We start from the raw sequence: 72,089 nt of genomic DNA, 5'->3' as shown, positions 1-72,089 counted from the left end.
AGGTTACCAGAGCTAAATGTAGCACTTCCAGCAATTTGCCTCATAAACACAATAAGGTGATGGCATTAGGCATAAATGAAAAAGAAGACAAATCATCAACTGCTGAAGATAATAACTGGAGAGAATATGCAGATGCTCCTGGGAGACCTCTGGTCTGAAAACCACAACATATGTTAGGAGACCATGCAGCAGTGACACCCCTTGTTCCCTTTGAATTAAAATGTCTTTTCACAAATTTCTGCTAGATGCACAATCCCCAATGCTCTAGTCCGTTGATACAATATTGGTTATAATATGCCTTTAATTTTATCTTAGTGTTTGTTCACCCTTTCTTAGGAAGACATGGCTTCCATAATGGTTGGCACCAATGAGGAGGCAAAGATAAGGGGACCATAGGCTACAGTGAGTTGGTAAATACATCTGGCTCTGGCAAAGCCAGTAGCTCTCACTTTTGTGACATCTGTTAGCTTTGTCATTTTTTAGCTGTGTTGTGTAATTGCATGAGTTTCTCACTCTTACTAATAGTGTGTTGGACTATCAGGGTCAACTCACAAAGATGTAAAGGTATGTTAAAGCCTGCTGGAGTACTACTCTTGGTATTCATAAATGCTTTTGTGAATAGGTCCCAAGGTGTTCTTGTATAGTTTATGCCTGCTGTCAAGTTTGTAACCTCAACGCTTTGTGCCAATGAGAAACCACTAAGAGAAAAGAACAGGATGACTACATTATATTTCTGTACTCTTCCTTTATTAAAGTGCATATCTGTTTGCTAAACACTGGAAAAAGACGTCTGAAACATATTCCCAAAGTACTGTTTTACATAAAACTCATTGCACAAATATATTCTATTTCCACTTATTACAGTACTCTATCGCCAAAAAATAATTTTTATTAAAAACTGAGTGGTAAAAGACTAAACAATGTCAATCAAGCTTGTGGTTCTAAATTACATCTCCAGATGTTGATTGTTTTTAGATCTGCATATGGTGCTACTAGCATATATGAGTTCAGAGGTACAAATGGTGTGAGTTGTAGTTTCATTGGCTGTTAGACCCAGGTAATATTGAAACAGCCTATTGCTTGGCATTACGCGTATGTGAGCTGTAATTGATTTCTTACCAAATTTAGATAAGGACGTTAACACTAGCATAGATCTCTGGAGTAAGAACTAGCAAACAAAATGCCAATGTGCCTATTAACACTTTCCATACAGGTAACTGAGAAATTCCTGCATTGGAACTACAGTGCACTTATGATGGGGGTCTCTCAGTGAATTGGCATCATATATGCCAAACCAGCTAAAATAAAACTAGAAAGACTACTAACAATTCAGAAATTAGAAATCAGGTGGCTAGGTCATGTCTACAAACTATCAATAAATAGATGATGGCATTAAGAAAATAACACTTCTAGATCTCAGTGGGTGCTAAGGATTTAATTGAAGATTCTCTACACCATGCACGTGGTCTTTTAGGGTGATGTCACCATTATCGTCAGAAAATTGTGACATTTGTCCTGGTTACAAGGAATATGTGATCCACACTCACCATCCAGAGTTACCATGATAAAATAAGACTTAAACAAGTATGGTCTCACACTCACAGGGGCAAGAAAAACCTAGTCCTCAGCTGAGGTCCCAACCACTGATTTAAAAGATCAAAGTAGCCCCTATATGTCCCCTTTTTCAGCAAACCAGGAAGTTGAAGTTTGTGGGATCTATTGGTAACTGTTAGAAATTGGGTCTTTGGTTGACAGTCAGATTGCCCCCTGTTCAAGCAAGGACCCTCACTCTAGTCAGGGTAAAGGAGAATCACCCTCAGCGAACCCCTGCTTACTCCCTTGGTAGCTTGGCTGAGCAGTAGGCTTAACTTCAGAGTGCTAGGTGTAAAGTATTTGTACCAACACAACCAGTAACTTAATGAAAACATTACAAAATGACACAACACAGGTTTAGAAAAATAAGAACTAGCAAACAATATGCCAATGTGCCGATTAACACTTTCCATACAGGTAACTGAGAAATTCCTGCATTGGAACTACAGTGCACTTATGATGGGGGTCTCTCAGTGAATTGACATCATATATGCCAAACCAGCTCAAATAAAAATAGAAAGATTACTAACAATTCAGAAATTAGGAATCAGGTGGCTAGGTCATGTCTACAAACTATCAATAAATAGATGATGGCATTAAGAAAATAACTCTTCTAGATCTCAGTGGGTGCTAAGCATTTAATTGAAGATTCTCTACATCATGCACGTGGTCTTTTAGGGTGATGTCACCATTATCGTCAGAAAATTGTGACATTTGTCCTGGTTACAATGAATATGTGATCCACACTCACCATCCAGAGTTACCATGATAAAATAAGACTTAAACAAGTATGGTCTCACACTCACAGGGGCAAGAAAAATCTAGTCCTCAGCTGAGGTCCCAACCACTGATTCAAAAGATCAGAGTAGCCCCTATATGTCCCCTTTTTCAGCAAGCCAGGAAGTTGAAGTTTGTGGGATCTGTTGGTAACTGTTAGAAATGGGGTCTTTGGTTGACAGTCAGATTACCCCCTGTTCAAGCAAGGACCCTCACTCTAGTCAGGGTAAAGGAGAATCACCCTAAGCGAACCCCTGCTTACTCCCTTGGTAGCTTGGCAGAGCAGTAGGCTTAACTTCAGAGTGCTAGGTGTAAAGTATTTGTACCAACACAATCAGTAACTTAATGAAAACATTACAAAATGACACAACACAGGTTTAGAAAAATAGGAAATATTTATCTAAACAAAACAAGACCAAAATGACAAAAATCCACAATAAGCAAATCGAGTTATCAATTAAAAAGCAAGAAGAGTCTTGATGTAGTATAAAACACACACTAACACTGTTAGCTTGAAAATGTACCTTGGGTGCATCAAAAATAACCCAGCACGGGTGAGTGTGGGTCAAAATAGGGCTTGTGATGCATCGATTTCTCTCATGAGCAAGACCTTGCATCGTTTCTCCTTTCGTCGGTAAGGGCGCGTCGTTTCTTCTCTCTGCAGCAGAGTGATGCATCGATCCGGTCAGCACTCTGGGGTCCGGGCAGGCTTTGTGTTGTTTTTACATGCCCAGTGGTGCTTGCGTCTGAAATCCAGCCGCACCATGATCCGAAAACCATGCAGCGTGGGTTGCGATCTCCCAGCCTCTGTCAGCGATGTTGCGTGCCGTTTCTCCAGCTCCGTGCGTTGATTCTTCGGTTGTGTTGCAGGTGAGTGTCAATTTTCAGCCGTGAAGCCGGCGGTGTGTCATTTCTTCAGCCACAGATCGGAGTTGTGTCGATCTTTTCCCTGCACGGCGTTCTGTGTGTGGATTTCTTCCTCTTAGGCTGCCAGCTTCTCCTTTCAGGGTCCCAGGAACTGGATGGGCACCACAGGCAGAGTAGGAGTCTCTCCAGAGAATCCAGGTGCTGGCAGAGAGAAGTCTTTGGTGTCCCTGAGACTTCAAACAACAGGAGGGAGGCTCTAAACCAAGCCCTTGGAGATCTTCAAAAGATGGAAGGCACACAAATTCCAGTCTTTGCCCTCTTACTCTGGCCGAAGCAGCAACTGCAGGATAGCTCCACAAAGCACAGTCAGAGGCCGGGCAGCTGTTCTTCCTCGGCTCTTCAGCTCTTCTCCAGGCAGAGGTTCCTCTTCGTTTCCAGAAGTGTTCTAAAGTCTGTGGTTTTGGGTGCCCTTCTTATACCCAATTTCTCCTTTGAAGTAGGCCTACTTCAAAGCAAAGTCTCTCTTGAATGTGAAAGCCTGCCATACCCGGCCAGGCCCCAGACACTCACCAGGGGGTTGCAATGTGTGAGGACAGGCACAGCCCTTTCAGGTGTAAGTGACCTCTCCTCCCATCCCTCCTAGCACAGATGGCTCATCAGGGAATGCAGACTATACCCCAGCTCCCTTTGTGTCACTGTCTAGTGTGAGGTGCAACCAGCCCAACTGTCAAACTGACCCAGACAGGAAATCCACAAACTGGCAGAGTCACAGAAATGGTATAAGCAAGAACTTTACCATAAGATGTATTTTTAAATTGTGAGCTCAGAGTCCCCAAACTCCACATGTCCATCTGCTCCCAAAGGGAATCTACACTTTAATCAGATTTAAAGGTAGCCCCATGTTAACCTAGGAGAGGGACAGGCCTTGCAACTGTGAAAAATGAATTTAGCAATATTTCACTGTCAGGACAGATAAAACACATTACTATGGTCCTCAATACAATCCTGGCGGTCGGTGTTAAATTGACAGTAATACCGCCAACAGGCCAGCTGTAACAAAAATGGAATCATGACCAATGCGGAAACCGCCAACACAGACAACCACTTTAACACTCAGACCGTCACGGCGGTAGCAACAAACACCGCGGCGGTAACTGCCAACAGCCAGGCGGAAGACAATGTACCGCCCACAGAATTACAACCCACCCATCCGCCAGCTTTTCAGGGGCGGTACCAACGCCATCAAAAGCAGGGTGGAAACTGTTTTTTGAAGGGAAACCACTCACCTCTCGACACTCAAGGAAGAACGAGGATGCCGTGGACCCCTAGCTGCAGGTCCTCCCAATGCTGGTGTATCTGCTCATGTACCAGAAGCACCAACGCCGGTGACGACGACCACAGTGAGTACTGCACCTAGCAAACAGGGGGGGGGGGAGAGAGTGACACACACTCGCAACACGCAACACCCCCACCCTCACCCCCCAACACCATACACACAAATAGATGCAATAACATTACATATACACCCCATAACCCTCAGGAATAACGCAAGGACCAAAGGAATGGAGTCAAATTAATGTAATATTAGAAATCCGTCAGAAATACATACATAAATAAATGAACAGTATGTACAATATATACAATATGAGGGACAATGTCCACACAAAAATAGTCCATGGCCCACTGGGCATTAACACATAGGCAAGGCCCACACTTGACTCCTGCCTCAAAATGGAGAGAACACTGCAGGGGCATCAGGTCAAAAACACACAGGCACCTCAGGGGGATGGGGAAGGGGGACACCACCTCAGCTGGAAGATGGTACAACGCCACTGCTCCTGGAGGGGGCTACATGCCCACTGCTTGTCCTGGGGAGTGCAAAGCCACAGTCTCTCAAGCGGGTGGTTTGCCCACTGCTTGGTCCTGGGGAGTGCAAAGCCACAGTCTCTCAAGTAGGTGGTTTGCCCACTGCTTGGTCCTGGGGAGTGCAAAGCCACAGTCTCTCAAGTGGGTGGCTCCTCCACTGGTTCTGAACGGGGCTTTGTACCCAGTATGCTTCATCCTGCCAAGGATAGGGTGAGTGGATGCCTTTTTCCACTGGTTCTGGAGGGGACTTTGTGCCCAGTGTGCTTCTTCCTGGCAAGGAGGGGCTGAGTGGATGCCTTCTTCCCCTGGTTCTGGAGAGGGCTTTGTGCCCTGTGTGCTTCTTCCTGGCAAGGAGGGGCTGAGTGGATGCCTTCTTCTACTGGTTCTGGAGGGGGCTTTGTGCCCAGTGTGCTTCTTCCTGGCAAGGAGGGGCTGAGTGGATGCCTTCTTCCACTGGCTCTGGAGGGGGCTTTGTGCCCAGTGTGCTCCTCCCTGGCAAGGAGTGGCTGAGTGGATGCCTTCTTCCACTGGTTCTGGAGGGGGCTCTGTGCCCAGTGTGCTTCTTCCTGGCAAGGAGGGGCTGAGTGGATGCCTTCTTCCACTGGTTCTGGAGAGGGCTTTGTGCCCAGTGTGCTTCATCCTGACAAGGAGGGGCTGAGTGGATGCCTTCTTCCACTGGTCCTGGAGAGGGCTTTGTGCCATGTGTGCTTTTTCCTGGCAAGGAGGGGCTGAGTGGATGCCTTCTTCCACTGGTTCTGGAGGGGGCTTTGTGCCCAGTGTGCCTCATTCTGCCAAGGATAGGGTGAGTGGATGCCTTCTCCTACTGGCTCTGGAGGGGGCTTTGTGCCCAGTGTGCTTATTCCTGCCAAGGATAGGGTGAGTGGATGTCTTCTTCCACTGGTTCTGGAGGGGGCTTTGTGCCCAGTGTGCTTCTTCCTGTCAAGGAGGGGCTGAGTGGATGCCTTCTTCCACTTGTTCTGTAGGGGGCTTTGTGCCCAGTGTGCTTCATCCTGCCAAGGATAGGGTGAGTGGATGCCTTCTTCCATTGTTTCTGGAAGGGGCTTTGTGCCCAGTGTGCTTCTTCCTGCCAAGGATAGGATGAGTGGATGCCTTCTTCCACTGGTTCTGGAGGGGGCTTTGTGCCCAGTGTGCTTCATCCTGCCAAGGATAAGGTGAGTGGATGCCTTCTTCCACTGGTTCCAGAGGGGGCTTTGTGCCCAGTGATGCAGCACTTGGGGGGTGCTTGATCACAGTCCCTCACCTGGGTGTCAGAGCCATGAGATTTACATTGGCCAGGATGCATGATACTCCATGGAGGCAGGGCTACAGTCCATCCGCTGGCGGCTACAGCTGCACAGTGGTGGTAGTGGCGGTGGGGTGCTGCCAGTGGGTAAGAGGCTTCAGCCCTTCCCCTACAGCCTCGGGCGGCTGCCCACTGGGGCTACTGCTGCTGGCAGTGGTGCCACTTTCAACTGTGCAGGTGGCGGTGCTTGCGGCGCGGCTAGCGGCGGTGCAGGTGGCGGAGCTTGCGGCGGGGCTTGTGGCAGTGCTGGTGGCGGTGCTGGTGGCGGTGCAGGTGCTGCCAGTGGTAGGGGGAGGCTCCAGCCCTTCCCCTGCAGCCTCGGACGGCTGCCCACTGGGGCTGCTGCTGGTGACAGTAGTGGAGCTTGCGGCGGTGGAGGTGGCAGTGCTTGCAGCGGTGCAGGTGGCGGTGCTGGCCGTGGTGCAGGTGGCGGTGCTGGCGGTTGTTCTGGTAGCCACCAGGCCTTCACCTGCAGGCTCTGATGGCAGAAGTGCCTTGGCTGCTGTTCTGTGCCCCTTTCTGCCCCCCCCCTCCCCTTGGCTGATGGTGGTGTCACCAAGGGTCTGGCAGCTGGAGTCTTTTGCGCGGCCTTGCTGGGTGGTTGTGGCTTCTTCTCCTTGCTAGATGCTGTCCCCTTCTTGACATTGCCAGGTGGCAGAATATTCTTGGCCTTGGCAGGGGTTGGTGGCACACTGGCTTGGCTGACAGGTACCCGCTTAGAGCTCCGACAGATGCAGAAACGACAGCGGACGTGGACTTGGTGGCTGAGGTACTGGGCTGGGTTCTGGCCACCCTGGCCCGAGGTGAAGGACGGGGGGGTAGAGAAGAGGTCAGTGCTGGCTAGGAAAAGCTTCTTAGGGACATTGGGGTAGGAAGAGGGTGAAGGTTTGGGAGTGGAATAAGAGGGAGTGTGTCAGAGTCACCAGATCCTCGGGGTCTGTGCACGTTCCCAACACTTCCGCCACAAGACAGCTCCAATACTCTGATTAGATTTATCACAGAGTCTAAGAGAGTCCAAGTGGGGAAAAGGGGATTAGGACGGGAACAGCTGGGAAGGAGACCTGTAGGAAGCAAAAGGGTAAAACACAACATCAAAATTACATCTCATGAATTCAGTACCATGCTACAACTCTAAGCTTCGTCTTTTCCAAAAAACATGAACAACCCTAGAATATTCCTAAAACTGACTAGGCTTTAGATGACCAAATACCTGAGGAGGAAACAGGAAAAGTTAAATAGGACTTTCAGATTTGAGTACTTTCTTTAGCATGAGAATCAGGAAACACTCTGAGCAATTTCTAAACAACCATATGAATCTCCTTTTAAGAATAAATATCAGGAACACACAGCATTACATCTAGAATTCTGGTATTGTTGTGTTCATCTCAGAAAAAACATTGGGAAGTGAATTGCGCACATTGCAGATTTTTATATGAGTATTAAACACCATAAAGGATTGTGCACCATGAAATCACACAACGTATATTCAAGGAATAAATCACGCAATGTGTCAACTTGAAATGCTACCAAGAAAATGTCTTAGAATAGTAGCGCACAGTAATTTACATTATTTATACACGAGGAAAGAATTGCGCGTCTTGCTGATTCAAATGCCACCATACAAATATCAAGAAATGGTAGCGCACAATGAACAACATTAAAAGCACTCAGGGAAAGAATCGCGCGTCTTGACGATTCAAATGCCACCATGCAAATTCCAAGAAATGGTAGCGCACAATGAATAACATGAAAAAACACTCAAGGAAAGAATCGCGCATGTTGCCGATTCGAATGCCACCATGTAAATGCCAGAAAATGGTAGCGCACTATAAACAGCATGAATTTCACACGAGAAGTGAATCGCGCGTTTCGCAGATTCGAATGCCACCATGTAAATGTCAAGAAAAGGTAGCGCGCAATGAACAACAAAGTTAAATGCTCATGAAATGAGTTGCACGTCTTGCCAACTCGTAAAACATCATGTAAACATCAAGAAATATCAGCGCGCAATGAACAACCATGTAATAACGAAGTCAAATCTTTATGGAATAAATTGCGCGTCCTCCCTATTTGCAAACCACCATACAAATGTCAAAAAATGGCAGCGCACAAGTAATCTGTTATTCATTTAAGAATTAAAATCAAGAATACGAAAATTCTCAATTACGGTGTTGGGAAATGTCCAAACACCGTCTTACCGCCTGGAAACAGTGATCACCAATGAGAGATGAGTGCAGAAGACTGGAAAATCCAAATAGGCCGCCGGGACAGGAGCTCAGGAAGAAGCTGCTGCTCTGCACCGGGACCTCTGAATAGTGAGCACTGGGATTTGGGCTGACTCTCTTTTATAGAGTCTTGGCCCCACCTAGAACCATGCCCAGGCATGTTGCAGGGAAAGTCTCTGAAAGGCCCTGGAAAGGGACCACACCCTGCCACACCCTAACTCACTCTGAATGTCTGCAGCAATACATTGCAAATGTACATTATTTATAAGCACCTTAAAAATGAATCTTTTGGATGGAATTCTGCAATGCAAAAGGTTAAACAATAACATATCATCACAATGCATAAATTACATTATCTTGCGAGTGTTGGGTTTTTGCATTCCAGATGCCCGTAGAGCGCGCACTGTCCTGGTGTTGACAGAGTGGTTGTAGGTGGTGACAATCTGCTGTGTTTGAGTGTAGGTACATGAGCTGGATGCTGTTGTGAGGTGGATGGCTGTTGGGTGGGTGTGTGCTTGCATTTGTGTACTTGGGAGGAGGGGTCACAGACACAGTGGGAGAGGACACAGAGGATGTGTGCATGGATGTGGGTGTGGTGACTGCCAGTGAGGGGTGTGTAGTGATGGGCGTGCTGGTGATGGAGGTAGTGGATAAGGATGTAGTGCTTGCAGGTGTGAGTGGAGATGCTACTGGGAGGGAGGTGGACAATGAGGAGGAGGGGGACACAGTGGAGGAAGTGGATGTTGGTGTGTCTGCATCTGGATGGTACTTGTGTGAGTGCCTGTGGGATGATGTGTGGTGCTTGTGTTCGCCTGAGCCACTTCTGTGTGTTGATTTGGGTAAATGCTGGTCTGAAGGTGTGCTTGAGATAGGCTGGGGTTGAGGGGATTGAGACTGGGTAGAGGAAGTTGGAGTGGGGAGGCTGGAGACAGAGACAATGGCTGCCATCAGTGCAGAGGCCAGAGCCTGAAATGCTCTCTGTTGGGCCGCCACGCCAGAGTAAATGCCCTCTAGGTATGCATTTTGTTTGTTGCAAATGCTTCTCGACACGCTGGATGGCATCAAGTATGGTTGACTGCCCAACAGTGAGGGATCTTAGAGGGTCAATAGCCTACTCACTGAGGGCAGCAGGGCTGACTGGGGCAGGGCCAGAGGTACCTGGGGCGAAGGAGATGCCCACCCTCCTGGGTAAGCGGGCACGGGAAACACACTGAGGGGCTGCTGGGAGTGCGGTGCTAGTGGGGGGTGGTGGCTGTACTTGTTGTTGGGGTGGACACAGAGGTGTCTGCCACCCCCAGGGAGCTTCCATTGGAGGAGGAGTCACTGTCTGTAGTGTCCCCTCCTGTCTCTGTCGTGGTGCTCCCCTCGCAATCCGTCCCACTGGTGCCGTCACCCTCGGTGGATTCGGCCTCCAGGCCTATGTGGGATGAAGCTCCAGCCATCACTGGTGCCTCTGCTCCTCTGCTAAATGATGCTAATGCATACAAGGACAGGGTGACAAAACAAAAAGGGGGGGAGACAAAGGATACACTTGGTCAATGCCAGCAACAACATTACCGTTGGCTTACACAACACACAGGGAGCAGCCCTATGCACTACGCCATGCACTACCAGTTACAAGGATAGCCACCAGCCCATGGGGTACATAGCATAACGCCATCAGCTGCACACCTGAAACAAACAGGGCCCTGCCCAGTAGTAGATGCCCACTAACACCATTGGGGTTGGAGTGCTTCAGAGTGTGTCCAACAAGGGACCTACTCTGCCATGTTCGCCCTGGCCTAGGGGCACCCACAGTCCACATCCCTCAGCCAGGTAAAACCTTAACGTGCGCAAAGTCATGATTCTGAATCTGTACTCACCCCCTTGTGGTTCCTTTGAAGCCCTCACGTGTCCATCCAACTCTGGATAGACAACTGCCAGGATGTGGAACATCAGGGGGGTCAGGGTAAGATGGGCACCCCTTCCTCGCTGGGAGGCCAGCCCCAGCTGGGCCTCTGCCATTTTCCTTGCCCAGCGGCGCAGCTCCTCACACCATTTGCAGCAGTGGGTGCTCCATCTGTCAAAGACCCCCAGGGTCCACACCTCCTTGGCGATGGCACGCCAAATACCCTTTTTCTATTGGCCCCTGATCTGCAGCAAAAAGACAGCAGAAAAGGGATTAGTCATACCGTCCGGACTGTCATACTCATGGCCCACCATATCCTTCCCATCCCATTACGCACATACATTGACCACCATACATGCAGCACTCTGCTCAGGACCCCTCAGCCCCGCCTACATGTGGCTTACAAACACAGCACTCCATACATTCGTGGCCCATGCATCATGCTCACAGTGTACTCACCTGTTTGACTGGAGGACAATACAGTAAAGTGTACTGGGGTAGGACCCCATCCACCAGTCTCTCCAACTCCTGCGAAGTGAAGGCAGAGGCCCTTTCCCCATACACATGAGCCATTGTCACTTCCAGACACAGATCACAGCAGCACTTGCAGTGTAGGTCCTCTCTTGTTAAAGGTCAGGTAGCAAGTGAGTGAACAATTAGAAAATGGCGGTCATGTCTGCTGCGGTGCGTACCGTCCCACCGGCATACATCGCCATTGGCTCCTGGAACCCATAGGGCCTAATGTTAACCAATGTGAAGTTGCGCTGCGGTCATCGACAGCCGACCGCCACTGCGCACAACGTCAGCGGAATTACCTCATTTCCACTTGTCTCTCCTCACAGGTCAGGCAGCTGCCATTTCAGGGGGGCACAGGCCATGGCACCTAACTGTGTCACAGTAGACATTGGCACATCAATTGACTCTCAAATTCACACACTGTTTCTGTAAAGGAAGAGATGCATCATTATTTCAACATATGTGTGAATATGACTCTCTGCTCACCGTTTTTCTCCCTAGACCGCTGAGGATGAATATGAGATGGACACATCCTCCTGTGTACAGACCCCTGGTGGACCTGGCGACAATGGAGGACAGACACATTATCCTAACCTACAGACTTGATAGGACCACAATCCAAGAACTGTGTGCCCAATTGGAGTCAGACCTGATTTCAGCTATCTGCCAGCCTACAGGTATCCCCCCTCTAGTGCAGGTCCTGTCAGTGCTCCATTTCCTGGCAAGTGGTTCCTTTCAAGCGACAGTGGCCATGGCATCAGGGATGTCACAGCCTAAGATCTCCAACGTGTTGACCAGAGTGTTGTCTGCCCTGCTGAAACACATGCGCAGCTACATCGTATTCCCCCAGGTGGAGGATTTGGCCACAGTGAAAGCAAACTTCTATGCCCTGGGACATATCCCCAACATCACTGGTGCCACTGATGGTACACATGTTGCATTTTTCCCCCCCGGAGGAATGACCAAGTGTTAAGGAATAGAAAAAGTTAGCACTCTCTGGATGTGCAAATGGTGTGTTTGGCGGACCTGTACATCTCCAATGTGAATGCCAAGTATCCTGGCTCTGTGCATTATGCGTTAATCTTGAGGAATAGCAGCATTCCATATGTGATGTCTCAACTCCAGAGGCACAGGGTGTGGCTAATAGGTGAGCCCATGGTCCCCACCCAGTTGATGTAGGTATATGGGTGTAGGGTTGTCCCTAAGGGTGAGTGTATATCTAACAGGTATCCCTTTAATATTTACAGGTGACTCTGGTTACCCCAACCTCTCATGGCTACTGACCCCAGTGAGGAATGCCAGGACAAGGACAGAGGAACGTTACAATGAGGCACATGGGCAAACAAGGAGGATCATTGAAAGAACCTTTGGCCTCCTGAAGACCAGGTTCCGGTGCCTCCATCTAACAGGTGGATCCCTGTACTACTCACCCAAGAAAGTGTGCTAGATCATTGTTGCATGTTGCATGTTGCACAACCTGGCCTTGAAACGCCAGGTGCCTTTTCTGCAGAAAGATGAGCTTGGAGATGGTCTTGTGGCAGCGGTGGAGCCTGTGGACAGTGAGGAAGAGAAGGCAGAGGAAGAAGATGTGGACAAGAGAAGATCACTCATACAACAGTACTTCCAGTGACACACAGGTAAGACACTGAAACTTCACTTTCCATTGCAGTTTTGTGTTGGACATTGTACATGGCAGCCTGAATTTCCATATTGGATGCCCACTTACTGTACCCTTTGGCATCTCTATATACAGATCTATGTGCCCCACTCTGGCTCCTGGTGTGTTCCCTGCTACCCACTAGAGGTCATACCTATGTATACATGACTGTACTGTTGAATTACAATGTTTACAGCTTGTTAAACAAATACATATTTGAATCAATTGACAGACTCCATACTTGTATTAGTTCCAAAGGTGTTTATTTTTGTGCAAATAAGTGGAGGGGATATTGCAATGGGCTGGGTTGCTGATGGAAGAAAGTCCAGGATAGTGTCCAGTCTATTGGTATCACAGGTGCATTGTCCAATGGGGCATAGGAAGGGGAGCAATAGCAGTTCAAGGTGGACGGAGTAACAGAGTGGGACAGAAGGGTGACAATCAGGAGAGTCACATTTCCTGGCAGGGGTCTTGGCAATGTTCTCTGGCTTCTGCCTGGATTGCAGGGACCGTTTGCGGGGTGGTTCTCCTTCTGCAAGGGGTGGGGTGCTAGTGGCCGGTTGGTCCTGTGGCGGGGCCTGTCTACTAGCTTCGGCGGAGGTGGAGGGCTGTTCATCGGTGTAGCTAGTGTCAGGGGCCCGTTGGTGCGCCACTGCCTCCCTCATGGTGTTGGTCATGTAAGCCAGCACCCCTGCAATGGTGACCAGGAGGGTGTGGATGTGATTGAGGTCCTCCCTGATTCCCAGGTACTGTCCCTCCTGCATCCGCTGGGTCTCCTGCAACTTGTACAGTATCTGGCCCAAGGTCTCCTGGGAATGTTGGTATGCTCCCAAGATCCCTGCAAGTGCCTCATGGAGAGTGGGTTCTCTGGGCCTGTCCTCCCCCGTCACACAGCAGTCCTTCCAGCTTCCCTGTTGTCCTGTGCCTCTGTCCCCTGAACTGTGTGCCCACTGCCACTGACCCCAGGTCCCTGATCGTGCTGTGTTTGTCTGGTTGACTGGGGTCGATGTAGTGGTGGACACACTGCTGATTGACGTGTCCTGGGGACAGAGGTATGGGCCCGCTGGGTGGGTGCTGTGCTGGTGTTTTCTGAGGGGGTAGGCTCTGTGGTGGTGTGGGACTGTGGCAGGGTAACCGACTGGCCAGAGGTCCCTGATGGGCCAGGTTGGTCATCATGATCCAGGCGTGTAGAGCTGCTTTTCATCACTGTGGGCCTCTTCTGTGGGGGGACTGGATGTTGGTGGCACCTCCTCTCCAGTGACGTTGAGTAGGGGTCCTGTGGGGATGTAAATGCAGTGTTATTGTATCTGCGTGTGCCATCATGTGCATGGGTGTGTTTCCCTGTATGGTTGTGACTGCCCTGTCAGCTTTGCCTTGTGAGAGTGGTGATTTTGTGGGCTAGGTGATTCTCGCTAATGTGCATGCTTTAGTGATGGGTGTCCATGCATGTCTGTGATGGGTGTCCATGCATTGGTGTGGCATGCAGGGCTTGGTTTTGAGATGGGTGGGTTATGATAGTGGGGTATATGTGAGGTGGTGGAGTGATGGGTGTGAGGGTAGGGGTAGGAGTTTGTGATGGCATGCAGGTAGGGTGGGGGGTATGATAGTAAAGATTTGACTTACCAGAGTCCAGTCCTCCTGCTACTCCTGCAAGGCCCTCAGGATGTATTATTGCCAAGACTTGCTCCTCCCATGTTGTTAGTTGTGGGGGGAGGAGGTGGAGGTCCACCGCCAGCCCTCTGTACAGCTACCTGGTGTCTTGCAACCACGGAACGCACCTTCCCCCTTAGGTCGTTCCACCTCTTCCTGATGTCATCCTTTGTTCTGGGGTGCTGTCCCACGGCGTTGACCCTGTCCACGACTCTCCGCCATAGCTCCATCTTCCTAGCAATGGACGTCTGCTGCACCTGTGACCCAAATAGCTGTGGCTCTACCTATATGATTTCCTCCACAATGACCCTTAGCTCGTACTCTGAAAACCTAGGGTGTCTTTGAGGTGCCATGGATGTGGTGTGAATGGTATGTGTGAGGGTGTGTGGGATGCTGTGTTGGGGTGTGTGCTGTGAGGTGCGTGGATAGTGTATGGGTGATGGTGTTCTGTGGCTCAGATTGAGTAGGTGCCCCTGACTTGTCTTTCTCTCTCTCAGGTATCAATCTTTTTTTTGTTGAAAGGGTTGTAGGTAATGTGGATGTGTGTTTTATAGTGGTCTGAGTGTGTGGTGTGTGTATGTGTGTCAGGTGTGTGTATTTTGAATTGTCCAATGTGGTGTAGTTTTGTTAGTGTGTGTGTATTTTGAGCGCAGTGGTGTGTACCACCAATGGTTTAGCGCGGTTGAAAGACCACTGCGGTGATTCGTGGGTCCTGATACTGTGGGTGTATTTCTGTTGGCGTAACGGTGTGGGTTTTGGTACCGCCAGTTTATCACTGACCTTTGGGCTGGCCATCTTGTGGGGGTGTCTGTATAGTGGCGGATTACTCCAAGTGGGTCATAATACCCGTAGCGGTATAACGCCACAGTCACGGTATGTTGGCGGCCATCAGCACGGCAGTAAGCGGCATTTACAGCCAGGGTTGTAATGAGGGTCTGTATGTCCTACCTTAACCATACACTGCACCCTGCCCTTGGGGCTTCCTAGGGCCTACCCTAGGGGTGTCTGACATGTATGAAAAGGGAAGGTTTAGGCCTGGCAATTGGGTACACTTGCCAAGTCGAATTTACAGTTAAAAATGCACATACAGACACTGCAGTGGCAGGTCTGAGACATGATTATAGAGCTAGTTATGTGGGTGGCACAACCAGTACTGCAGGCCCACTGGTAGCATTTGATTTACAGGCCCGTGGCACCTCTAGTGCACTGTACTAGGGACTTACTAATAAATCAAATATGCCAATCATGGATAAACCAATCACATACACATTTTGTAAAGAAGCACTTGCACTTTAGCAATGGTTGACAGTGATAAAGTGTCCAGTGTAACAAAAATAGCAAAATCAGAGTCCAGCATACATCAACAACCTGGGAAACAGAGGCAAAAGGTTAAGGGAGACCACACCAAGGATGAAAAGTCTAACAGTAACTATGTTCCCAAGCAGTTTTAATTATACCTAAATGATGTTCCCAAACGTTTTAAATTTTATGGAAACAGTTCCCATACTTTTTTGTTAAAAGAACAGCCTTCCCTGAACAGTTAATGCTGACCTTGAGTTGCCTCGGACTGATTCGGAAGGAAGTGGTCTCCTGTTCTTTAAGCACAGACAGTTAAAGAAGAAATAAGCCTTCTCTTCAGGGTGTGTGCTACCTGAATGAAATGTAAATGTGTACAATTGGTTAATCAGTGGATCTAAAGGCTGCTTAGAACCCTCTATGGGTTTAATTGATGGAGGTTTTTGTAGGTTTATGGTGACAAAGAGTTGTTCTTCAACTTTTAGTCCTTTTGCACATCTTCTGGCAAACTGCCTTAAACTGTGTGCAGCCTCTTTACTGTTTGTAATAGAATTTTCTAAACTGTAGCAGCCTTTCATATGCTGTGTATAATACGTTTTTAAAGCTAATGACTTACTCATTTACAGTGCTGTCTGTCACAATGCTGGGACCTTATAGCCCTATAAATATGTCACTATTCTGCAGTGCAGCAGAGGACTAAGCTCTTTGACCCACTACTTGCACCCACAGCCATCTGTTAACCAACTGTGCTTTCCTAAAAGAAGAGAATGTATTTCCCACAGATTAGTTTAAATTGCAGTTATTTTTTTCATTTGAGGGATGTACATTATATTTTATATGCTTCACTTGTAGGTACAGGCCAACAAAATATTCACAGAATATTTTGTTCTGTTTGCCACATTCCTGTACATTCTCCCACACGCACTGACCCTGTCTAATTGTGCTCAGGATCAAAGTTCCCATACTTTTTCATGCATTTCTGCTGTTGAGCAAGTCTTTAACGCATTCAGGGGCATATTTATACTCTGTTTGCACAAAATTAGTGTAATTTTTTTGTACTCTAATTCGGTGCAAAACTAACTCCATATTTATACTTTGGTACTAGACCCCTCTAGCACCAAATTTATGGAGTTAAAGTCATTTTTTGAAAGTGGAGACCTACCTTGCCTTAATGAGATGCAAGGTAGGCGTTCCCGTGCAAAAAATGACTCTATGGCCTTAACGCCCTCATTAAGGCAAGGTAGGTTTCCACTTCCAAAAAATGACTTTAACTCCATAAATTTGGCGCTAGACGGGTCTAGCACCAAAGTATAAATATGGAGTTAGTTTTGCACTGAATTAGAGTAAAAAAAAACGGACGCTAATTCAGTGCAAACAGAGTATAAATATGCCCCTTAGCGTCAAAAAATGATGCTAATCTGGTCAGAATCATTTATTTTGACTCAAAACTGCCTAACGTCATTTTTTTTTAAGCTAGCCTACCCTTTGCACCGGCTTGCACCATTCCATAAATATGGTGCCCAGCTGGTCCTAAAAAATGGTGCAAGCCGGTGCTAAACTTTTTGGTGCAAAACTGCGTTCGTGCAGTTTTGCACCAAAAAGTATAAATAAGGCCCTCACTGTACATCAGGACCAACCCATCACCTGCCTGAAAAACACCATCCATCATACATTCAACTCCAATAACCAGTCTCTCTATCGCTACCTTATCAAAAATAAATCCTTCCCTATGCAAAATGATACTGCAACCGCCACCAGTTGTGACTCGGTTCAGAGCTTATTTTATTGATTTTTTTTCTCCCACAAACTCGGCTTTTTAATCATTTTGTCAGTCTGGTTCGTAAAACATGTGTCTTAATTTTGTTTTTTTGGGACCTCAGTAATTTATTTGTCTGATTGACTTCTGCCAGGGTACACTCACTCTACCAGAGTGACATGTATGTTGATGAAAGGAAGTGTACATTTACTGAAGGTCGCCTACTGAAGTTCGGTTAGTAAATCTGCCCTTGCTTAGCATCATAACACATCCGAGTGACAGAGAGCTGCTCTGATTTTCCAAGCATTGCCAGTAGCCTATGCACCTCCTGGCACACTTGAAAGCAAGTGCATTTTGGTTTTCTCCTCTCTACCACCCATCTTTCTGTCCTTTTCTCTACTTAGCACTTATATTATTTTTCCCAGATGGCTCGATGCTTTTAGTTGTAGTAATAGTTTGGTTGGGCTTGTAACTAAATGACAGGTATATCATGAATATGTTTCATGTTGCAGTTTATCATAAAATTGATTTATGTGCAACAGTTCCCAAAAGTCTCAAAATCACACATTGATACTTGAGCTCTTTCTGAGCTCCTTGTCACCTTGTATTAAATCTAGCACTATGCTTGCCTGGATTTCAAAATGTACTTTACCTCTTTGCCAAGTCTCGTTATACTTATCTTACTGCACAATGCTCTCCATTAATGACCAAAGGTTATTATCTAATACACTTCTAGCTCTAAGCCATATAAACATGGTGTGTTCCCCCTTCCTGCTCTTAACTACCATTGTCATCTACTCTAAATACTTCTTGGCCATAACTGGCATTCAAATGCAATGGGAATTTGCATGAAAAATAATTGGATGACCTTTAACTTCGTATTGGTTCCTATAATTTTCAATTTATACAGACTGCATCATATTTCCACACCAACCGAACCCTCACCCAAGTGGAATACAACATTGTCCTTCACACAATGTTACCTATGTGATTCTCCAATGCTGTCGGCAGGCTGCAGTGTTCCACTCCTGGATGATGTGTGAACATATGCATTGATCATCTTCTGGGTGTGATATGTGTGTTCTCTCACCAGCATCATGAGTCCTGTCCAAACGAATGACCTGCACACCCATGAAGTATACCTGCACGTCCGTGCACTGTCTTATTGACTGTGTCACACTCAAGTAACGCATTGGAGAGGAATGTTTTTATGATGACAGATCCTGAAGCTTCACTAAGGGGCAAAAACGTTTCTCACTCCATCTCATACTAAGCCACAGAAGTACACAACGATGGAGACTGTGCTCCCAATTACTCACAACGAGCCCTCCATAAGGCAGACTGAGGCCCTCTACCTCTGGTGAGTAGTTGGCTGACAGTGGTGTCGGTCGTGTTATTAAGTACGTTTAATTCAAAGGTGCTTCTAAATTCAGCAGAAATCTTTGTGCCCAAATGTAGATATGAATACCATGTTACAAAACAATTATGTTATTTAGTAAGTGTGATTAACCATTTGTAATACAACAGCGATCCAGTAAAGTCCACCATTTTGCCAGTGGGCAAACACTTCTACTCTTGTCCTTCAATTCCTGAACGTATGTATTCTTTATTTATCTATTATATTTTTTGTATGTCACTCAATAAAACCCACAAGAAGTTGTCAGAACGCTTTATAGGAAAAAAGCAACCTTAGGGATGACTTTGACTAAGTAAAATAAAGTTAAAGAGTAAAGTATGTGACATCCCTTGAAAAAAGAAATGTGAATACATATTCAAGGGTAGAATTGACCTAACGTGTTCAGGGCCACATCAAAAGTGGTCGCAGGAATAGCTGAAATGGGTTGGTGGAGCCAGCCTGCCTCCAAGAGACGTTTCTTCAGGCTAGATATGAATTGCGAGGAGAGGGCAGTGCATATCTGAGTAGAAGTGGGAGTTGCGAGATTTTTGGTGCATTGCTCGAGAAGGGTCTCTTCATCATGAAGATTTTCTTGATTCTGCAAAGACTGAATTGTAAAATACCTCAACACTTCCTCTCAGGTGTTTGGTTCCACCAGCAGGCTAGATAGGAAAAGGTTGTCAAGTGAATGGCCTTGCTTATAATGTAGGCAGTCTTGAACATGTTTCAATCACCCGGGGAAGCCCATATAGCATTTTCAGAATGGGTTTGATGTCAGCAAACTTCCTCTTCCCAGCAATGTGTTGGAGCGCTTTCAGTTGCACATGATACCTGTGAATAATGCATTGCTTTATGCGATTCTCGATATGACCAGTGCTTGAACAAGGGGTTTAGTTAGGAAAGTGCTTGATGCTTCTTATGAAGATGAGAGTTGGTGCATTCGGTGGTAACTTTAAAGTGGGTGTCAAGGCTAAGTTTCAAATTCAGTGTGACACTGAAGGGCAGATTTCAGACCCCAGCGCCTCCATGCACCACATTGTTGTCATTTTTTTTGCACTAATGTGCCCCAACGAGGCATGTATTGTGTCACATTGTAACCCTTTGCACTACATTATGCCTGCGCCAGGCATAATGTTTGCAAGGGGGCGTTTTTGGCACTTTTAACGCCTGCTCAGAGCACGCGTTAAATGGAGGCACACCATTGTTTACAATGGACCTCAATGGGCTTTGCAGGATTAACATTAACATTTTTACGCTAATCCTGCAAAGCTCCGAACTAGCGATAAAAACATTCTGACGCTAGTTCCCTAACTACCACCACAGTGCACCATATCTTAGATGCGGCACACACAGGGTGGTTTTGCGGGGGGTGCTATGGGGCACTAGAAAAGTGGAGCTACACCATGTACAGCGCCCTTTTCATAAATCTGCCCCTGAAAGTCTTAGATGAATCAGGTTTTGGGAGAGATGCCTAATGTTTCTAACTCATCTACCATTTTGGGGGTATTCCACTGGTGGGTTTTGAGAAAAGAACAAGAAATTAAAGTGCATCTTTACAAGCCCCTTGTGCCATCTTAGTATCGTCTGAACGTAATTGTTTTTCTGCTAAGGAGGCAGTAAGGTGGCCTTTTCCCCAAACTATATTTACAAAGTGGCACAATGCATGCATTGCACCATTTTGTAACTCCTTGCGCCAGGCATAATGTATGCAAGGGGGAACTTACCCTGTTAGGAGGCCCGAAAAATGGCGCTGTGAAATTTACGAGATTACACTGGACCATTTTTTTCACCATTTTTAACACCTACTCAGGGAAGGTGTTAAAAAAATATTTAAATCAATCGGCCTCCTTGTGATTTGCTGCACTATGGTCAATATTTTTGACGCTAGTACAGCAAAGCACCACAATAGTGTCAAAGATTTTGACGCTATTGGCTTACGACCGCCATGGTGCCCCCTGTTGTAAATACGGCACAACCATGGTGTGATTAGGTGGCGGTGAGGGCACACAGAAAAGTGGCACATTGGGACCAATGCACCACTTTCTTGTAAATCTGCCCATAATTTTTCTATTCTTTCAGCTTCAGTTTTACATTGGTCATCCCTTTGTTGAACATCGATTGCGGAGTTTATTGGGGCTGGAACATTTTAAGGGCAATACATGTTCAGGTAGTTCTGTGTGTCATCCATGTACTGGTGCACGGAGATACCATGTTGTTGCATTAGTTCATCACATGCTCTGCGTATAAGTTGGAAAAGCCAGGAGTGAATACAGAAGCTTGTGGAACCCCGAAGAGTGGTGGAGTTAGTGATGAGCTTCCAAACCTTACCTGCTGGAAATGGTTTGAAAGGTATAAACATCACCAGCTCAGTACAGTGTAACTGCATCTCTAGTCCTCTGTGAGGACTGTGAGAATGGTATCCTGGTCAATAGCATCAAAAGCAGCGGACAGATCAAGTAATACTAGGACACAAGATTCACAAGTGATCCAATTTCATCACTAATTTACCTCATAGAACATTCCACAGAACATTGCTGCTGCCTGGAGATAGTCTTGAGCCAAAGTTGTGGAGCAATTTTCTTATAAATGCACCTAGCGTAGTATAATTTGATGCTAGAAGCCGAAGGTTAGGAATCCTCCGTAAACTTCCCTCCTTTCATTGTAGTTTGATTAGCCCTGACACATCAATAGAGGCAGAGACAGGGCTTTCGAAGCTATAGGACACAGAAAGAAAGAGAAGGGCCGTGACACTGTGCGAGGAAAGGACATTAGAATCCCGGAAAATCTCTATAAAGTAAGTAATACACTGCTGCTGCTCCGTGGTCTTTATTGACGCTCCTAACATTCTAATGTTACAGCGTCATTTATTTCCCACCTTCTAAGACTTCTAATTGATTGGATAAGTTTCAACGGAATGTTCATTTTCATAATTTAACTGTTGTTTTACCTGTGTGTTTTGTTGTTGTGTTCATTGACGCTTTGTTACATCTCAGTGTTTCGAAGTTTCAAAAATCTTGCATAGTGGCGCTATGCAAAGCACATCAAAGAAATACCTTCATACAATTATTTAAACAACGTTTATCAGTAAAACTCGGCAATAACATCTGCTTCTTACAAAGTGTGTTTTAACGTAAACTAGTTCTGTTTACCATTGTTATGTACCAACTGGCTGATCTGAACAAGTCCCATAACAAGCCATATTTTGTTTTTACCAGTGCTAGTCGATAAATTAATGCGTCAGCAGCAGCGGCCCTTTAGAAAAAATGTGAAAAGATCAGTACATTGACTCAAGGACAGGATTGTCTCATTACCTTAAAGGTTAAAACAAGCACATTTAAAATGAAAGCCTTCCAGCTGCAGACAATTAGCACATCAGGGTAGACTAAACAAAATGGCTTCCACTCCATTCTTGATGGTCTTTGAAGATAGGGATCACTGGCCACTGGGAGTGTCAATTAGATACATACCCGTTCAGCTACAGACCAAATCCCTGAACGGAATTTGACATAATTGATTTTGCCAATTGCCTCTCCCTCATGGTAAACAAGTACCCAGTGTACGGTGCAAGGTACAAAAAAGCACAAGGTAACATAACAACTAAGAGCACAAAATGCCGTTGGGAGCGATCTAAATTCTATTTCACTGAGCAGAGTATAGTTTATGTGGAAATCTTTGGTTTAGCCAAACCTATTCTGAGACCTCTGGTTTCGGGAAAGAATGAGGTTTCTGTGCTCTTTGAAGCCCGTTTGTGCGGCAGAGACAGGAAACCAGTTCTTCTGTCAGTCAACAGCACATGCAAAATGTATCAAGTATATTACTTGACATAGAGGTTACCCTGTCATTACAAACTACTCTTCCAGAGGACTTTTTATGGCAGGCAGCTCATGGTGCCAAAGGCTATGTGTGCCCTGATTGATTACCGCAGCTGACTGAACCTTACAAGTGCTGTTGTGTCAAAATCTCAACTGTTAAATGGTCTTTTTCTTCATTTAATATAGAGCAGAAAGATCACAGGTTTAACTCTGTCTTTTTAAAGCTACTTTTTTGGGAAAAAAACAAGTCAGACATGAAGAAAAAATCTTCTAGATCCATGTTGAATGATTTTTCGTATAAATTCTGACCTTAATACTTAAACTTACAAGGGGACATGAATAAGTTGATGAACCTTTTGACTGCGCTTAAGATGTTCCCACCATATATCCTGTACGTACAAATCAATAATCAATAACAATTAATAACATTAGTAATCAGTACCTAACACAACACCAGCATCCACAGACACACAACACCATCACTCATACAACATCCACGCACCTCAAACAACACACACCAACACATCCCCTCACACATCACAACAGACACCACCTCACACATCACCCACACCACATCATGGCACCTCAAAGACACCGCAGGTTCTCTGAGGTGGAGCTCAGGGTCATGGTGGAGGAAATCATCTGGGTAGAGCCACAGCTAATCGGATCACAGGTGCAGCAGGCATCCATTGCAAGGAAGATGGAGCTATGGCGCAGAATTGTCTACAGGGTTAACGCAGTGGAACAGCATCCAAGAACATGGGATGACATCAGGAAGAGGTGGAACGACCTACAGGGGAAGGTACGTTCTGTGGTATTCAGACACCGGAATGCTGTACAGAGGACTGGCGGTGGACCCCCGCCTCCTCCCCCACAACTAACAACATGGGAGGAGCAAGTCTTGGCTGATCATGCATCCTGAAGGCCTCGCAGGAGTAGCAGGAGGACTGGACTCTGGTAAGGCAAATCTTTACTACTTTATCCCCCCCACCCCACCTGCATACCATCACATACTCCCACCCTCACTCTCATACCCATCAACCCAACAACCCACAGATACCCCATTAACTCAACCCACACATCCCAAAGTCAAGCCCTGCATGTAACACCAATACATGGACACCCATCACCTAAGCATGTCCAGTAGAGAGACTCACTCATGCCCCAAAATCACCAATCACACAAGGGCCACGGCAATAATGCAAGCACAGGAATAGAGGGTCACTCACCCATTGCACAAGATTTCACACACAGATACAATAACTATGCATTTACACCCCAACAGGGTGGACCCCTACCTAACGTCACCGGACAGGAGGTGCCAGACATATCCAGTCCCCCCACAGAAGAGGCCCACAGTGACGAAAGCAGCTCTGCACGCCTGGATCAAGATGACCAACCCGTCCCATCAGGGACCTCGTGACACAGTCACAAACCACCACTGAACCTCCCCCCTCAGGAAACACCACCACAGCACCCACCCAGCGGGCCCATCCTTCTGTCCCCAGGACACGTCAATCAGCAGTATGTCCACCACTACAGGGGACCCAGGCAACCCCACTAACACAGGACGATCAGGGACATGGGGGCAGTGGCTGTGGGCACACGGTTCAGGGGACCCAGGCACAGGAAAACAGGGAAGCTGGGAGGACTGCTGTACGACAGGGGGAGGACAGGCCCAGGGAACCCACTTTCCACGAGGCACTCTCCAACATCATGGGAGCTTACCATCATTCCGAGGAGACCGTGGGCACGGTACTGGCCAAGTTTCAGGAGACCCAGCGACTGCAGGAGGAACACGACCTGGGGATCAGGGAGGACTTGAAGTCCATCAACACCACCCTGGTCACCATTGCATGGGTGCTGGCAGACCTTCTCAACACCAGGAGGGACACAGTGGCACATCAACCGGCCGCTGACACTAGCCTGGACGATGAACAGCCCTCCACCTCTGCCAGCACTAGTGGACAGGAGGCACCGCCACAGGAACAACAGGCCACCATGGTACCTTTACGGTTTCTGTACACCTGTTCATTCCTGTGGGGGGGGGCAAATGCCACATGTGTACCATCAATGGCAACAATGATGTTACGGATATGTCCCAGGTCATAGAAGTCACCTTTCACTGTGGGCAAATCTTCCACTTGAGGGAAAACAATGTAGCTGCGCATGTGTTTCAGCAGGGCAGATAACACTCTGGACAACACGTTAGAGAACATTTGGCTGGGACATCGCTGATGCCATGGCCACTGTTGTTTGAAAAGATCCAGGAAATAGAGTACAGACAGAACCTGAACTAGAGGGGGTTTCCTACGGGATGGCGGATAGCTGAAATCAGGTCTGGCTCCAACTGGGCACACAGTTCCATGACTGTTGCACAATCAAGTCTGCATGTGATTATGATGTGTCTCTCTTCCATTGTCAACAGGTCCACCAGGGGTCTGCACACCGGAGGATGCCGCCATCTCATCACCTGCCCCAGCAGACGTGCCCTATGGAGGAGAACAGCGAGCAGAGGGTCATCCAACATTGAGGTATCACAATGTGTTATTTGCTGAAACGTTGGTAAATCGCAATGTGCCAGTATCTGTCTGTATTCCCAGCCTAGATAGGTGTGACGCAGTTTTTAATCCATTCTATGTGGCCCCTTGAAATGGCGGCTGCCTGACCTGTAAGGTGGGACAAGGGGAAACGAGGTAACTGCGCTGGCGTTGTACACCGTCGCGGTGGGCGGTCGAAGACCGCGGCAAAATTCAACATTGGTTAACATTGGGCCTTATGGGTCCCAGGAGCCAATGACGATGTACGCCGGCGGTGACGGTACGCACCGTCGCGGACGTGACCGATATTTTCTTACTGTTCCCTCACTTGATACCTGACCTTCAACAGGAGAGTACCTACACTGCAAGTGCTGCTGTGACCTGTGTCTGGAAGCAACGATGTCTACAGTGTCTGGGGAAAGGGCCCCTGCCTTCACTTTGGAGGAGTTGGAGAAACTGGTGGATGGGGTCCTCCCCCAGTACACGCAACTGTACGGTCCTTCAGATAAAGAGGTGAGTACACTGTGAGCATGGTGGATGGCACATGATTGTATGGAGTGCCGTGGATGGAAGAGGGTGGGGAGGGGGACAGGCCAGTATGTGAGGATAGTGTGTGTGTATGTATGGCAGGGCCAGTGTGGGAGGTATTTGGCAATGCGTGAGATGAAATGTACGGGCTAGAAACATCCATTTTTACTTCACTTTTCCTCTAGGTCAGCGACCACCAGAAGAAGGGTATTTCTCGGCCATCGCCAAGGATGTCCGGACCCTAGGGGTCTACCATAGACGGAGCACCGACTGCCGTAAAAGATGGGAGGACCTGCGCCGCTGGAGCAAGAAGATGGAGGAGGCCCAGCTAGGGATGGCCTCCCAACCTGGAAGGGGTGACCGTCTCACCATGACCCCCCTGATATACTGGATCCTGTTGGTGGCCTATCCGGAGTTCGATGGGTGCTTGAGGGCATCACAGCAGCCACAAGGGGGTGAGTACACTCTCATTCAGCTGACTCTGCGTGCCTTACAAGTTGTCTGGTTGGGGGAGGTCGGCTGTGGGTTCCCCTAGGCCAGGGCAAACTTGGTAGGCAAGGTCCCTTGTTAGCAGGCTCTGTGGCACCCCAACCCCACTAGTGGTAATAGCCATCTATGCCTAGTCTCCTGTGACTTCCAGGTTAGGCCTCTTACCCCATGGGCATGTGAATTTGCTAGGAACTGTTACTGCATGGCTTAGTGCAGAGGGCTGCTCCCTGTGTGTTGTGTCCGCCAACGGTAGTGGTGTTGCATGCACTGAACATGTGTTTCTTCTGTCTTGCCCCCCCCCTTTTTATTTTGTCTCCCTGTTCATGTGTGCAATAGCATAATCTCGCGGAGGAGCAGTGGCACCGGAGCAGGAGGGTGCTGCAACCCACTTGGCCCTGGAGGTTGAAGCAACGGAGTATGAAGCCACCAGTGGGACGGAGGGCGAGGGGAGCTCCACGACGGGGACAGGCGCATACACCAGTGACAGCGACTCCTCCTCTGATGGGAGCTCCCTTGCGGTGGTGGGCACCTCTGTGACCACAGCATCAACAGGTACAGCTGCCACCCCCCCCCTACCAGCACCTCCCTCCCAGCAGCCCCTCAGCGTGTGTCCCGTGCCCGCTCACCCAGGAGAGTGGGCATCTCCTTCGCACCAGGCACCTTAGCCCCTGCCCCAGTCAGCCCTGCTGCCCTCAGTGAGGAGGCTATTGACCTCCTGAGATCCCTCACTATGGGGCAATCTACCATTTTGAATGCCATCCTGGGTGTTGAGAGGCATTTGCAACAAACAAATGCATACCTGGAGGGCATTCATTCTGGGCAGGCGGCCCAACAGAGAGCATTTCAGGCTCTGGCCTCAGCACTGATGGCAGCCATTGTCCCTGTGTCCAACCTCCCCCCTCCAACTTCCTCTACCCAGACCCAATCCCCTGTACCTATCCCAAGCACACCATCAGACCAGCATGCACACTGATCAACACACAAGAGTGGACATGGCAAACATAAGCACCACACATCCCATAAGCACTCACACAAGCACCATACCTATGCAGACACGCCAACATCCACTGCCTCCATTGTGTCCCCCTCCTCCACGTCCTCCTCCTTCCTCCCTGTCTCGTCTCCACTCACACCTGCATGCACTACATCCTCAGCCACGACCTCCATCACCAGAACGCCCATCACCACACACCGCTCACGTGCAATCACCACCCCCACTACCATGCACACATCCCCAGTGTCCTCTCCCGGTGTGTCTGTGAGCCCTCCTCCCAAAGTACACAAACGTAGCCACACACCCACCCAACAGCCATCCACCTCACAACAGCCTCCGGCCCATGCACCTTCACCCAAATTCAGCAAACGTACACCTCCTACAACCACTAACTCTTCCTCCACTCCCAAACGCCCTCCACCTTCCCGTCCCAAAGTATCTAAAAAACTTTTCCTGGCAAACTTTGATGTCTTCCCTTCACCTCCCCCCCCCACCCTTCCCCTAGGGCCAGGCTTTCCAGGTCCCAGCCCAGCACCTCAGCCACCAAATCCCCAGGCACAGTGGTGCCAGCAACTGCGGGGTCATTGAGTGCGCCACCCATCAGGGCTGCCAGTGTGCAACGAAGCGACGGCAAGGACATTCCGCCACCTGCCAAGGTGAAGAAGGTGCCCACATCCCAGAGGGAGAATCCGCACCTACCAGCCACCAAGGGCTCCGCCAAAACAAAAGGGGACAGTGGCAAGACACCTGCGGCACCATCAAAGGTGGAGAAGGGACAAAAGCAAAAGAGCAGGTCAGGACAGGGCACGGTGGCACCGACTGAGGGACTAGTGTCACCCCTTCTGTCAATGACTACACCAACCTGTACGGTGGCGAACACCGCAACCTGCCCCGCCACCAGCACAGCCACCTGCACCACCACCAGCACCGCCACAGCACAGCCACTTGCACCGCCACCGGCACGTCGGCAGCCTCAGCAACAGTCCCCAGCATCTTCCCCAGTGGACAGCCATCCAATGCTGCAGGAGACGTCCTGTTGTGTCCCTCAACAGGTGCTGACACATGCACCACCGCCAGCACCGCCGGCAGAGACACCGCCGCAAGCCCCGCCACTAGCACCGCGACGTGCTCGGACAGTGGTACCATCGCTGACATGGCTACCATCCCCAGTGGTCAGCCGTCCGAGGCTGGAGGAGACTTCCTGGACACTGCCCAGCTTCCATGAGGCTTGACTTCCATCACTGTTTGCACCTGCAGGTGGAAGGCGAAGCCACAGCAGTGTGGGGTATGTCTCTGCCTCCATGGCGTATCATGCTACCTGTTCCTAGGCAATCTCGTGACACACACACCCAGGTGAGGGATTGGGACCGGCCACACTGCATGTGGAGCATGTGGAGCTCTCTGGGCAAAATACCCACTCCAGAACTAGTGGAGAAAGGCATCAAGGGTAGTGGCAGGATGAGGCACTCTGGGCACAATGCCCCCTCCAGAACCAGTGGAGAATCATATCCACTACCTCAGTCCTTGGTAGGATGAAACTCTCTGGGCACAATGCCCCCTCCAGAACCAGTGGAGAATCACATCCACTACCTCAGTCCTTGGCAGGATGAAGCACTCTGGGCACAAGGCCCCCTCCAGAACCAGTGGAGACTGTTATCGACTTGAGAGACTGTGGCTTTACACTCCCCAGGATAAAGCAGTGGGCAAACCACCCACTGGAAAGACTTGAGCGACTGTGGCTTTGCACTCCCCAGGATAATGCAGTGGGCAAACCACCCACTGGAAAGACTTGAGAGACTGTGGATTTGCACTCCCCAGGATAAAGCAGTGGGCAAACCACCCACTGGAAAGACTTGAGGGGCTGTGGCTTTGCACTCCCCATGATACAGCAGTGGGCAAACCACCCACTGGAAAGACTTGAGAGACTGTGGCTTTGCACTCCCCAGGATAAAGCAGTGGGCAAACCACCCACTGGAAAGACTTGAGAGACTGTGGCTTTGCACTCCCCAGGATACAGCAATGGGCATGGAGCCCCCTTGTGCAGCAGTGGCGTTGTGCGTTCATCCGGCTGAGGTGCCCCCCTCCCTTCCCCCTGAGGTGCCTGTTTATTTTCGATCTGATGCCCCTGCAGTGTTCTCTCTGTTTTGAGTCAGGTATCTTGTGTGGGCTTCGCCCATGCATTTTGGGACTATTGGTCCATGGACAATGATTGGTACACTATCCGGACTTGTGTAGTTGGTGTACATATTTGTATATACTGAATTTTGAACTTTCACTATCAGATTTTTCATGATTACAATCGTTACAATCATTTAATTTTGTCCTTGTGTGCTTCCAGGGGGTGAGGGGGTGTATATGTAATGTTGCTGCATGTACTTGTGTGTATGGTGTTGTGGGTGAGGGTGGGGGTGGGGGTATTGTGAGTTGCATGTGTGTCACTCTCTTTTCCCTCTCCCCCTCCCCTGTGTTCTAGGTGCAGTACTCACTGTGGTCGTCAACGGCGTCTGTCCTGCTACTGATAGAGCAGGAGGAAGACCAGCATGGGCACGACCTGTATTTCGGGCTCCATGGCATCTGGGTTCCTCATGGGTGTCGAGAGGTGAGTGGTTTTGATAGCATCCACCAGTTTCTCCAACTCCTCTGAAGTGAAGGCAGGGGCCCTTTCCCCAGACACTGTAGCCATCGTCGCTTCCTGACACAGGTCACAGCAGCACTTGCAGTATAGGTCCTCTCCTGTTGAAGGTCAGGTATCAAGTGAGGGAACAGTAAGAAAATAGCGGTGAGGTCTGTGGCGGAGGGGACTGTCACTGCCGGAGTACATCGTCATTGGCTCCTGGGACCCATAGGTCCCAATGTTAACCAATGCTGAATTGCGCTGCGGTCTTCGACCGCCCACCGCAACGGTGTACAACGCCAGCGCAGTTACCTCATTTCCCCTTGTCCCTCCTTACAGGTCAGGCAGCCGCCATTTTTGGGGGCCACATGGGATGGATAAAAACTGCATCACACCTATCTAGGCCGGGAATACAGACAGATACTGGCACATTGCGATTTACCAACGTTTCAGCAAATAACACATTGTGATACCTCAGTGACCCTCTGCTCGCTATTCTGCTCCATAGGGCACGTCTGCTGGGGCAGGTGATGAGATGGCGGCATCCTCCGGTGTACAGACCCCTGGTGGACCTGTCGACAATGGAAGAGAGACATATCATAATCACATACAGACTTGATCATGCAGTAATCATGGAACTGTGTGCCCAGTTGGAGCCAGACCTGATTTCAGCTATCTGCCATCCCGTAGGAATCCCCCCTCTAGTGCAGGTTCTGTCTGTACTCCATTTCCTGGCCAGTGGGTCGTTTCAAACAACAGTGGCCATGGCATCAGGGATGTCCCAGCCAATGTTCTCTAACGTGTTGTCCAGAGTGTTATCTGCCCTGCTGAACCACATGCGCAGCTACATCGTTTTACCTCAAGTGGAGGATTTGCCCTCAGTGAAAGGTGACTTCTATGCCCTGGGACATATCCCTGTACGAGGATGGCTGTTCTAGATACCAGACTGCGCGGGTTTTTGTTTTAGTAGGTTTGATTTATTGGTTTGATAGGCAGTATATAGGGTCCAGACATAGATAGTTGTTATGTTATGGTAGGTTGCAGCGTCTTCTCCTTCTGGATATGAACTCGTGTCTTCTGCTTCTGTTCTCCCTCCCAGGACCTCGCGGGAAGCGTGTATAAAGAGAAGAAAATAGATCTGGTAAATGCGGGGTTGTGGTTTAATTTTTCTTTCTTCTCTCTTTTTTTTCTTTCTCTTCTCTATTTACCTTTCTCCTGTCTTTTCTTCTTTACTTTCTTATTCTTCCCTGGTTCTCTCTGGGGTCTGTTCTATTTCTTTCCTTGCTGTCTTTTTTTTTTCTCTCTGTTTTTGTTTTCTTTTTTTTCTGTTGTTCATATATTAAAGTCTTCCTTCCTTTCATGTTTTTTTTCCCTTTCGTCTCTTTCGTCTCTTTTGATTAATGTTATATGTTAGTATGCATATAGGTCTTTCCCATGTCTTTGCCTTTCTCTCTCTCCCTTTTCTTCTCCCCACAATCTCTCCCCCTTTTCTCCCTGTGCTCCCCGTGCAGTGCCCCTTTGTTTTCCCTTCCCCGCCCTCTCTTTTACCTCCTGCCTTCCGCCCGCTTCCCCTTGTTCCGCACCCCATACCTGGAGTGGCCACGCTTCTCCTGAAGCGTGGCGGCTCTTTCGCAAAGCTCCCCGGGGTCAGCGGTCTTCTTCAAGGATTTCCGTCGGTTCCGACTCCGGCGGTGTTCCGGTCCTCCAAAGAGCGGCGTCTTCGTTTTCGGTGTTGGCGTCCTCTTGAATCGTCCGTTGTTCTGTGTCCTCATACTCCGGGGCCTTCCAACTCCTATTCCCGGCGCTCTCCCTGGAAAGGAGAGGAAGCAGTCTTTTGAATCCCGTCAAGTCCTGCGTTGTTGTCAGGTAACCAATGCTAGCACCGCCATCCTGGGTTACGGGTTACTTCCGGTGCGGAAGAGGCAGTGTCAGCACAAGTCCGGGCAGAGTGTGGGTCGGATCGGAGAGACCCATCACAAACACTCCCCCTAGAGAGCGTCTGTCGATGACGCTCTGTAACAGGATGCCGGGAGAGAAAATTTGCATTGAGCATGGCCCGGCCTGGAGAATGAAACACCTGGAAAGAAAAAGGTTGCAGAGAAAGAAACCATCTCAGCATTCTAGGGTTGGTATCCTTATTGCGAGCAAGCCAGGTGAGAGGAGCGTGGTCAGTCTAGAGGGTAAAGGGACTGCCACTGAGATAATAACGGAGGGACTCAATGGCCCACTTAATGGCCAGACACTCTTTCTCAATGGTCGGATAGTGCTGTTCTCGTGGGAGAATCTTTCTACTAATGTATAAGATGGGCCGGGTAGTACCATCAGGTTGTGGCTGAGACAATACAGCCCCTAGCCCCACTCCGGAAGCATCAGTTTGTAAGCAGAATGGGCTATTGAAGTCAGGACAACATAAAACAGGATCAGTAGATAGGGCATTCTTGAGCTGGAGAAAGCTACGCATACTAGCCTCGGACAACGAAGTGAAGGTTTTTGGGGACGTGTTTTTCAGTAAGTTAGTAAGGGGCTCGGCAATGGTAGAAAACCCGGGTATAAACCGTCTGTAGTACCTGACTAGACCTAGAAAGGCACGTACGTCTTTTTTTGACGTTGGAATTGGGATATGTTGGATAGCTTCCACTTTCTCTATTTGAGGGCGGACCTGCCCCTGTCCTAAGATGTAGCCTAAATATCTTATAGACGTACATCCCAGTTTACACTTTTCTGGATTGGCGGTCAAGTGGGCTTCCCTTAATGCCTGTAATACCGCTGCTAAGTGTTGGAGGTGGTCAGACCATGTTTCACTAAATATCACGATGTCATCTAAGTATGCTGGTGCATACAGGTAATGGGGTCGTAAGACCATATCCATTAATCTCTGAAAGGTGGCGGGGGCTCCATGTAACCCAAAAGGCAAGACAGTAAATTGATACAACCCGGAAGGTGTTGCAAAGGCGTTTTTTTCTCGGTCCATTTTGGTTAGAGGGATCTGCCAATACCCTTTTGTTAGACCTAGGGTAGACATGAACTTGGCGTGACCTATCTTCTCGAATAATTCGTCTATGCGTGGCATAGGTTATGCGTCGAAATAAGTAAGCTCGTTGACCCTTCTGTAGTCTACGCAAAATTGGGTAGTCCCATCCGGCTTAAGTACCAACACCACCGGAGAACACCAGGAACTATTGGACGGTTCTATAATACCTGTCCGTAACATCTTTTGAACATCTTGTTCCATTACCGCTTTCTTGGCCTCGGGGATTCTGTAGGGTCTTTGTCTTGCTATTGCCTCACTTTTCGTGCGGATGCTATCTTCAGTTAAGGTAGTTTGACCGGGTTGTTGGGAAAAAACATCTGCATAGGATTTAACCATCTGTGAGAGGGACTTTTTATATGGGCCCAACAGGTTGGATTTGATTTGAGGTATACTGTCCTCTGGGTTTTGGGAGGGAAAAAAGGAGGGATATGGTATGTCGTCTCTATGATCGGTTGTGATATGTTGAATTTTATGTATGTCGTCTGTCTCCTGCCATTTTTTTTACAGGTTTATGTGATAGATCTGGTCTCGATGGAGTCTGTGGGGAAGGGCCAACCTATATGTTGTGGGGTTAATCCTTTCTAATACTTCATAAGGTCCTTGCCATCGGGCCAATAATTTATTCTCACTATTGGGGAGGAGGATCAGTGCCTTGTCCCCAACATTAAGAGTAAGTAGTACACTTCTAGTATTGTGATATTTCTTCTGTCTTTCTTGAGCTTCTCGTAGGTTATCATGTGCCCTATCCCAAACTGACTGCAGATTCTCTCTTAATTCTTTAGTGTAAGTCAGGAGATCCTTCGTTTCCTCATCTGTCTCTTCCCACTGTTCTACTAACATGTCTAGGAGAGTGCGAGGGGTTCGGCCGAATAATAATTCATAGGGGCTATGTCCAAGGGATGATTGAGTGTGTGTACGTTTTGCGTATAGTACAAGGGGTAACTTTTTTTCCCAATCCTTCCCGTCTTCCACAATACTTTTCCTAAATAATGACTTAATAGTCCGATTATAGCATTCCACTAGTCCGTCAGTTTGGGGGTGGTATACGGAGGTCCTAATTTGTTTTATTCCCAAGGTTTTACAGACCTCTCCCATAAGTCGGGACATGAATGGGGTGCCTTGATCAGTCAAGATCTCTTTAGGGAAACCGACCAGTGAGAAGAACTCAATCATAGCCTGAGCTACTACCTTTGTGTGCATACTCGGGAAGGGAATTGCCTCAGGATATCGAGTGGCATAGTCAACCAGCACCAGGACATATTGTCTCCCCCGAGTAGATGGAGTGAGGGGACCAATAAGGTCCATTCCCACCCGAGAGAAAGGAGTTTCTATTATTGGGAGGGGCTGTAACGGGGCTGGGGGTTGCGTGATTGGATTATATAGCTGGCATTTCTGACAATTTTGGCAGAACCTACGTATCTCCCCGTATATCCCGGGCCAGTAAAATCGTTTAAGTATCGCCTCCTCGGTCTTATCCCGTCCGAGATGCCCTTCCCCTGCTCCCCCATGTGCTACCTGCAGCACCTGCATTCAATAGTTGTTAGGGACTACTAATTGTCGCTGTGGATTGTCTCCCGACTGGGGTATCCTATATAACAGATTATTATGGATGTGAAATGAGGGTCCTGCTCCTGCACTCTCGTTACTAAGTGCTTTTTCATATGCATTTTTCAATGAGGGATCCTCTCTCTGACTTTGTCTAAAGTCACTCGCTATGGTATATACCTTTCTCGTGACTTCTGGTACATCAATGTTCCCACAGTTCTCTTCCCGATGCAATTGTCTCTGATTTCTTTTCTGTCTTCTACTTAAGTGGGGTTTGATAGGACGAGGTTCGGCTATCTCTGTATCATAGGGTATTTCTTCCCACCATTTCTTCATTATGTGTTCCTCCCCCGCTTTACTCAGCAACCGTGTGAAGGCTGTATAATCAGTCCCAATGATAATGTCTTCTTCGAGATGTGGCAACACCCCCACCCTGAGAGGTTCCTCCTCACCCCTCCATTGAAACTTGATCATAGAGACAGGATAATAGGATTGGTCTCCATGGACACAGGCGATTAACACATGGGCCTGGGGCACAGTTTGTCTTGGGCTCACCAGATCTTGTCTTATCACGCTCTGACTGCAACCCGAATCAACCAGAGCTACTTTCTCCTGCCCGTTCAGAAGTATGGGTAGAGTATATGTGGGTTTGGTCTCCCCTGCCCAGAATACTCTTCTTTTCGTGACACCGATTTCCATTGGCTCTTCTACATCTCTTTTTTGTGGACAGAATCGTGCGATGTGACCCCATTCCGAACAATTATAACATTGAGGTCCATTTGTGGGATGTAAGGCTGGATTTGGATGGGGTATATGAATTTGTTCTGGTTCGTGGGAAGTCAAAGGTCAAGGAGGTAGTCCCTTTCCCATGCCTGGATTCTTAGAGGTTGGTACAGGGTTCCTGCTGGGATTGGCTTTAAAATCCGGGCTCCTGTGAAAGGCACATGCTAACTCAATGGCCGTTTCATTGCTTAACCCGGTATGTTGGCGAGCCCAGTTCCTTGTGGAAGGAGGTAGGGCATCCAGGAATTGTTCCAGTACTACGACATCGAACATCTCCTCCCAAGTTTTTTCTGTGGGTTGCAGCCATTGCCCAGCAGCGTGTTGAACCCGGTAATATAAAGTGCGGGGGCTTTCCTGTACCATCCATTTCATGTGTCTAAATTTATTTCGATAACTTTCGCTGTCCAGGCCCACTCTTTCCAGGATGGTCTTTTTGATGTCTTTATACGGTAGGGTACCTGTAGGATTTATGGCCTGATAGGTCGCCTGTAATTGTCCGGTCAATAGCGGAGCAATATATTGACCCCATTTGTCTTCGGGCCAGTTGGCTGAACTGGCTACCCTCTCAAAATTAAGAAAGAAGGAGTCAGGATCCTCCTGATCTTGATATTTTTGGAGCACGCTGCTGGGTACATTAGGATGTACCTTTATGTGAGCAATGGTTTCTGTTAACTTACTCAGAGCAGTTTCGTGGACGAGTTGGTTGTTGGCCATAATTGTGGCCAGACTTTTAAGCGCGGTTTGCAATGCGTCTCTCTCCTCTTTAGCCTCCTTCATTTGTTGCTCCCACATCAACTGAAGATGTCGTTGTCCTTCTGCGAGTTGTGCGATGACATCCGCCATGGTAGGTTTTTCCTCCATCTTCTCTTTAAAAGATCGGCAAGTATCCCACTTCTGACACCACTTTGTATGAGGATGGCTGTTCTAGATACCAGACTGTGCGGGTTTTTGTTTTAGTAGGTTTGATTTATTGGTTTGATAGGCAGTATATAGGGTCCAGACATAGATAGTTGTTATGTTATGGTAGGTTGCGGCGTCTTCTCCTTCTGGATATGAACTCGCGTCTTCTTCTTCTTTTCTCCCTCCCAGGACCTTGCGGGAAGCGTGTGGAAAGAGAAGAAAATAGATCTGGTAAGTGCGGGGTTGTGGTTTAATTTTTCTTTTGTCTCTCTTTTTTTTTTTCTCTTCTCTATTTACCTTTCTCCTGTCTTTTCTTCTTTACTTTCTTATTCTTCCCTGGTTCTCTCTGGGGTCTGTTCTATTTCTTTCCTCGCTGTCTTTTTTTTTTCTCTCTGTTTTTGATTTCTTCTTTTCCTGTTGTTCATATACTAAAGTCTTCCTTCCTTTCCTGTTTTTTTCCCTTTCGTCTCTTTTGATTACTGTTATATGTTAGTATGCATATAGGTCTTTCCGCTGTCTTTGTCTTTCTCTCTCTCCCTTTTCTTCTGTGTCTTCTTACGTCTTGGGTCTCTCCCCACAATCTCTCCCCCTTTTCTCCCCGTGCTCCCCGTGCAGTGCCCCTTTGTTTTCCCCTTCCCGCCCTCTCTTTTACCTCCCGCCTTCCGCCTGCTTCCCCTTGTTCCGCACCCCGTACCTGGAGTGGCCACGCTTCTCCTGAAGCGTGGCGGCTCTTTTTGCAAAGCTCCCCGGGGTCAGCGATCTTTTTCAAGGATTTCTGTTGGTTCCGACTCCGGCGTTGTTCCGCTCCTCCAAAGAGCGGCGTCTTCATTTTCGGTGTCGGCGTCCTCTTGAATCATCCGTTCTTCTGTGTCCTCATACTCCGGGGCCTTCCAGCTCCTATTCCCGGCGCTCTCCCTGGAAAGGAGAGGAAACCGTCTTTTGAATCCCGTCAAGTCCCGCGTTGTTGTCAGGTAACCAATGCTAGCGCCGCCATCCTGGGTTACTTCCGGTGTGGAAGAGGCAGTGTCAGCACAAGTCCGCGGAGAGTGTGGGTCGGAGCGGAGAGACCCATCACAATCCCCAACATCATTGTTGCCATTGATGGTACACAAGCTACCATTCGATGAATTTGCAGATGGTGTGCTTGGCAGACCAGTACATCTCCCATGTGAATGCCAAGTATCCTGGCTCAGTGCATGACGCTTACATTTTGAGGAATAGCAGCATCCCTTATGTGATTGGGCAACTCCTGAGCCACTGTGTGTGGCTAATAGGTGAGGCCAAGGTTTCAACACAGTTGACATAGGTGTCTGGGTATTGGGTTGTCCTTAAGGGTTAGTGTGTGTCTAACAGTTGTCCCTCGACATTTGCTGGTGACTCTGGTTACCCCAACCTGTCAAGGCTACTGACCCCAGTGAGGAATCCCAGGACAAGGGCAGAGGAACGCTACAATGAGGCACATGGGCGTACTAGGAGGAATATAGAACACACCTTCGGCCTCCTGAAGGCCAGATTCTGGTCCCTCCATCTGACAGGTGGCTCCCTATACTACTCACCGAAGAAGGTGTGCCAGATAATCGTGCCCTGCTGTATGCTGCACAACCTGGCTTTGCGATGCCAGGTGCCTTTTCTGCAGGAGGATGGCCCAGATGGTGGTTTTGTGGCAGCTGTGGAGCCTGTGGATTGTGAAGAAGAAGAGGCAAAAGAAGAAGATGTCGACAACCTAAACAACATCATCATGCAGTACTTCCAGTGAGACACAGGTAAGAAGATGTAACTGCTTCCCACATCTCATACTATTGTTGGAGCTAGCATAAGTCTGTCATTTTCACTCAGTGTATGGACCCTGACGTGTTACTTTGCCTTTCCATTTCACAGATCTGGGTCCCACTTTGTGCCCTCTGCTATGTTTACTGCTGGTCTACAGCTGTGTTATATTGGTATGTGAACAAGTACATTGACATTGCTATATTCCAGAGGTTTTGCAATTACTCATTTGTGAAAGCACAGACAGACTCCAGATTGTTTTGTGATTGAAGTGTGTTTATTTCTGGGCAAATAAGTGGAGGAGTGTGTGAAATGGGCTGGAGTGATAGTGGAGGAATGTCAATGGCAGAGTCCAGTCTATTTGTTTCACAGGTGCATTGTCCAATGGAGCATAGGAAGTGGAGCAATGGAAGTTTAAGGTGGACAGGGTGACAAAGTGGAACAGAAGGGTGACATTCAGGGAGGTCTTATTTCCTGGTGGGGGCCTTGGCAATGTTCTCTGTCTTGTTCCTGGATCTCAGGGACCGTTTGCGGGGTGGTTCTCCATCTGGAGGGGGTGGGGTGCTGGTGGCCTGTTGTTCCTGTGGCGGTGCCTCCTGTCCACTAGCACCGGCAGAGGTGGAGGGCTGTTCATCATCCAGGCTAGTGTAAGGGGCCCGTTGGTGTGCCACTGTGTCCCTCCTGGTGTTGAGAAGGTCTGCCAGCACCCCTGCAATGGTGACCAGAGTGGTGTTGATGGCCTTCAAGTCCTCCCTGATGCCAGGTAGTGTTCCTCCTGCAGCCGCTGGGTCTCCTGAAACGTGGCCAGTACTGTGCCCATGGTCTCCTGGGAATGGTGGTAAGCTCCCATGATGTTGGAGAGTGCTTTGTGGAGAGTGGTTTCCCTGGGTCTGTCCTCCCCCTGTCGCACAGCAGTCCTCCCAGCTTCCCTAATATCCTGTGACTCTGTCCCCTGAACCGTGTGCCCACTGCCACTGCCCCCAGGTCCCTGATCGTCCTGTGTTAGTGGGGTTGCCTGGGTTCCCTGTAGTGGTGGACACACTGCTGATTGACATGTCCTGGGGACAGAGGGATGGGCCCGCTGGGTGGGTGCTGTGGTGGTGTTTCCTGAGGTGGGAGGTTCAGTGGTGGCTTGTGACTGGGTCAGGGCAACTGACTGTCCCGAGGTCCCTGATGGGCCGGGCTGGTCATCTTGATCCAGGCGTGCAGAGCTGCTGTCGTCACTGTGGGCCTCTTCTGTAGGGGGAATGGATATGTCTGGCACCTCCTGCCCGGTGATGTTGGGTAGGGGTCCTGTTGGGGTGTAAATGCATATTTATTGCATCTGTGTGTGCCATCTTGTGCAATGGTTGAGTGACCATCTACTCCTGTGCTTGCATTATTGCCGTGGCCCTTGTGTGATTGGTGATTTTGGGGCATGAGTGAGTCTCTGTACAGGACATGCTTTGGTGATGGGTGTCCATGCATTGTTGTTACATGCAGGGTTTGATTTTGGGATGTGTGGGTTGTGTTAGTGGGGTATCTGTCGGTTGTTGGGGTGATGGGTATGAGGGTGAGGGTAGGATTATGTGATGGCATGCAGATGGGGTGGGGGGGATAAAGTAGTGAAGATTTACCTTACCAGAGTCCAGTCCTCCTGCTACTCCTGGGAGGCCCTCCTGATTCAGTATTGCCAAGACTTGCTCCTCCCATGTTGTTAGTTGTTGGGGAGGAGGTGGGTTCCACTGCCAGTCCTCTGTACAGCAATCTGGTGTCTGGATACCAAGGAACGTACCTTCCCCCATAGGTCGTTCCACCTCTTCCTGATGTCATCCATTGTTCTTGGATGTTGTCCCACTGCGTTAACCCTGTCGACAATTCTGCACCATAGCTCCATCTTCCTTGCAATGGATGTCTGCTGCACCTGTGATCCGAATAGCTGTGGCTCTACCTGGATGATTTCCTCCACCATGACCCTGAGCTCCTCCTCAGAGAACCTGGGGTGTCTTTGAGGTGCCATGATGTGGTGTGGGTGATGTGTGAGGTGGTGTCTGTTGTGGTGTGTGAGGGGATGTGTTGTGTGTGTTGTTTGAGGTGCGTGGATGTTGAATGAGTGATGGTGTTGTGTGTCTGTGAATGCTGGTGTTGTGTTAGGTAGCCTCTCTCTCTTGCCTTCTTTCTGAGAAGGTCAGGCTTACACTAACAATGTTGCATTAGGAAGTACAGCATCTTCTTGCAAGCAGTTCTCATGAGAACTAACTTCAGGTACGGGCACATGGACAGTACAGTGGAAAATAACAATTTCATTCTCTAAGCAGACATTTTATTAAACGCTTAAGAAATGCAGCTTGACATGAGGCCGTGCAACTAGGCCAATAGTGCGCTAAGTTAAGGCCTACAATTAAGAAAGCAAAAACATAATACATAACCCCTAATATGACATATAACTACATTAGTCAAACATGAGCTCAACATTTCATATCAATAAGCTATTAATAAGTACACTTTGTGAATACTGGTGGCCACTCACATGGTCAAACTTTCAAATGCGTGCATTATTTTTTCTCTAAGTTATTACATTTTCTAAGCAAGTGCAACACTCAGAATACATGAATTTTCATTAATAATTCCATTAAAAACTCAGCGTTAACATTCTCAACACTGACTGTTGTCTAGTTTCGTGGAGGATATATTTACTTGATTCACAAATATTAAAAGTAGGAGGGATGTAAGGTGTATTAGTATATTAACTCCAACCTTTGGATTGGAGTTCCATAGCTGGCAAGCGGGTCATGTCATGTGTTTCAGCTTCAGCAAATCCTGCCTGTTCAGCCTACATCATGTTGCATTCTAGAACCTGTAGGTTTTGCTTTTAATAAGAGAGAAGTATAGGTTCAGAAATCCCAGCATGCAATGTTCTGTGGCTAAAAGGCTACAACTGGAGGAAGGTGGCACACGTGACATGTACCACTTGATAGCTATGGAAGTCTACAAGGAGCAGAGGCAGATTAAGACTCCTTCTTCTTTAGATCCCCCTCCCCGTCTTTCCACACTCTCTTGGAAAAAAATACTTATTGAAGAAGAAAAGTCTACACCCACCAAAAGATGGAACACAATGATTAAACAATGTCTCTGGTAGAGCACAGGGGATAAGAGAATTTTTAAGAAGAATTTTGAAGGAGTCAGAACAGAAAGAAAAATGTATTCAAGAAACGATATTGTTGCCTATACAGATCAAATAAGATGGAATATGGAGTACAATTGTATTGCTGCACTGGCAATAGTTACTGTCATAGAACAGATCAGATAAGAGGTTTGCAGTTCAAAATTGAAATACTGTTTTTTATCAGAGGAATCAAATACATCAAAAAGTTGTTTACAGAGTGAGTATCAGCCAACGAAAGCTGCATTTCTGATTGTTTCTTCATTATGTGGCTCCTACCCCTGCTCTTCTATAACAGTAAAAAAAATTGTTAACATTTGTCAGATCCCATGGGGAGTGGCACAGACCAGGCAGGGGCTTTTGGGTCCCAACCTGATTTTTTTAGATTGTCTGCCACTGCTGCCCTGGGGCCAGTTCAGCTATGGCTCTGCGAAACGTGCCACATACAACCCTGTCCGTACTTGTCTTTGAGAGCAGCGAGGGGAGCAGTCACAAGCTTTTCAGGCAGGCAAAATTGGGTACACAAGCTCAGAACTCAAAACTCAACCACAGATAAGATAACTTCAATATCCAGCCCAGTGCTTTTCTTTTTAGTGAAAGAAAGCATGTTTTAATCTCTCAGCAGTACTAAATACTTCACAATTCAATACAGTATACAGGACAGAGATCCTGGTGTTGATACTCTTTTACAGGGCTGCACTCAGTAATTGTTCTCATCAGGGTTGTAGCATGGAGGGTTGTTTGGGGTGTGACACCCCGCAAATAAATGCGTTATTGGATGATAGTTCGGTGTGGGGGCCTTGAGTCAGGCCTGCCATCTCTCTGCCATTTTTTCTTGCTGAGCCAAGAGTGAATGACAAAACAGTGACCTTGTGAGAGAGCGAGCGAGAGACAGAGGTACCTACACAGAGGCCAAATTTTAAAATGCGAAACCAACCAGTCTGGAATCAATATCGGCTTCTGTGCTTGTCCAAACTGTGTGATCCTAGGCAAATATTTTATTTTACAGAGCCTCTTTTAAATATCTGAGTTCAGGATGTACACTGTACAAGCACCTCTTATGCTTGATTTCATGTTTAGGATTTACAGGGCTACTGACTTGCCTCTTAGTTCACTAATGACATTTCTGGAGAGGAAGCCTTATTTCTAAAACCTATCACTTTTAATCGATGTCTGTCTATTCAATTATATTATCTGATGTACTAAGGTGAAACATTTTTGTATGTAAAAATACACTTTTTTGAATTTTAATGAAATTGTGTCAAATGTTTACATTATGTTTGTTTCACTATGTACAAGCCAAACATTTTCATGGCTGGGCTTGTGCATTGACTGTTAGAGCCAAGCTGGATCCATGGTTTGGCTCTGGCTTGCCTCACCCTAATAATTTTCCTGCACAGCTTCCGTTTGCCACTCGGGTTTAGTACATGTCAGTCACTTGATAAAATGATTTGTAATAGGCAAGAACTAGAAACATGGAGCCCTGCCGGCATGCACATATTTAACAACTTTGTCATCAAGGCTTCTTGTAGCAAGTGATGAAGAAGAGAGTGTGCAGTGAAAATGCATTTAAAAAGTGATCCCATGGCAGGGACGCTAGGTCATTGTGTTGTACGTGACCATAGTCATGAGTTCCCACTTGAGAACTAACAGGCCGGTGGGACAAACAGGGATGTAGCTTAAAGGATTTTTTGGGGTGTGAAACCTCTCACATTCATTCTTGGTTTGGTGGTTTAGCCTGGGGGACCCGAGTCAGATCTGCTATATCTAGTTTTTTTGTTGTTCTCATTTAACTAAGAGTCTTGAACTTGCTCACTTTTTTGGATTGGAACCTTAAATATATAGTGACAAGTTTACCATAAAAGTAGTAAATCTGTACCCATTGAAGTACTTTTTGAATGATTACAGAGGTACTACTTTTTTGGAATTCATAAACATTGGCAGTAGAAGTCTTGGAAAGTTGTGCCATTTCATAGTATATTACTGGCAATCAAATACCCAAAAGGTGATTGGATGAATTTTTGCTAACAGTCTAACCAATAGCAATCCCTTGGGTGTAGCATTCCAACCCAACATTTTTCACCGACAGTGCCATTCTAGACTGAGGCCCACCTAATGCAAATCAGTACTGGTTCTGTTACTAATAGAAACAGTCCATTCTGAACCTTGGTCATCTCACCCCTCCATCCATTAGCACTTGCTTTTTAGTTTGGAATTTTGAGATTCAACCCCCCCCCCCCAAATCACACTGACTAAGCCACGCCCCTGCCTCTTGTACCAATCCCTCCAGGCAAATCCATGATAAGTTGTCCTCCCAAGCATTTAGAGCATTAGCCTGAATCAGGCTCGGGTGCAGTTTTCAGGTGCCCCACAAGTTAAATGCTTACTCAGTTCACTTCTCTTTCAAAAGTCCTTTCTATTTGTGCCGAGTGCGTATCCAGCATCTTAGGTGGCTTACTTTGTTGAAATCCCGCAGTGATTAAAGGCAGTCTTAGAAGTGCAGAGGAGGACTGCTTCTCTGAGCATGTGGCAGTCTGGGCTCAGTTCAGTGGTGAGAAGTGATCTCGGTGCACGGGCAAAAGTGTAGGCCCAGCTACTGTGGCCTGTCATGACATGGAACTGGAGTTAGCCCCAACAGGACATTTACAGTCACCACAGCAGTTGTAGTGCTGATGGGGATGAAGCAGTAACTTCAGTTGTAGCTCTGATTGGATTGATGCAATCACCATGGTAGTAGCAGCCCCATTTGAGCCGACAAAGTCACCACAACAGTATCAGTCCTGATTTAGCTGACTCAGTCACCATGGCAGTTGAAGCCCCAATTGGGCTAACGCAGACAACCCAGCAGATGCAGCCCTTCTCGCCGACATACTCTCAATGGCAGTTGCAGCCCGATCGGGCTGTCTCAGTCATGAATGCTTGTTATGGTTTCTCCCAGGAACCTTTCTGAGAGACTGAGGCAATCCTCTGCAACAGGGGTCATTCCTGGGTTCCCTCCCAGCCACTTTACTTTCTCTGGGTGCATCTCAGTCTTGGAGATATGCTGGGATTCTACTCCTTAACATTATCTCTTCATGCCAGGCCAGGGAGAATACTTTCCTCTCTCAGGAGGCAGACACACTTCAAGGCATTATGTAACCTATCAGCTACTCCACCAGAAACAGTAGACTTCAGGTAATGTACCCTCACTCCTAGGAGACGGACTGTCAAGCATACACCTTCCCATATCCCACAGAGGTCCTTAAAATACTCTGTGGAACACTATCTTCTTTTGTACATAAAGGACTTGAAACTGAAACCAACTATGGTGGGTGGGGTTCTACTTTTATACACATTCTCTATACTGCAGCTGTGGATCCACTGTCTCAACTTTTACAATCAGTTTGGGGTGATTCTCCTTTCAAGTGCCCTTCTCAGGCTGCTCTCCAGATGCTGCCTTTGACTAGATTGATGCTTCTCACAGCAGGTAGCACTGGAGGTGCCTCCTAACTGGGGAATTCACAACTCAGACACAATGAAGCATGAGGTTTCTGAACATGGTTATCATCAGCCTCTCTTAAAAAGTCATCATGGATAGACAAAAGAGCAGGCCTAACCTACAAACTTCCTCACAAATCATAATGGAAACCAAAATTCCACCTCTTAGCCCTTCAATCAACCAAATGGAAGGGCTCAAGAGGAACTAATCAGCAGCCCCTTCCTAGCAAAGGCCTTCACGGAATTGCTAAAGGCAGGCATTTGTATATCTTACTTCAGTGTCTGAATCTCCACCCTCTAGCCACAGGAATGCAGGCAAATAAATTCCACTGTCTTGGGGAGTTGTCCTCACCCTCCATCTTGTACCCTGCTAAACAAGGACCAACAAAATGGATCACACTGGCTTCAGTACTCAGAATCAAACAGACACAGATCCTTACTATTGTACATGTACTACATATATACTATCCATGTACACATATTTGATATACACATGGGATGACAGAGGAAGGTTTTAGGGAACACAGAGCAGAAGGCATTTACATAAGAGGGGTCAGTATACCACGCTGTCATTGACACATATAAAACGGTTTGGTCATACAAAAGATTCACAAAACACAGTATGCTGCCACAGCTGCTTTATGTGCTACACACAGGATATGGATAACAGTCCTCCATCCACTGTGAAGGCATACTTGGTGAACCCCTCCAGGTCACAGGACAGGTCCTGCACCTCACATTGACAAGAACAGGCCTTTGCTTTTGTGCACAAGCTGGAGTAGCATGAGGAAAGAACCAGAATAAAAGGCCGGATATTGGAATCACACAAGGTCAGATAATCATGGCAGGGGGACATGCTTATACCAGGCAAGTGAACATTCCTGTCTCATCAACTCTTGCATGCTCAGGAAATGTTAGGGTAACACTGCACCTAGTCTACTCACAGTACCAACTGAGCTTCCTAAGATCCCCTAGGTTTGTAACACCAGACCAATACTACATATTTTTGTTACTCCATTTTCCCATTAAGTCAGCACAATGAATGTTCATTCTGGCCATGACCCCACTAGAGGATCTCTTCTATCTCCAAGCAATAGACTAATATCCCTGATTTGCCTATCCACATTTCTTACTAGGAAATAGAGAAGAATCATGAAGTTTACCAGTGCCTTTATGAGGCTGACATTTTTTTTAACTGGAATAAATGTTAGCAGACTCTTTACCATCATTTGGATTTAATTATTATAATATATTATTTCTGGATCAAGGTGAGATCAGTATTTCTGCTAAAGGAAATGGATTTCAAGCAACAGACCTCCTTAGAAAATTATAGGATTCAGTGACTCATGATGCTGTGTCACTGACTTTCGTGTGACAAGGTTTCACATACAATTACTATTATTATAATTACAAGGCAGTGGATTTGTATTTGATGAATGTGAAATCAAAGGTCTGTTGGAAGAAATAAGTTATGGTTCTGCACTTCTTGGCAGATGTCAGTCCAATTGGGCCAAAATCAATGCACCCCTGAAAGAAGGCACATGAATCTGTTTGATCCTTCTGTTGGTATTCTTAATGGCGCCTTTAGCATGAACTTTTACCATTGCCATGTTATACTTTGTCAATTTTTGGTGTTTGGGTTATGGCATGGTGTAATTAACTTTCTTCTTGAATGGTGGTCTGTTAGCGATAGTGTGCCACCATGACTGGTTTTGATAACAGGTGAAAGGTGAATCATACATATTAGGGCACATCTCAATATGTAGGCCACATCTATATCTGAGTTTTGCATTTTTGTCATAATGTACTAGCATCTAGGATTGTTTATCAAGCCATACACCCAGGAAGCATTAGAAGTATATGATAAAATTATGTCTGCATCACATATCAACTACATGTGAGGTTTATGCATCCTCTACAGATGTAGCAGAGAACGGGATGTCTATCTTGCTTTTAGATTATGAAGAGTGAGCTATGGATTTTTCCTCCAGCAGGGTGGAAGCTCATACACCATAAATGTGAATCTGTGCTTGTCAAATCTGGGGCAGTGTCTAGCAAAGGTAATATTGTGTGCAACATGGGATTTAAGTGATTTTTTGACATGACGTAGTTACCTGAATACAGAAGGTTGTAATTCAACAAGGGCGTCTCTCTCGATGTACCAAGTGCCGTTGAATCACAGTGTCCATAACAGTTTCATTTTTGATGGCATGGCTTGTGAAATGCATGTTATGAGGCATAGGATTGTCTTAAAGAAGTAACACATTAGTTAATTTTTGTAGTTATTTCTCATTGGTCTTTTCATGGCGCATTGTCATTTCCATGATCCTCCTTGTCCATTATCCTCTCTCCATGTTCTTGAGTTCTCAATGAGTATGTGTGAACTTCTCAACGGTTCTCACCATTGGTATAGTCCACTGCCTTTCTCTTCTTACAAGGGTTTCTTTCATATGAGTTGGTTATATATTACGTCTCTTCTTTTGCAAGATCTGCCACTGTGGCTATAAATGGATCTGAGCCTAGGCCCACAGCAATCATATTCATCTTGCAGTGCATGAAGCACACTGCGTGTTTTCACCATTGTTTGTAATTTATTTTTGTACATACAATTGCAAATTTCGATTGCCCTGTTCATAATATATTATTGTATTTTCATATTTCTCTATATGATCTTCACTTTTAATTGGGATTGGCTAAGTGGTTGGTTGTTTTGGGGGTGGGGGTTAAAAACATGCATTTCACGTGGCTTAGATTTTTTTAGGTGTTCTTATCAGTTTGGTAAAAATGAAGCTGCTGCCTGTTTTGGATTTTTTTGGGCTGCTTAATTGTTTCGTTCATTTAAAACAGTATTCTTACAACTTTTGTCTATCATCACAGGTCTTCAGGCATCATTTATAGCATGTGAGCAGACCGCTGACCTAGGGCAGCAGAGGTTATGGCATGCGCTACACAGGTGGAGTAACACCTGTTAGATTTAACGATCCTCGCAAGCCTGGTGGGAACTCTGTGCCTTCGGTATATTTGTATTTATTTATATTTATTGTATTTGTTTGGTGTTGTGCCAATAAGGCAACTCAAACATACATAGCAATCACATTTCCTAATCAAACATACCACATTAGTTGAACCTCTAGCCCTCTCACATAGTAGGAAATCTTATAGACTGATAAAATCATATATTAATTTAAAGGGAAAGTTCGTTCAATATATAAATCCATTTCTAATAAAGAACCAGTATTAGATCATACAAACAAATCAGTAGAAGGTCCACAGTTTATAACAATAATACAAATATTATACACCCATAAAGGCTTCAAACAGAACAGTGTAAAGAGACCCTGGTCCATATTGCCATCTACAGATCCTTCAAGCATATTGCACGATATTAATATAGTAGATAGCAATTAAAAATATTTAAAAGCACTAACAGTCGTGCATGAAAATATAAATACCTGCTGTAATCTGTGTTTCTATTTGAAATTTATATCAAACCATATGCAAAATACTGAAAAGTGCAGTACACTTAAATAGAAAAATTACATCTCAGACATCAAGTTCTTAACACAAACTCCGCTCCCAGACTACTTCATCCTCATAATATCTAAACACCCATCTGTAGCAGGACATTAACGGTCCTCATAATGTATAGCAGCAAATCCGGTAAATGGCGGATGTTAATGTATCGAAATCCAGACAGTAGCAATTTCTTTCTCTCACTGAAATGGAACAGAAAACTGAAAGGTGAACCGGAGTCATGTCGCTTTTAGCAGAGACATGACAAGTATCTCCCACCATATCCTCCTTTCTGCTATCCCTGCTTTATCCATGTAAAAATGGTTGGCACTTGACCCAGTCTGAGTTTTAGCATCCAACCTCGAAAAAACTCAAGTTTAATATTTTTTTAAATACGATCCGTGTCCCTCAGATGAGCCAGCTGTGATCGGCCTTGACAGTACTTTCTATTATTTTTTCTTCAAATAACCCTTTTAGCACATTTTTCCTGCATGTTACTGAAATTTCCTCGATGTTAACAAGCTTTTCTGTATCAAAGCCTATAGTTTTTTTTGCTAAGAGAGCTAGCAAAGGCACCATTATGTCATGCTGCAGGTAATTTTTTTAACTCGAACTTGAATGACCCGTCCTCAGCTTTCAACAAGCTAAACACGTTTTCAGGTTCCTTTGCTGGCCCTTAAACTTAAAATTGCCCAATCCCAACCCCAGCCTCACTCCACTATAGACTGTTCCTTTTGCTAGGCCCAACCATTTTTACCAAAATGTTACTTTAATAGTATGAAGTGAGACTAATTCCTTCTCGGAGATTAGTTCACAACCATACAATAAAATTCCAGAAATTGTTTAATTATATGTGACACGTAGGATTTCTACTGATTTGTGTCCCAGCTGTGAATCAAGCCTCAACAAGGATGTTGTAACCTCCTTGGCTTTATTGCCTATTGTGCTGTATGTGGTTTGAAATTGAGATTTGTTTTCAATCGGAGGCCAGGATATCTGTATCCCCTTACCATCTCTACCTGAACCCCATTTAGCTACTACTTCATCCTCCAAGTCCGGTTTTAATTGGAAAATACCTTTATACTTGTCTTAGGGACGGTCATTATGAAGTTGTTTACTTTACGGCGAAATGCAAAAGAACTGAATTGCCTCTGCATGCCCACAGGAGACAAATACATTATAACCCTGTTGTCAGCTTGGAAAGTTGGGGTTGTTGGTTCACCCCCTAATTTGGGAAGAGAAACTTGAGTAAGGGCGAGAAATCCCAAGCATTCGCTATGTAGATAGAGAACAACAATGTGACTACGATGCAGCCCAGTTTTAACCCATTTGGGGCATTTATTTTCCTTGAGTAACTACCATTGCTTCCTAGTTCCACTTTTGTCCATGAATCTTCATGGAGAAGCATATTCAGTTTCAGCAGGGTGGGTGACACTTACAAATTTGTCGTTTTAGCCCAGAGAAGAGAGTGACTGATTGTGTCAATTGCTGATGATAAATCGATCAATGCCGGAGAGAGAGGCTGACATTATTTCCCCAGCTTATTCCTTAACAATTTGTTTTCAATGCCAAACATCCATTGTTTGTAGAATGCCCTCATCTGAAACCAAGTTGTGTATTGGGAAGTACAAATTTTTATCCACCCATCTTCTAGAGCAATCATTTTATAATTCCGAGGTAGCTCTCTTGACCCCTTTTTGCAAATTGGGGCCACAATACTTCATTCCCATGTTTCTAGAATTGTATGCGATGTTATAATAGAGGCAAAACCGGAGATAGTGTTTTGGCCCACGAATCTACATTCAGTACATTAGCAATAAGCCCATCTGGCCCTTGTTCCCACGATCTGTTTAAGCACTTTACAATCTTTTAGATTGCTAATATTGCAGAGTTCCTAGAATTTTCTTAAATTTTATATAGATTACAGATATATTTTGTCCAATCCTCCTCTTTCACAAGAGATGCATCCACTTTATTTTTACACTGGTGGACATTTAGGTAACAGGTTCCAAATAATCTCTGAGTTACCTTCTCGAAGAGCTGCAATAACTTGAGTCCATACATTCTCTTTCTCCTCCCAAGTGAATTTCTTATTAGTCATCTAAAATTCCTCATTAGGTCTTTGATGACTTCATCCCAATGGCAAAGCTTCTGTTTAAAAGTCTCTCTAATTCGTATATTGAGTTCTAGTGTTGTCAACTTCTTTTGCGAGCTCAGGTTATCATTAGCCCAATAGTCTTTTGTCTCCCCTTGCTGAGCAACATTCTGGACTTTAAAATGATCATATTCTTCCAACATAGCGCCTGTTGATAGGTCTTTTTCTAACTGCAATTCAAGGGTCTTCTTTTTAAATTTTGGTGACCATATTATCTTTCTGCCATTTAGGCACCTGATCTGATTAACACTTTCCCATATTTCCCCTTTTAAAAAATCACAAGTTAGGGGTAAATGCAGCTGATTGTGATCACTACAGATCTTATTACCTATTACAAGATCTACTACTAAATGGAAGTCTTCAGCAGATCTTATTGCATAAACTGTAAGAGAAGAGCATCCCCCATTCCAATAATTATAATCAGTGGAGCTACTACGGCAGCAGCTCCATTGAAGACACTGATCCTTTCTTGAGCTGGTGCCATGTTTGGTGAACCCACCGAGTAATGTCATAATGGCCCCTGACTGTAGAAATGTTGTTTTTTGCCTTTTTCTAGAAATTATTTTTGCTGGGATTGGAAGTCTGTGCACTTTATTCTGTTAAACAGGAGTAAAGTGCCTGCCTCCCCCCTTTAAACATGGTTAAATTGGCTAATCCATGATTGACCTTCTTTAACTTCCATTCAAGTCCCTAATATATGCAGTAGAAAATGGACTCAGGTGCTGGAAGATAAATGCTGCCTGTGGGCTGCAGCATCTGTTGTGCCATCCACATAGTGGTCCAACAAAATATAGCTCCAGACTTACCATATGTAGTCTTACAGCAAGAGACTGAAACTTAAACCTTTCAAAAGAACCCTTTTTGACAGACAGAAAACCCTGCTTTCAAATATAATTAATTCACTCCTACTCGCCAGATAGGGTGTCTGATATTAAAAAGTGTAACATGCAAAATTTAAGTTGTCATGTTGTTCCAGTGAGTAGCCCCCAAAAAGCTTTTTTTTACTGGCAAAGCTGTAGCTAAATCCTAGGAAATACCAAAGTACAGACTATAAACTCAGAGAGAAGAACAATGGGTTAGGCCTGGTGATAATGTGGTCTGGGTGTGATGTAAGTGATCCCTATCAGCTCAGGAAGGACAGTTGACATGGTGCGAGGAAGTTCATTAACTTGAAAGGAAGAGAGGTAAAGAGTACCCATTCATTTTTTAGTGTAAGTGGAGATGAGACCTGGGAAGGTAAAGCTTTTATTCCCCAGGCCTGCACTAGCCAGTCTAGTTACAAGGAGAATGGGAGGGAGAGTACCCCCAGAACCAGTTTGGAGTGGGCACAGGGGAAGAGACTGCTCATTTCCCTAGCCATGCTTCAGGAGCTCTGTACAAGGGAGGAAGTGTTCCCTATTTTAGATTTTAGGCATAAGGTGTGTTGTGGGATTGTTTATGGTAAGGCGAACAGGAACTGCTGTAAAAGCGATGTAGGATCACTCCTGGGAACTTTTACCCTGTTAGTTAGAGAGGGGCCAGAAGTCACCATCTCCCACTGGTTTGGGCAAATTATAAATGTGGCACCAAGGAACCCTTCTCAGAACCCTTACTGCACCTGCGTAAGATCAGAAGAGGACTGTACCCTGTTAGTTGTAACATGAGAGGAGCCATAAAGGACTGGACCTGCTCCCTCTTGTACCCAAGATAAAGACTTAGAATCCAAAGTTCTATTGGCTAACCTTCTGTGTGGGTATAGGGACACACCAAACTGCTTGAGGACTTTTTTTCTGAAGTTACCAATTAACCAGTTCCACCTGGACTTGGACTGGTCTCTTTGGTGACCTCTGCTAAAGTGATCTTGGACCCTACGGGCAGCTGTGAGATCCTGGGAGCCTTAGAGGTGACACAGAAGAGCTGCTCCAGAAACCCTTAAAAGGTAGGACTTAGAAAATGTTTCGACTTCCAAGACCACTAACAGAGCAGTTGGAGCTTGTGACCATGTTGTCCTATTTCAAACCTGATAGTATGCACTTTGAGGCTTGCCCTGCTGGAAGGTTTTGAACTCCATAAAAAAGAGGAAGTCAGAGGGTAAAATCTTTGACTGGAATGGACATTGTTGGTGTATTCAACCCGTGGTACATCAAAGTCATCATGAAACCTCGCCTAGGCCCCAGTCAACCACTTCGATGGACTATCATTAGACTTTGGTGCCCAATTATTATTATTGGAATTATTTTTACTTACAACTTAAAGCCTTTCATATCTCTGCATCCCCTTATTAATTTTTTTGTAGTATCGGAGTCATTTTGTTTAGTAAAAATTCACTTTAGTTTTCTAATTCTGTTTGGGTTCTTTTATTGTTTGGTGATTTAACGTTATTACTGTTTTGGCACTGCTTAAATACTACACACATTGCCCTAAGTTTAGTGTGCTTGCTCTGTGTCATAGCTACCAGACTATTGAGCTCAGGCAAATTTTGAGAGTTTTTGGGCTCACCCTGACAAGTTAGTGTTTTTTATTCCTTGAGGTGGACGACTGCCCATCCCAAACAATGATTCACTTTCTTACACTGACCTTCAGGGAATTTTCTCCATACAGTTATACGTCATTTTGTGATTCTCCTACTGAGGACCTCCATGTAAAGAATAGTAGCCAGAGAGCCCTGTGATCGATAAAGTGCCATGCAAGGGTTCTTACTGACAGAGAGGAATGAGGCTGTGATGGCAGAAAAACAAACTTTTAAATGCTTGGGGAAGTGCAAGAGGAATGGTGCAGTCTCAATTTTATGGTGTGTGCTCTCTTCGACCAGTTTCTAAAAGACCCCTTAATCTCCTCTGTGAGTTAGTAAAGATTGTGTAATTGACCACAGCGCCCCTGTAATTCTATAATCAAAATCTGCAGTGGCAATGGCTTTGACTGAGAAAATCTCTGTGACATATTTATACTCTGTTTGCACTGAATTAGCGTCATTTTTTTACTCTAATTCGGTGCAAAGCTAACTCCATATTTATACTTTGGCGCTAGACCTTTATAGCGCCAAATTTATGGAGTTAAAGTTATTTTTTGGAAGTGGAAACCTACCTTGTCTTAATGAGATACAAGGTAGGTGTTCCAGTGCAAAAAATGACTCTATTGCCTTAATGCCATATTTATACTCCTGTGCAAAAATGGTGCACAGGAGGGAGGAGGGGTCAAAAAATGGGGCAAAGCTTGCTTTGTCCCATTTTTTAATGCCTGGGTCAGGGCAGGCGTTAGGGGACCTGTGGCCTATTTCCATGGTGGAACACAATGAAATAAGCCCACAGGTGCCCTCCCCAGGTCCTAGGGACACCCCCCCACACCAGAGGGACTAGGGAGGATGGGGACCCCATGCCAGGTAAGCACCGGTAAGTACAGGTAAGTATTGCATTTTATTTTTTTAAGTGCCATAGGGGGCCCTGAATTGGGCACTTCTACTTGGCACTGGGTGCAATGACCATGCCCAGGGGACCCTGGTCCCCTGTGCTGGCCATTGGGGTGATGGGCATGACTTGTGTCTTTTCTAAGGCAGGAGTCATGTGGTATGGGTTGTTTTGCATCAGAAAATGACTCTAGGCAGGTTAAAGTCTTTTTTTTTACTCTATCCTGCCTTCCATCATTTTTTGGTATGAAACCCCCTTCTTCCATAGCGCCAGCCCCACCCCCCTAATGTCATGTTTTTTTACGCTAGCCCACCCTTTGTATTGGCTTGCACCTTTCTATAAATATGGTGCCCGGCTGGCTCACAGAAAGGGTGCAAGTGGGTGCTAAACGTTTTGGTGCAAAACTGCATTAGTGCAGTTTTGCACCAAAAAGTATAAATCAGGGCCTTCGTATCTTAAATGTAATGAATTGTTTTGAACTATCTTTTTCACTGCGGTACCCTCTTTGAGTATCCTTTGTTCGCAGTCACTGTACCTGACTGGGGCTAAAGGAAATCTCATGGAAGTTTGATTGATCTCTGTCTATCCGCGCAGCAGCCTGGTAGTGAGAAATCCTTAAAGGTATAAAGCAAGAAAGGATGTATTAATAATTTGTACCTTTTAAGGAAACTGCACTTAAAAGAATTTCGTGCCCTCCACTGGTTTAGTGAAAAAGGGATATAGATGACCTTATTCATATGTTGGATAGTTCAAAAACAGCAAAACAATCCGCTCCAAGGATTTCTATTTTGGGCCTTTACCAAACGGGAACAAATGCCCTGTACATAGACAATTGTGCAATTAGGACTTATACCGCTTACCAAACCCCTATTAAAAACGTTTTTGAATATTACCATCCTTTATGCATGTCAAAAGTAATAATCATGAATAAAAAAACAGTGCCATTCAAAACAGTTTGCACTCTCTATTACATACAACTTGAAATACGGCAGTTTTTTTAGATATTTCTGCTTAACTTTATGATAACTCCTTAGGCTCCTATTAGATGTCATTTACTTGTTTTATTTTAATAGCAGCCAAAATAAATTTACAATAATTTGGGAACAAACTACAAACATAAGTGGGCTAAGGGGCAAAGAAATCTATTCCAATTTCACTCCAAAATGGGGCATATGATAGGTATCACTCCCTCTTTTCTTGCTGCCATCCGTACCAGATATAGGCCCTCATTCCAACCCTGGCGGTCGGTGTTAAAGCCGCGACCATACCGCCGACAGGCTGGCGGTCCAAAAAATGGAATTCTGACCCTGGCGGTTACCGCCAACAGAGACCGCCGCTTCAACACTCCGACCGCCACGGCGGTACAAACAAACAGCCTGGCGGTCACCGCCAACAGCCCGGCGGGAGACAATGTACCGCCTACCCGATAACGACCCACCAATCCGCCACCTTTTCCGGGGCGGGAGCCCCGCCGATAAAAACACGGCGGAAACAGACTACGAACGGGAAAACGCTCACCTCCACATACTCCACGCGAGATTCCGGCAGTATGGAACCCGAGTTACAGGTCATCCCCGCACTCCTATACCTGCTCCTGTACCAGGAGCACGCCCGGCGGCGCGGAAGACATCGGTGAGTACTGCACCTACGACACAGGGGAGGGAAAAGATTACCGGCACACACCCACCCACCCACACCCACTACAACACACACATCAATGCATTCCCACAGATCACTGTCACAACCCACAAACCCCCCCCTCCGAAATAATGCAAAGACCAAAAGAAGAGATCTTAAACGGGCAGATATATTGAAAAATGGACAGCAGTAATCCAAATAAATAAATAAACTATGTACAAAATATATACATCTACTATATGTAGTCCAACCACTGTCCGTGGACCACAGGGGTCCTGAGCAAAGGGGCAAGGCCCAGTCCCACGACAAGAACTCCACGGAGAGAACACTGCAGGGGCATCAGAAAGAAAAAAGGACAGGCACCTCAGGGGGAAGGGAAGGGGGGGCACCTCAGGCACTTGAGTACACGACGCCAGATCCACGAGGGGACTCCATGACCACTGGCCCATCCTGGGGAGAGCAAAGCCACAGTCCATACAGTCCATACAGTGGGTGGCCTGCCCACTGGGCCATCCTGGGGAGAGCAAAGCCACAGTCCATACAGTCCATACAGTCCATACAGTGGGTGGCCTGCCCACTGGGCCATCCTGGGGAGTGCAAAGCCACAGTCCATACAGTCCATACAGTGGGTGGCCTGCCCACTGGGCCATCCTGGGGAGTGCAAAGCCACAGTCCAAACAGTCCATAACAGACTCCACTGCCACTGGAGGAGGCATGTTGGCCAGAGGACATCCTGCAGCCCTGCCCGAGACAGATCCTGCCCTGCCACGTCTGCCAAAGGGCCAGCGGTTCTTGCCTTGAAGGGCCCAGTTCAGCGGTTCTTGCCTTGAAGGGCCCAGTTCAGCGGTTCTTGAGACGGCGGGGCCCAGTTCAGCGGTTCTTGCCTTGAAGGGCCCAGTTCAGTGGTTCTTGAGACGGCGGTCCCCAGCGGAGCGGTGCTGGAGACGGCGGGGCCCAGTTCAGCGGTTCTTGCCTTGAAGGGCCCAGTTCAGCGGTTCTTGCCTTGAAGGGCCCAGTTCAGCGGTTCTTGCCTTGAAGGGCCCAGTTCAGCGGTTCTTGCCTTGAAGGGCCCAGTTCAGCGGTTCTTGAGACGGCGGTCCCCAGCGGAGCGGTACTGGAGACGGCGGGGCCCAGTTCAGCGGTTCTTGCCTTGAAGGGCCCAGTTCAGCGGTTCTTGCCTTGAAGGGCCCAGTTCAGCGGTTCTTGCCTTGAAGGGCCCAGTTCAGCGGTTCTTGAGACGGCGGTCCCCAGCGGAGCGGTGCTGGAGACGGCGGGGCCCAGTTCAGCGGTTCTTGCCTTGAAGGGCCCAGTTCAGCGGTTCTTGCCTTGAAGGGCCCAGTTCAGCGGTTCTTGAGACGGCGGTCCCCAGCGGAGCGGTGCTGGAGACGGCGGGGCCCAGTTCAGCGGTTCTTGCCTTGAAGGGCCCAGTTCAGCGGTTCTTGCCTTGAAGGGCCCAGTTCAGCGGTTCTTGCCTTGAAGGGCCCAGTTCAGCGGTTCTTGAGACGGCGGTCCCCAGCGGAGCGGTGCTGGAGACGGCGGGGCCCAGTTCAGCGGTTCTTGCCTTGAAGGGCCCAGTTCAGCGGTTCTTGCCTTGAAGGGCCCAGTTCAGCAGTTCTTGCCTTGAAGGGCCCAGTTCAGCGGTTCTTGAGATGGCGGTCCCCAGCGGAGCGGTGCTGGAGACGGCGGGGCCCAGTTCAGCGGTTCTTGCCTTGAAGGGCACAGTTCAGCGGTTCTTGAGACGGCGGTCCCCAGCGGAGCGGTGCTGGAGACGGCGGGGCCCAGTTCAGCGGTTCTTGCCTTGAAGGGCCCAGTTCAGCGGTTCTTGCCTTGAAGGGCCCAGTTCAGCGGTTCTTGAGACGGCGGTCCCCAGCGGAGCGGTGCTGGAGACGGCGGCCATTCTATGGCCAACTGCTCATTGCCTGGTGGTGCCCTCCTGGGCAGCCGGGATGGTGCTCCTTCAATGCCCACCTGGGCTGTGGGTGGTGGGGCCCTCCTGGCCAGCTGGGCTGGGTCCTCCGTGGGCAGCGGCTATGGGGGTGGTGGGCTCTCCCTGGGCAGCTGTGACGGTTCCTCCCTGGGCAGCGGCTATGGGGGTGGTGGGCTCTCCCTGGGCAGCTGTGACGGTTCCTCCCTGGGCAGCGGCTATGGGGGTTGTGGGCTCCTCCTGGGCAGCTGTGACGGGTCCTCCATGGGCAGCGGCTATGGGGGTTGTGGGCTCCTCCTGGGCAGCTGTGACGGGTCCTCCATGGGCAGCAGGCCTGCTGCCTGACTTCTCCGCCTTGCTGCCCTTGCCCTCCTTAGTCGGGAGTCTGTGGCCCTTTCCTCTCTTTGGAGCTGTGGCTGTTGACGGTGGCTGGCTAGTGTCCTGGGGGGATATAGAACCCGGGCTCCTGCGGCGGCCCTTCCGCCTTCTGCTCCTCTTCCCAGGGGGTGGGCTGCCTGTCCCCTTGCTGCTGGGCGAAGATCCAGACATGCGGGCTGGTGGGCTCCAATACCCCTGCACCCTTGTCAAGGGGGCTGCAGGGCTGGTGGTGGCTGAGGTGCTCTTCTTACCCCGACGAGAAGGAGGGGGAGGCTCAGGGTCAGGAAAGAAGTTAGCAGTAGCGAGAAAGATTTTCTTGGGACAATGGAGAGTGGCAGGTACAGTGGGAATGGGAGTGGAGGGAGAGGATGTGGTTGTAGGTGAGTCACGTTTTCTGTCTTTGGGTGCAGGTGCAGGAGGGATAGGCTGTCGTGAGGTGGATGGCTGTTGGGTGGGTGGGTGGCTGCGTTTGTGTGGTGTGGAAGAGGGGGTGACAAACACAGTGGGAGAGGACACAGGGGACGTGTAAATGGCAGTGGGGGTGGTGACTGCACGTGTGCGGACTGTACTGGAGGGTGTGCTGGTGATGGAAACACTGGCTGATGGTGAGGTGAATGAAGGTGTGAGTGTAGACGTCACAGGGAGGGAGGAGGGAGACGAGGAGGTGGGGGTCACAGAGGTGGTAGTGACTGTTGGCATGTCTGCATCGGAATGTTGCTTGTGTGAATGTCTGCGTGATCTGTGGTGCTTATGTTTGGATGAGCTGCTCTTGGGTGTTGAGGTGTGTGCAGGCTGGTCTGATGGTGTGGGTGGGACAGGCAGAGGAACAGGAGACTGGGAGGAGGGAGTTAGTAGAGGGAGGCAGGAGACAGGGACAATGGCTGCCGTCAGTGCTGAGGCCAGAGCCTGGAACGATTGCTGATGGGCAGCCTGACCCGAATGAATGCCCTCCAGGTACGCATTGCTGCGATGAACCTCCCTCTCCACCCCCTGGATGGCATTCAAAAGGGTAGACTGCCCAACAATGAGCGTTTGGAGGAGGTCAATGACCTCCTCACTGAGGGCAGCGGGGGTAACAGGGGCAGGGCCTGAGGTGCCTGGGGCGTAGGAGATGCCCGGCTTCCTGGCAGAGCGGGCACGGGGCGAACGCTGAGGGGCTGCTGGGAGGGCGGAGATGGTGCACTGGGTGGCGGCTGTACCTGTAATGGCGGGGGGCACGGATGTTGCCACCCCCGCAAGGGAGCTCCCTTCCGAGGACGTGTCCGTGTCGCTGCAGGCTCCAGTCGTCCCCGTTGTGGAGCTCCCCTCGCCCTCCGTCTCACTGGTCCAGTCAGACTCTGTGGCATGGCCCTCCTGGGCCATGTGAGATGCAGCTCCCTCCTGCCCCGATGCCACTTCTCCTCCGCCCGATGATGCTGATGCACACAAGCACAGAAAGACAAACAAAAAGGGGGGGGGAGAGAGAAATAAAGAGATTTTGAGTACATGGATCACCGGTACAGTTAGCGGACATGACAGACACAGATGCCCCCTGCACTAAGTTGCGCACTTGGGGTCCGCTACGCATTCCGTGGAACATGCCCTACACGCCTAGAGTTGACAACTGCACCCATGGATGACACGGCCCAGGGATGGCTGTACTGGCACACTACTGAGGGTGGTGGCTGGGGACACAGGGGCTTACGGGGGTGCCCAGCCTACAGATATCGCCCTGGCCTAGGGGGACCCACAGCCCTCCTCCCCCACCCAGACACCTCCACTGCGCGACAACAGAGTAGATTATGCTTGTACTCACCCCCTTGTGTCTGCTGTGCTGCCCTCACGCGCCCATCCAAATCAGGGTAGGCCACCGCCAGGATCCGGAACATCAGGGGGGTCAGTTGACGGCAGGCACCCCGCCTACGTTGGGAGGCCATCCCCAGCAGAGACTCGGCGGTCTTCTTGGTCCCGCGGCGGATGTCCTCCCACCTTTTGCGGCAGTGGGTGCCCCGTCGCTGGTGGACCCCCAGGGTCCGGACTTCCTTGGCGATGGCACGCCAAATCCCGATCTTCTCATGGGCGCGGACCTATGTGACACGTACAGGGAGGGAGAAATACCACGTTCAAGTTTGTCTGCATTTTCGTTGCCAGTGGCCCAACGCCCCCCATCCCCGCCAGGCCCCCCACCAGGCCCAACATGCCCCCCATCCCCGCCAGGCCCCCCGCCATGCCCCCCGCCAGGCCCAACATGCCCCCCATCCCCGCCAGGCCCCCGCCAGGCCCAACATGCCCCCCATCCCCGCCAGGCCCCCCGCCATGCCACCCCGCCAGGCCCAACATGCCCCCCATCCCCGCCATGCCCCCCGCCAGGCCCCCAAGCCAGCCAGTGGCCCCAAATCCATATTGAATTAAACTCACTTGTTGGTCTGGAGGACCGTAGAGTAGCGCATACTGGGGGAGGACCCCATCCACAAGTTTCTCCAACTCTTCTCCAGTGAAGGCAGGGGCCCTTTCCCCAGTCGCAGCAGCCATTGTCCCTTCCAGACCGAGGTCACAGCAACACTTGCAGTATAGGTCCTCTCCTGTGAAAGTTCAAGTCGCGAGTGAATAAGTAGATAGAAAGTGGCGGTCACGCCCGCGGCGGTGCATACCGCGGCGGGGCGTACCGCCACCGCCGGCGCACTTCGCCATTGGCTCCTGATACCCATAGGCTTCAATGTTATCCAATGCGGCTTCGCGCCACGGTCTTCGACCACCTACCGCCACGGTGTGCCACGCCAGCGCATTGACCTCACATCCCATTGTCACACTTCACAGGTCAGGCAGCCGCCATTTCGAGGGTCCACATGGCTCAATTTCAACTGCGTCACACAGGCCTAGGCCTTGCATAGCCACTCATACACGCCATTCACTGCATAGAGAATCGTTTACTGTGCAAGCTGTGAGTACGTACCTGTGGGTTGCTTGACTGTGTGCTCCATGTTGTCCTTCCTAGGCACCGTCCGCTGGGTTTGGCGAGGAGAAGGAGGAATCCTCCCGTGTACAGACCGCTGGTGGACCTGTCGACAATGGAAGCACGCCACATTATCCTGACCTACCGGCTTGACCGTGCCACTATACATGAACTGTGTGCCCAGCTGGAGCCCGACCTGATGTCCCCCATCCGCCAACCCACAGGGATTCCCCCTCTGGTGCAGGTTCTGTCAGTACTCCATTTCTTGGCAAGTGGGTCATTTCAGACAACAGTGGGAATTGCTTCTGGGATGTCTCAGCCCATGTTTTCGAAGGTGTTATCCAGAGTGTTGTCTGCCCTGATGAAATACATGAGGAGCTACATCCTTTTCCCTGAGGTGGGCGAATTGGCTACAGTGAAGGGTGATTTCTATGCCCTTGGACATATTCCCAACGTCATTGGTGCCATTGATGGGACCCATGTGGCTTTGGTTCCCCCCCAAGGAAGTGAGCAGGTGTACAGGAACAGGAAAAGTTACCATTCTATGAACCTCCAGGTGGTGTGTTTGGCTGACCAGTACATCTCCCATGTCAATGCCAAATTCCCTGGGTCAGTGCATGACGCCTACATCCTAAGGAATAGCAGCATCCCTTACGTGATGGAACAGCTAGAGAGACACCGTGTATGGCTATTGGGGGACTCTGGGTACCCCAACCTGTCGTGGCTACTGACCCCAGTAAGGAATCCCCGGACCAGGGCAGAGGAACAGTACAATGAGGCCCATGGGCGTACTAGGAGGGTGATCGAACGCACCTTCGGCCTCCTAAAGGCCAGGTTTCGGTGCCTGCATATGACAGGTGGATCCCTAATTTATTCACCTAAGAAGGTGTGTCACATCATTGTGGCCTGCTGCATGCTTCACAACCTGGCTTTGCGCCGCCAGGTGCCTTTCCTGCAGGAGGATGGTCGAGACGGTGGTGTTGTGGCAGCTGTGGAACCTGTGGAGAGTGACGAGGAGGAAGACGACGGGGCTGAAACAGACAACAGGGACAGAATCATTGCACAGTACTTCCAATAGGACACAGGTAACAATTCAAACATAATTTAGTAAATGTAAACTACTCTCCTGCATCTCTGCTGCCTGTCTATTTGCCCCAGTGTATGATGACTGAGTTGTGGCTTTTCCCTCCCTATTTCAGATCTGGGGTCCCCACTACGAGTCCTGTGCTTCGTTTCCCCATGGACTACAGCTTTGTGGCAGCGGTTTGTTGACTTCACTATGTACAAGGACATATTTGCACTGTCATGTCAATTACAATATTTTGAAATCACAGCCAGACTCCAGATAGTTTTGTGCAAAATAGGTGTTTATTTTAGTGCTCAAAATGGGATGGGTGGTTTCAAGTGGGTGGGGGCTATGGTGAAGGAATGTCCATGGCAGAGTCCAGAGTAACAGTCACACAGGTGCATTGTCCATAGGCCTGTGGAGAGATGGAGCATGGGCAGTTCAAGGATGGACAGGGTGACAATGTGGGACAGTGGGATGACATCAGGTGGTATCCTTTGCTGGCGGGGGTCTTGACATCCTACTCTGTCTTCTTGCGAGATCTCAGGGCCCTCTTGCGGGGTGGTTCTTCTCCTGCAGGAGGTGGGGGTCTGGTGGGCTGCTGTTGTGCGGGGGCCTCCTGTCCACTAGCGCCGGCGGAGGTGGTTGGCTGTTCTTGGTCCAGGCTAGTGGCAGGGGCCCTTTGTTGTTGTTGAGTGTCCGTCCTGGTGTTGATGAGTTCCTGCAGCAGCCCTACCATGCATGGTAACCAGGGTGGAGGTGAGGGCTCTGATGTCCTCCCCGTACCCCCGATAGTGTTCCTCCTGCAGTACCTGGATCTCCTGGAACCTGGCCAGTACCGTCGCCATCGTCTCCTGGGAGCGGTTGTATGCTCCCATGATGGTGGTGAGGGCCTCGTGGAGAGTGGGTTCCCTGGGCCCGTCCCCCCCCTGTCGCACAGCTGCCCTCCCAGTTCCCCTGTTTCCCTGGGCCTCTGCCCCCTGGCCGGTGTGCCCACTACCACTGCCCCCAGGTCCCTGTTGTTGTTGGGGTGGTGGGTTATCTTGGGTGCCCTGTAGTGGTAGACACACCGCTGATTGACGCGCCCTGGAGACAGAGGCATGGGCCCGCTGGGTGGGAGCTGTGCTGGTGTTCCCAGAGGGGTTTGGGTCTGTAGTGGCCTGTGGCTGTCTGAGGGGAACCGACTGTCCAGAGGTCCCCGATGGTCCGGGCTGGTCATCCGTGTCCAGGTCGTCAGAGCTGCTGTCATCGCTGACGGCCTCTTGGGTGGGGGGTGTGGAGAATTCTGGGCCCTCCGTGGCGGTGTGTTGGCGGTCGGGTCCTGCAGGGGTATAGAGGTATGGTTATAGTTTCAATGTGTGCCATATGGGTGTATCTGTGGGTTCCCGTGTCCCCAAGTGCTGGCATTCGTGTGTGGGGGATTTGGTGAGGGTGGCTTGTGGGGGGGATGTGTATATGCATTGGGCATGCTTTGGTGATGGGTGTCCATGCTTAGTGGACGCATGCAGGCCTAGGTTTTGGGATGTGTGGGTTGTGATGGTGAGACATTGGCAGGGAATAGGTGTGCTGGGGTGGGGGTGAGGATGGTGGTGGGGGTGAGGATGGTGGTGGGGGTGAGGGTGGGGGGTGAGGATGGGGGTGGGGGTGAGGGTGGGGTTCGAGGATGGGGGTGAGGGTTGGGGTATGATTTGGCATGCAGGTGGGGGGGAAGCAGTATTGAAGCTTCAACTTACCAGAATCCATTCCTCCGCCGACTCCTGCGAGGCCGTCAGGATGCAGGATGTTCAAGACTTCCTCCTCCCATGTTGTAAATTGTGGGGGTTGAGGTGGGGGTCCTCCGCCGGTCTTCTGCACGGCGATGTTGTGCCTGGATACCATGGAACGCACCTTCCCCCGTAGGTCGTTCCATCGCTTCCTGATGTCTTCCCGATTTCTGGGGTGCTGTCCCACAGCGTTGACCCTGTCGACAATCCTCTGCCATAGCTCCGTCCTCTGGGCAATGCTGGTGTATTGGACCTGTGTGCCGAAGAGCTGGGGCTCTACCCGAACGATTTCCTCCACCATGACCCTGAGTTCTTCGTCTGAGAAGCGGGGGTGTCTTTGGGGTGCCATGGAGTGGTGTGTATGATGTGTGGGGTGGAGTATGTGTAGTTAGGTGTGTTGAGTGTGGTGGTGTGTGTTGTTTTGTGTGTGGATATTGTGTGGATGATGGTGTAGTGTGCCTCTGTGTGATGGTGTTCTATGATCGCTGCTGTGTCTCTCAGTGCTTCTTTTTGGATTTTGGTCGAAGGGGTTTGTGGGTGATGTGGGTGTGTGTTTTATATTGTATTGTGTGTGTGGGAGTGGTGTGTGTATGTGTATCAGGTGTGTGGAATTCAAATCGTCCAATGTTGCTGAGTTTTGTTCGTTTGTGTGTATTCTGACCGCTGCGGTGTGTACCGCCAATGGAAAACCGCGTTTGAAAGACCGCCGCGTGGATTCGTGGGTCAGAATGGCATGGGCGTATTTCTGTTGGCGTGACGGTGGAGGTTTGGTCACCTCCACTTTTCCGCCGACCGCTGGTCTGGCGGTCTGTTGTGGCTGTCGGATTTTCGGCGGTTTGGCTGCTGCGGGTCAGAATGACCGTGGCGGATTACCGCGACGGAATTATGGAGGATTTCTGACCGGCGGTAAGCGCCTTTTACCGCCGAGGTCAGAATGACCACCATATTGTTTTAGGATTACCTTTGTCGGTGCTTTTCAGTATTTAAAAGAGACGATTGCTGGTTTGGGCTATGTGTGAGTTTTGAAGACGAGAGCCCTAAGCCCAAATCATGTAAACCCAAAAAAAACACACAATAACATCCACAGGTTCAAAGTACAAATCATGAATTTTATTAAAAAACAAGACTTGATACAGAAGACAAAAAAGCAATGTTTAGTCAATGAAATCAAAATGATGAAAGTACAAATAAATGTAAACAAAGCTTTTGCAGTCTGCTCCTCACATGCATCTGAAATATGCAAACTTACACGACAAAAGGTCAACCACTGTCAACCTAAATGGTATTGTCCAATTATAGGAGGCTGGCCTGGCTTATAGTGGGTACCCTGTGGTACTTAAACACCCTGTGCCAGGTCCAGTTATCCCTTATTAGTAGAATAGAGGTGTTTCTAGCAGCTTAGGCTGATAGAAAGTAGCTATGGCAAAGCAGCTTAGGCTGAACTAGGAGACATGCAAAGCTCCTACTATACCACTTATATCATATGCACAATATCATAAGAAAACACCAACACAGAGTTACTAAAAATAAAGGTACTTTATTTTTATGACAATATGCTATAAGTATCTCAGTGAGTACCCTCAGTAAGAAGGTAAGTAATATACACAAGTTATATGTACACAAATCCAAAACAGGTAAGAGTCAGAAAAGTAATGCAAACAGTGTAGAATTACAATACGTTGCAAAAGGTGAACATAGGTCTAGGGGCAACACAAACCATATACTCCAAAAGTGGAATGCGAATCACGAATGGACCCCAGACCTATAGGAGCTTGTAGGGGGTCACTGGGACTGTAAGAAAACAGTCAGGGTGTCCAAGATACCCACCCCAAGACCCTGAAAAGTAGGAGTAAAGTACACCTACTACCCCAAAAGGACACAATGGTCGTGATAGGGGGATTCTGCAAGAACAACAAACACCAGCAAGGCACTGAAGGTGGATTCCTGGACCTGAGGTCCTGCAAGGCAAGGGTACCAAGTCCAAGTGTCGTGATAGTGTCCAGGGAGGGCAGGAGCCCAGAAAACCCCGGATGAAGGTGCAAGGAAGCTGCCTCTGGGTGGAAGAAGCTTGGAGTTCTGCAACAAAGAAGAGGACTAGGAACTTCTCCTTTGGATGGAAGAAGTCCCACGTCGCGATGAAGGTTGCTGCAGAAGTCTTCCCACGCAGAAATACCACAAACAAACCTTGCTAGCTGCAAGGGTCGCGGTGGAGATTTTTGGGTGCTCTTGGGGACCAGGAAGGACCAAGATGTCGCCCCTTGGAGGAGGAGACAGAGGGGGCGCTCAGCAACTCAGAGAGCCCCCACAGAAGCAGGCAGCACCCGCAGAAGTACCCGAACAGGCACATAAAAGATTTGTGAACCGGAGCTGGCTCAGAGCCACAAAGGAGGGTCCCACAACGCCGGAGGCCAACTCAGAGGGTTGAGCACTGCAGGATGGAGTGCTGGTCACCCAGGCTAGGCTGTGCACAAAGGAAATCCTGGAAGAGTGCACAGGAGCCGGAGCAGCTCAAATCACGCAGTACACATTTTTGTATTCTAGCGTGGGGAGGCAAGGACTTACCTCCAACAAACTTGGACTGAAGGATCACTGGGCTGTGGGAGTCACTTGGATAGAGTTCCTGTGTTCCAGGGACCATGTTCGTCAGGATGAGAGGGGACCCAGGGGACCGGTGATGCAGTCTTTTGGTGCCTGCGTTAGCAGGGGGAAGATTTCATCGACCCACAGGAGATTTCTTCTTGGCTTCCAGTGCAGGATGAAGGCAGGTGACCCCCAGAGCATGCACCACCAGGAAACAGTAGAGAAAGCCAACAGGATGAGGTGCTACAATGTTGCTGGTAGTCCTCCTGGAGCAGTCAGCGGTCGATCCTTGGTAGAAGTCGAAGAGGGAGATGCAGAGGAACTCTGGTGAGCTCTTGCATTCGTTATCTGAAGAATACCCCAGAGGAGAGACCCTAAATAGCCAGAAAAGGAGGTTTGGCTACCAAGAAAGGAGGAATGGCTACCAAGCCTATCAGAGGGGGTCTCTGACGTCACCTGCTGGCACTGGCCACTCAGAGCAGTCCAGTGTGCCCCCAACACCTCTGTTTCCAAGATGGCAGAGGTCTGGGACACACTGGAGGAGCTCTGGGCCCCTGCCCTGGGAGGTACTGGTCGGGGGAGTGGTCACTCCCCTTTCCTTTGTCCAGTTTTGTGCCAGAGCAGGGCTGGGGATCCCTGAACTATTGTAGACTGGCTTATGCAGAGATGGGCACCATCTGTGCCCATCAAAGCATTTCCAGAGGCTGGGGGAGGCTATTCCTCCCCAGCCCTTCACACCTATTGCCAAAGGGAGAGGGTGTAACACCTTCTCTCAGAGGAAATCCTTTGTTCTGCCTTCCTGGGCCAGGGCTGCCTGGGCCCCAGGAGGGCAGAATCCTGTCTGAGGGGTTGGCAGCAGCAGCAGCTGCAGTGGAAACCCCGGAAAGGCAGTTTGGCAGTACCCGGGTTTTGTGCTAGGGACCTGGGGGGATCATGGAATTGTCTCCCCAATACCAAAATGGTATTGGGGTGACAATTCCATGATCTTAGACATGTTATATGGCCATGTTCGGAGTTACCATTGTGACGCTATACATAGGTAGTGACCTATGTATAGTGCACGCGTGTAATGGTGTCCCCGCACTCACAAAGTCTGGGGAATTTGCCCTGAACGATGTGGGGGCACCTTAGCTAGTGCCAGGGTGCCCACACACTAAGTAACTTGGCACCCAACCTTCACAGGTTAGACATATAGGTGACTTATAAGTTACTTATGTGCAGTGTAAAATGGCTGTGAAATAACGTGGACGTTATTTCACTCAGGCTGCAGTGGCAGGCCTGTGTAAGAATTGTCAGAGCTCCCTATGGGTGGCAAAAGAAATGCTGCAGCCCATAGGGATCTCCTGGAACCCCAGTACCCTGGGTACCTAAGTGCCATTTATAAGGGGATGATATGGGTGTACCAGTGTGCCAATGAGAATTGGTAAATTTAGTCACTAGCCTGCATAGACAAATTTAGAAAGCAGAGACAGCATAAACACTGAGGTTCTGGTTAGCAGAGCCTCAGTGATACAGTTAGGCACCACACAGGGAACACATACAGGGCACATATTATGAACACTGGGGTCCTGCCTAGCAGGATCCCTAGTGACACAGGGGCTAAAACATACATATATATAGTGAAAATGGGGGTAACATGCCAAGCAAAATGGTACTTTCCTACAAACCCCCCCACCCCCCAAACGAAGGACAATAAGACTAGCCATGTCCTGATGAGTCTTCATTGTCTAAGTGGAAATATCTGGGGAGTCCATCTGCATTGGAGTGGGTACTCCCAGGTCTATGTTCCACTGTAAAGTCCATTCCCTGTAGAGATATGGACCACCTCAACAATTTAGGATTTTCACCTTTCATTTGTTTTAGCCAAAGTAGAGGTTTGTGATCTGTCTGAACAATAAAGTGAGTGCCAAACAGGTATGGCCTCAACTTTTTCAGTGCCCAGACCACAGCAAAGGCCTCCCTCTCTATGGCAGACCAACGCTTTTCTCTAGGGCTCAGCCTTCTGCTGATAAAAGCAACTGGTTGATCCTGGCCCTCAGAATTCAGTTGTGATAAGACTGCCCCACCCCTAATTCAGATGCATCAGTTTGAACAATTAATTTCTTGGAGTAACATGGGCTTTTTAGGACCGGTGCAGAGCACATGGCCTTTTTGAGCTCCTCAAAAGCTTTCTGACAGCTAGCTGTCCATAACACCTTCTTAGGCATTTTCTTGCTTGTGAGATCATTAAGAGGGGCTGCTATGGAGCCATAATTCTTTATGAATCTCCTGTAGTACCCTGTGAGGCCTAAAAAGGCTCTCACCTGGGTCTGAGTTGTAGGGGGAACCCAATCCATGATTGTATGGATTTTCCCCTGTAGTGGTGCAATCTGTTCTCCACCTACAAGGTGGTCCAGATAAACCACTTTCCACTGCCCTATCTGGCATTTTGAGGCCTTGATAGTGAGGCCTGCCTTTTGCAGGGCCTCTAAAACTTTCCAAAGGTGGACCAGGTGCTCAACCCAGGTTGAGCTAAAGACAGCAATATCATCATGATATGCTGCACTGAAAGCCTTCAACCCTTGCAGGACTGTGTTCCCCAATCTCTGAAAAGTGGCAGGTACATTTTTCAAACCAAAGGGCATTACTGTGAATTGGTAGTGCCCTCCTATAGTAGAAAATGCAGTCTTTGGTTTAGCATCTTCTGCCAATCTGATCTGCCAATACCCTGCATTCAGATCAAAAGTGCTAAGATACCTGGCAGAAGCCAGTGTATCAATGAGCTCATCAGCCCTGGGTATAGGTTGAGCATCAGTTTTTGTTACCTGATTGAGCCCTCTGTAATCTACACAAAACCTCATCTCCCTCTTTCCATCTTTGGTGTGAGGTTTTAGTACAAGCACCACTGGGCTAGCCCATGGGCTTTCAGAAGGTTCAATCACCCCCAAGTCCAACATTTTCTGCACCTCTTGCTTAATGCAGTTTCTGACATGGTCAGGCTGCCTATAAATATTACGTTTGACAGGCAGGCTGTCTCCAGTGTCAATTGTGTGTTCCCACCAGGATGTAGTACCTGGTACCAGTGAAAAGAGGTCTGAAAATTGGCTTAGGAGATTGATGCAGTTGTCTTTCTGTTCTGCAGTCAGACAGTCTGTTAAAACTACTCCCTTCACTAAGGCATCTGCTTCAGTGGTGGAGAAGAGATCAGGGAGAGAGTCACTCTCTTCTTCCTGTCCCTCATCTGTTGCCATGATCAGGGTGAGATCAGCCCTGTCATAGTAGGGTTTTAGGCGGTTGACATGAATCACCCTAAGGGGACTCCTGGCAGTGCCCAGGTCTACCGAATAGGTAACCTCACCCTTTTTCTCAACAATTAGATGGGGTCCACTCCATTTGTCTTGGAGTGCTCTTGGGGCCACAGGCTCCATTACCCACACCTTCTGTTCTGGTTGGTACTGGATCAGAACAGCCTTCTGGTCATGCCATTGCTTTTGCAGCTCCTGGCTGGCCTGAAGGTTTTTACTGGCCTTTTTCATGTACTCAGCCATTCTGGATCTTAGGCCAAGTACATAATCCATTATGTCCTGTTTAGGAGCTTTTAAAGGTTGTTCCCAACCCTCCTTCACAAAAGTAAGTGGACCTCTTACAGGGTGCCCAAAGAGGAGTTCAAAGGGGCTGAAGCCCACTCCTTTCTGGGGTACGTCTCAGTAAGCAAAAAGGAGGCACGGTAACAGGACATCCCATCTCCTCCTGTGTTTTTCAGGGAGTCCCATTATCAATCCTTTGAGAGTTTTATTAAATCTCTCAACCAGACCATTTGTTTGTGGGTGGTAAGGGGTGGTGAACTTGTAGGTAACACCACACTCCTTCCACATTGCTTTTAAGTATGCAGACATGAAGATGCTACCTCTGTCTGATACTACCTCTTTAGGAAAACCCACCCTGGAAAAGATTCCCAGGAGGGCCTTTGCCACTGCAGGGGCTGTAGTGGTCCTTAAAGGTATGGCTTCAGGATATCTTGTGGCATGGTCCACTACCACCAAGTTAAAAGTATTGCCTGAAGCAGTAGGAGGGTCAAGGGGGCCAACTATGTCAACCCCTACCCTTTCAAAGGGCGCCCCAACCACTGGAAGTGGAATTAGAGGGGCCTTTGGAGTGCCACCAGTCTTGCCACTGGCTTGGCAGGTCACACAAGACTTGCAAAAATCTTTGGTGTCCTCTGACATGTGAGGCCAGTGAAACAAGGGGACAAGTCTTTCCCAAGTTTTCGTCTGGCCCAAATGCCCAGCCAAAGGAATGTCATGTGCTAGAGTTAGAAGAAACTCTCTGTACTGCAGGGGAATGACCGATCTCCGGGCTGCTGCAGGTTTTGGGTCCCTTGACTCTGTGTACAAGAGGTTATCTTCCCAGTATACTCTATGGCTGTCACTGACATCCCCATTTTGCTGTTTGACAGCTTGCTGTCTGAGATCCTCTAATGTGGGACAGGTTTGCTGTGCCACACTCAGCTCTTCCCTGGCAGGCCCCCCTCCACCCAAAAGCTCAGCAGTGTCTGCTGCCAGCTCCTCTGGTGTAGGTTCTGCACAAGGAGGAAATTCCTCTTCCTCAGAAGGGGAATCATCTGTAGAGGGAGGGATAACGGGGAGGGATCTACAATTTTTACCCCTAGCTTTAGGGAGCACTTGGTCCATTATTCCAGGATCCAAGTCACCCTGTCTGCCCAGCATTGCTGCATGGGCCTCCAACTCCACTTCTGCCCAAGCTGATGTCTCTAAACAGTTGCCTAGTAGACAGTCTACAGGTAAATCTGAGGCAATCACAACTTTCTTTGGACCAGTAACCCCCCCCCCCCCCAGTTGAGATTCACAACAGCCATGGGGTGGCTAAGAGTGTTATTATGAGCGTCTGTCACTTGGTACTGCTGACCAAGTAGGCGTTGTTCAGGGTGGACCAGTTTTTCTATCACCATAGTTACACTGGCTCCTGTGTCCCTGTAGGCCTGAAACTCAACACCATTTATTAGGGGAAGTTGCTTGTACTTATCCATATTAAGGGGACAAGCAACCAAGGTGTCAAAATCAATGCCACCATCAGAGACTAAAACAGCCTCTGTGGTCTCCCTAACAAGACCAACCCCAACTACATTGCCAATAGTGAGCCCAACTACACCCTTGGATTGGCTATTAGTAGTAGATTTCCCACCACCACTGCTATTACTAGGGGCACTAGAATTTGCAGCAGGGGTTGTGGTGGTGGGAGGTTTGGTGTTTTTCATTGGGCAGCTGGAATCAGTTGCCCAATGGCCTTTGACTTCACACAAATAACACCAAGGCTTTTTAGGTTGATTATTAGAAGAGGATTTGGACCCACCACCCCCAGAGGATTTTTGTGGGCCTGATGAAGACTCAGAATGTTTACTTTTGTCTCCACCCTTCTCAGAAGACTTACCATCCTTCTTCTTGCCATCCTTCTCACCCCCTGTATGAACTTTTCTGTTCACCCTTGTTCTGACCCACTTGTCTGCCTTCTTTCCCAATTCTTGGGGAGAGGTCAGATCCGAGTCCACTAGGTATTGGTGCAACAAGTCAGACACACAGTTGTTCAGAATATGCTCTCTCAGAATAAGATTGTACAGGCTTTCATAGTCAGATACCTTACTGCCATGTAACCAACCTTCCAAGGCCTTCAATGAACAGTCCACAAAATCTGTCCAGTCTTGAGAAGACTCTTTTCTGGTGTCTCTGAACTTAATCCTGTATTGTTCAGTGGTTAAGCCAATCCATCCAGGAGTGCATCTTTCAAAACTTTGTAGTTGTTGGCTTCACTTTCTCTAACAGTAAGGAGCCTTTCCCTACCCTTTGCAGTGAAAGATAGCCACAAAATAGCAGCCCACAGTCTTTGAGGGACCAACTGTACCATACAGGCCCTCTCAAGTGCTGCAAACCACTTATTAATATCATCCCCCTCCTTGTAAGGGGGGGCTATCTTGTGCATATTCCTGGAATCTTGCTCTCTAACAGGATTGCTATCAGGAATACTGCTGCTGCCACCACGGGGAACTAACCCCAATCTCTGTCTGTCCCTCTCAATGTCTAGGGATTCCCTATCTAAGGCCAGCTGCTGCAGTTTAAGCTTCAGTCTGGTCTCTTCAACCCTCAACATTTTGAGTTCCCTTTCTAACAAGTTATCCTCAGGGTGGGTGGGTTGGGAATGCTTTGACACAGATTAAATCTAGGGAAAAAAGATGCCCTACTGTGATGGGAACCTTTCTCACTACCAGCATCACTAGGTGCCCTGCTAGGGGGCAGACCCTTGTCAGAACCCTCCACAGCTTCTTCAGGGGATTCCTCTGAATCAGACTGGGAA

The sequence above is a fragment of the Pleurodeles waltl genome, chromosome 5 (assembly GCF_031143425.1).
Source record: "Pleurodeles waltl isolate 20211129_DDA chromosome 5, aPleWal1.hap1.20221129, whole genome shotgun sequence".
NCBI classification, from domain to species: domain Eukaryota; kingdom Metazoa; phylum Chordata; class Amphibia; order Caudata; family Salamandridae; genus Pleurodeles; species Pleurodeles waltl.
Note: the sequence above shows the minus strand (reverse complement) of the source record.